We start from the raw sequence: 71,291 nt of genomic DNA, 5'->3' as shown, positions 1-71,291 counted from the left end.
TGAACAAGTTTTGAAATTTTTTAAGAATTTAAAAGCAATGAAAGTTTAATGTTACAAAAATATGTAATTTTTAATTTTTTTTTATTTTGTCTAAACAGCTGGTACATTGTATGGCCCTATGCACAGTCAGCAGGGTGTTGACCAGTACCTACAGACCATTGAGGAGGTCAAGCAACAAGGAGGCAAGATTGAGTATGGTGGCAAGGTACAAAATTACATTAACATGCCTTTCAACACAATTTGAAAACCGTCGTTTTTTCGTGTTGGTAAACTGGAGCTTTTAAGTTTCAAGATATTAAATCTGCTTTTAACTTATTCTCTCAGTTGCTTCTTTTTATGACTGTCATACAAATTTGTACCTTGGTATTAAATATAATAGTGGTTTTGAAAAAAGACATGTGTTTCATAGTAAAACAAGTCTGTTAGTATTTTTTATTTTTTAAACTAATTGTCTTATGGAAGCAAAAATAGTTTTCTGCATATCTTCTTTGGCCTGTGTATTTGTATTTAAAGTTTAACCTTGTAGCAAATAGACAGAGAAGGTCACTTTGTAGAACCAACAATAGTTACAGGACTGGCTCATGATTCACCTGTTGTACTTAAAGAAACGTTTGCTCCTATTGTCTATGCTTTAAAATGCAAGGTTTGTATTATAATTTTTAATTATTTGATTTTGTTTGGCTTTGTTTTTGTTTTTTTATCTAAAGATTTTGGTGTGTAGACTCCATTCAGATTCAGGACATTTGAGGTAAATAGATTTCATTGCTTATCATTATATTTCATGAAAGTTATCTCATGATGGCATTCACTATATTATTATACCCCCACTCAATGACTGGGTGTTATATTGAAATCACCTCGTCTAACTGTCATTCTGTCTGTATGTCTGTCTGTCTGTCTGTTTGTTCATCTAACATAATTTCGTCCCAATTATCTAGGCACCCAATGGATGGATTGATTTCAAATTTGATGTTTGGCTTCATATTGATGGGGTATATGTTGTAAGCAATTTAGGTTACTCTATGATATCAACTTCCTGTACAAGTGGGGGTATGCATAGCACCACAATGCATGCAACCTCATGTTATGATTCACATAATTCTTTGATGTAATTGACACTCAGTTCAATAAATACAAAAATCTTTTTAGAGTGTTGAGGAAGGAATTAAAATCAACAATGAAGTAAAACAGGGATTAAGTAGCAGTATTTTCACCAAAGATATGGGCAACATATTTAAATGGATGGGGTAAGTAGTTTAAATTTAAATAAATGTTTGGAAAAATCCTAAGAAGAAAAACAAAGAAAATTTTAATTTCATGTAATTTATTTTTTTAGCAATGCTTTATCAATATGTGACTTATATGATAAAATTTGAAAAAAGAACAAAAAAATTCAGTTATGGTCTTATTAAGAATAAATGTATTTAACTTGCAAAAATACACTCTGGAATGAAAACTTAATTTTGCAAAATGATGCTATCTTAGTTATGATTAGTAATGTGTTTGATTTACTTAAAATGCTTGTTTTTTTTTACAGTCCCAAGGGATCAGATTGTGGTTTGGTCAATGTAAACATTCCTACCAGTGGTGCCGAAATAGGTGGTGCTTTTGGTGAGTAACAGTTGCTTGAGTCTGGCAACCTTGTTTTTTTTTTCTACAAATTACAAGATTTTACTTCTCATGATTCCCTTTTACCACTTTGTTGACCTCATGAAATCACGTCTGGTTTAGGTGCAACATATCTTTTGACCACAATTGATATCATTTCATTTCTTTTAATACTTTTCTGTAAAAAATGATAAGCTTATAGCTTAAACAAATTTAAATAAGAAGTATAAGCAAAACTTAAACTGTGAAAATACATCATAGAAATGAAAATAAATAGTTAGAAATAACAGAGATTTTAGAAATAATTATATAATAAAAAGGATAATTATACCCCATACAACAAAGTTGCGAAGAGTATAATGTTTTTGACCCGTCAGTCTGTCAGTCTATCTTCAGTTTTCCAAACTTATTTTGGGAATAAATGAAACTTCTTATATTTCCCAATGCTTATTACATTGTAAGAATGTCAGCAAGTTTGGGAATGAACACAATGTTCAAGATCATTTGCAAATTTCATTATAGTTTCATTTCATGGTAGTATATACATGAATTTTGAAATTACATTGTACAACATCTAGGTCTTAAAAAATAGCAACATTTATAATTACCCCTAAAAATTCATGTTTTACAAAATAGGTGGAGAGAAACACACTGGAGGTGGTAGGGAATCTGGAAGTGATGCCTGGAAACAGTATATGAGGAGATCTACTTGGTTAGTTTAAGTTAAGTTTGTGAAATATTAGACAGAAGAATTAGATCTGTAGTACATTGGTGTGATTTTCAAGATGATGCACGTGAATGTAAAGCCAAATATGTGTCTCTTTTATTTATTAAAAAGAAATGGATAACTTTTTTCTCAGTTTATTAAGAGAAAACTGCTTTTGATTACTGATCACAGATGGACATTGTTCAGTATTAATCTTGTTTTTTGAGGAAATAGACTTGCAAAAAAATATTGAACACAGTTAGAAGTAGAACTCCTAGTATGGTTTGAGCTGTAGCATTATTCTTCAGTTTACATTTAAATTCAAAACCAGTGCAAACGTGTTAGATTATATATGCTGACCTGGATAAAACCCAAGAGCTATTTGTTCTTTACTTTTTTTCAAATCCTAAAAAAATATGCTTTTTCATGTAATTAAATGAATTTGATTTGTTTTTGCACTTAATGTCAGTTTTTTTCTGATAAGATAACCAAAGAAATGTGTATGAAAACAGGTCAATTAGTTGTCATGAATCATTTATTTTTTTTAATACTGCATCCATTCTATTGAGCAGTCCAAATGCATTGATCGTGTATTTAAAAGTGATTGATTGATTGTTTGTTGGGGTTTAATGCCTGAGCACCAATATTTCAGCAATATTCAGGCGATGAGCATAAAATGGATGATAAAATGAACATGAATGATGATGAAATGAAAAAAGGGATGGAACACAAGGATAATGGAGTCGATAAATTTTGATTGCGACTAGAAATAAGGGGAGATGGCTAGGGTTGGGCAATTTAGCCTCCTTTGGCGGAGCCCTATGGTTCCCACTCCGGGAGAATACCACAGTAGGGTTCTTTAACATGCGAAGAACATGGCATCTTTCCCAACACGGTGCACCACTATGGTTTGTTGTCAGGTTTTCCGTATTATTGTCTGACAACCCCAGCATGTAACACGCCAGGGGTACCCCATTCCACTACCTGGGGCACACAACCCAGTTGCTCTGTGGGCAGAGCGCCTAGCCCCCGTCTAGGTTTCTGAGCACTATTTAGTCGCCTTTTACGACAAACTTAGCGCTGCTGCAGGCCTATTCTTTTGACATCCGGACCTGCACGGGGCTATTTAAAAGTGATATACGGTCGCTGACTGAATATAACTTTTCTGTTTAATGTTACATTGTTTTGAATTTGCCAGGATGTCGTTCGCTTCAAATGAAAAAGGTTTGTTTTTCTGTGCTTTAAACATTATTTTTAGTTGGCAATTTTGTAACCTGGCAGCCCGGGTAATATTTTTGTTTCACAAGTTTCTCTAAAATATATACCCGGATCACCAGTGACGTCTTCTGTCTTTTGATTGGCTGGGTGGATATGATGTTATTTTACTTGTTTTATCCATTCTAATATTCAAATTTTTAACAGCAACATTTAAATATTTCTTCCAAATTACTTAGATTACCTTTCAATACAAATGCACAATAAATAAGTTAATTTAGATAATTTCATCTTAGTTTTTACTTTATTTCATAAGCGGCAATTTACTCATATATTTTGCATATCCGTCGCTGGTGACCTGAGTCTATATTTTAGCGATCCTATGGTCTCTTATGATATTGACCAGGGAACCAGATTAGCAATTTTGTTGTTGTATAAAAACAATAACAGTGCACCAACTTGATAACTTTTTTCTCAGTTTATTAGGAGAAGACTGCTTTTGATTACTGAACACAGATGGACATTGTTCAGTATTGATCTTGTTTTTTGAGGAAATAGACTTGCAAAAAAATGTTTAACACAGAAGTAGAACTCATAGTATAGTTTGAGCTGTAGCATTATTCTTCAGTTTACATTCAAATTCATGTTCAAAATATAACTTTGATATATGAATTCAGCTTGAGCAGGTGATATTGCTCTGCACAGCCTTGCATTTTCCCATTGTTCTAAGCCTTATCCGTATATCAGTTTTATGTCAAGTCAGTGCACTGTTTTTGTCTTTAACATTTATTTGTTACATGTGTATAATTCCTTGAATTGTACTTTATCTTTCATTCTTAATTCTTTATCCTTTCAGCACTATCAACTATAGTAAAGAATTACCATTGGCTCAGGGCATCAAGTTTGAATGAACAGCAAGATGCAGAACAATCAAGTGACTGGGTGAAAGGGAACTTGGGTGAAAGGGAACTGTTATTAAAAGTTAAAAAGGGATAAAATACTCAAGAGTCAAATGTTAAAACCAGTATTGAATTGTTTGAATCATATAACTAGTCTTCAGTCCAGTTATTAGATCTTGAAGCGTCCTGTCTTTTCAGCTGGAATTATACTTTGAATGTCTTTGTATTTTTTTAATAACTTATGATCAAAACAGTGATACATTGCAGGTCATTTTGGATAGTTTATACCATGATTTATCATACAAGAAAAAATGTTGATCGTCTTATTGACAAATTTGTAAAGAAAATACATCTGGTTTTGAATCTCAACTGCCAAATGTTTTCTGTTTAAAATGTACATGTAATACAAATGCGTAATTTATACATATTTGAATGGCTAGAAAGAAGTATTTTGTGTAAGAACATTGTTGGGTTATATGTGTTTCATTGTTTGTTAAAGAATGTATTGTTGGTGAGCATTTGTTTTGACAATAATATATCCCATGCTGAACTGACTTTTTTGTGCATTTTATTATTTCCTACCTTCGTTTAATAATTTGTTTTTTGATTTCAATATCACTTATGAACCATTTTGGAATAATTTATTTTCCTAAAGTATCTTGTTTTTTGTGAACCTACTTTGATATGACAATTTTCTCTCATTGTATTATGGAAAAAATGAACATGTTATGCTCTTTTTTTTTGTCTTGGCTTACTTAAGAATGTGATGTGCTGACCTGAGAAACTTGAAATACCATTTTGGAATAAGCATGTGTATACAATCATATAAATTTGTAGTTGTGTTTATTACATCCATTAGCTTGTGGTGGTGATTTTTTTGCTTGAAGTGCTTCTACAGTAAAATAAGTGCTATATATATTTACTCTACAAGTGATCTGTTACATGTATTTAGACATATTTTATTTTTGAGATTACAGTGTACATTATCAATGTCATTTGTCAAGAAACAAATAAAAAACATTCTTATTCCTTTGTTCTAAATGCCAGTATATATATGTGTCACCTATAATACCATTATGTTATAGTGTTTTTGCATTTGTATCTCAAGTATGTTTCATTTATGTGGATATTTTTATTCCTCAGCTTGAAAAGCAAGAGGTATATTGCGATTATGATGTCTGCCTTTTCATCTGTTGGATCATCTGTTGCCCAGTTCTAACAGGCAACTCCTCGGAAACCACTGAATGGAATTTGATGAAACTTGGGCAGGTACTTTATTACATCATGCTACTGTGCACCTCTTATTTGTTTTCATCTGAATGCTTTTTAGGGCAAAATATGGACTTGATCATTGGTCAAACAACGGAGGACCATCTTCTAATCTCCAACTCCTCTGAAACCCATCAATGGACTTTGATGAAACTCTCAAAATTTTTTTTATTTTACCATTGTGCACCTGCTATTTTGTTTTTCATCCATGGTTTCTGGGGAGTGGAGCTGCGTATATCAGACTGAGAGCTTTGCTCACAGTTTTGTGAACAAATAAATTTGCACATATAAATTGGAGAAATAATATTTCATAGTAAAATCCTGAACCTATGCTAGGAACAAAAACTTCTGCACCAATTCAGTGTTAATTGGTTATGCATTTTGAAAGGACAAATTTGTTATGTTATCAATGTGGCACCTTTAAATTTCCTTATATAATTACTATTATAGTTTTATTTAATTAGATATTTGTTCATACTAGTATTAATTAATTGTGTCCTTGTTTGTTTTCTATTTAAGAAACAGATTCCTTTAGGATTTTGGAAATTTAAAGCTGGTTCTAATAGGGTTATTCACCCCATCATTCTTAAAATATTCTTTCTCATTTATTTGGATTCAACTTTTTGCAAGCTGCCTAGCAGATGTATTGCAAGAAGGTTGAATTGTTTAACTTTTCAGAGTACTAGATTTCACCTTACTTTCAGGGAGCAAACTTTTCATTTCTTCTGTGTTATGTGATTGTTTTACATAATCTTGTTTATAACCCTTGCAAACAAGGTTTGGGGGTATGTAGGAATCACCTCTCTGTCTGTCCGTCCATCTTTTTTATGAAATTTTATAGGAAGTATCATATGTATATGTGCATAAAATATAATTACTGTCAGAGAACTCAAAAAGGAAATACTACAAATTAACATGTTAAAACCTTGTAAGTACAACTTCTCCTATACCACTCGAGGGATTTTAATAAAATAGTACATGAAAGTTGAATATGATATGTAGATGTACATAAAGGAATGGAATATAATTACTGTTGGATGAATCAAAAGGGAGATAATCCAAATCAAGGGTTCTTACATGTTAAAGCCTTTAAAACCACAACTGATCCTTCACTCGGGGGATTTTTATGTAATTTAAGAGGGTGTTTTGGCATGATATGTAGATGTACATGAAGGAACACAATTATTGTGAGAGGACTCCAAAGGAAGAAAATTCATATTGATGGCTTTGCATGTTTAAACCTCATAAGCTCAACTCCTAAATTGCTCAAGGAATTTTAGAAGTTTAGATAACGTGTAAATGTGCACGAAAGAATACAGTATCTGTAGGATGACTCCAAAGGGAACTAAATGCAAAGTAATGGTTTTGCATTTGAGTCCATATGAAGCGGGGGTTAATTTCTTTGTGGGCTTGCTCACAGTATTCCTAGTTTTTTTTTGGCTGTCAGTATGTTGACATCCAAACACATGGTATTCGTGTGATAACTTGTGATTAGTTGGTAGTTCGATCTTGTATCATTTTATAACAAAAATCCAAAACACAAAAGAGGGTTAGTATTGATTTTGGGGGTAATTGTCCCTGTTGTTTTGGATTTAACGGCCAAAAACTAGCATTTCATAGAAATAAAGGATGATGATGTCAATATTATTCGAAAATATTTTATGCCACAAAGATTAGACTTCGATTGGTTTTCGTGGTTAAGACTTGCACCCTTTTGGAATTAGAGGCTAGAAACAAACATTTTCCTGATGTTTGAACAAACATTTAACCATTATTAAATGGACCTCTGAAATTGTACCAGAAGTTGTCATACCACCAAAGGAAGGCTTGAGTTGCTTTTGAGGGTTATGGTTATGTCCAATCAATAACTTGAATAGATGTGAATAAATCCCTTTTTGGATTTTCAAAATACCTTATGTCACCGGATCATGTCTGGAACTTCCCTACTATTTCTGAACTCTACACAAAAATATAGTCCAAATGTAATTCCCTTTATATCATTCAATAACACTTTTGTCACCTGCAAATACGTTCCTGGCAATTATTCAGCTCAAAAGTATTCTATTATTCTGTGAAGATGGGTGATTTTAACAAAGTAAAAATGACTGGAAAATTCAAATTGATAAAAAGTGTCAAGTTTTGGAAAGTCTTATGTTCATCAAGGAATTTATTTTCATAAGCTAAAATTGGTTTTGTTTGAGTATAATTACAGTGTAGGATAAATACTCTGTTAAAACAGGTTTTGAAGGTAAATGCAAATTGAACAGGTTTATAAATACGTAACAAAATTTATATATGTGTTTGAAGTTGGATGCTGCCTAACTATTGATTACATTTTAAACTTAAGAAAATCAGTAGTAAAGATTGACATGCAGTTTATACATATCAGAAAAAAATTCAGTTCTAAATATATGTAATATTGGAGGTGCTAACGTATTATTACATTTTTATTTTACATCATGTATTCTTTGAAAGTTTATGCTACCATTTTCACAAGAATCACAAACTTCCAGTGCTAGCAGGTGCCGAATCATAAAAGAAAGACTGGGAGTGATTTTTTTTAGAAAGGGGGTGTTATGAATCGAATTAATTTAGAAACAATCATTTTCTTGACAAAAACTTGGCCTTTAGCATATGGATCTCTTTTGTATTGTATTACAATGTACCATGACCCCACAGAAATGTTTGGATACATTTTGGAGATTGTGACTGGAACCATCTAATCGGAACCATAATTCAGATCTATCAAGCTTGAATGGTGTGTCAAACTGTACCGGGTTCGAGCTTTGCCATCATATCAAGCTGTGCACTGCGAAGTATTTCATTAACATGTTTGTATCCTGGTCTCTTTTGAAGTTTGACTTGATTTATTTATAAACAAAAATCTCATACATACTGACCACGTAGACAGAAGTTTGGGCATTTTTCAAAATACAAGAACAATAATCACTAGAGTTTATTCAGTTCTTACTAGTAGTCTTGGGATGTGGCTTTGTAATATTATTTCGTTCTTCCAATTTATATGTACAGTTGTACTTATTCATTAGGGATATTCTTTCTGTTTTTACATTAGTGTATTTTACCAACTACACCCTTAATTTTTCAGTTGTAAAGCTAGAACTGTAATATCAAAGGGTTTTTTATTGGTTGTAAGCTTATTGCTTTGACTTGTTACAACATAACATAGTTAGTTGCAATGATTTGAATGTTTAGACATATAGTGAAATGTGACTTAACCAAAAACTTTCATTAACCTGTGTAAACCAGATATCAACTGACGTCTATCTGTAGGAATTTCAATTATCGTGAAAAGGTCTACCTCTAAAGAAAACATTCACTTTCAAAAATCAAAAAGATTCGGTGCAGACAAATTCACTGTTTGCCATTTCTTTTTCAAACTTGAGGTTCAAGTTTTCAATTTCGAGAGTTAAACGCTTATATTTTTTGTTCGTGAAAAAAGAAAAACGTAGTATAGCAAAACAAAACACAATACGATTTATTTCTTTAAATATTTTATGTAAACATAAGCTATAATTTTGTAAAAGCACAGTCTCATTTTAAATCACAGGAAAGTAGTTGCAGATCAGTAGAAACGGATCGGGTAATATCAATGTCATGTTACTGGAATTCAAATCTTTCTAATGCTTTAATTATTAGACATTTTTTTTAAAAATTAAATTTTGACTTGCATATTGCCAGCCTTATATTCAAAATCTTGTATGTTAGAGTTTTCTGAAATTATTGTTCTGTACAAATAATTAACCTCTTTTCTGCGTAGGTATAACTGAAAAGATCTCTTGTACGTTTTTCAGTGGAGTCTCCGGTCCAACAATGGCAGCCCTTGCCCTATCAGTTAAATTTGTGCTAATAATGTAACAAGTATTCTATATAAACGTATCTGAATTGTGATACAATATAATATATCACTAGTATTTCATTTTATAGGACCCTGAAAGTTTTTGGATAGATGAAGTGGACAATTTCCTTAAACAATCCCTTTAAAGATATTTAATTTATAGTCACTTTACGATGATTTATTTTTTCATTTACAATTTTACCTTCAATGACGTTATGAATATTGGTTTCATAGCTTCATATGTTTTCTTTGTCTCTTTTTATTGTTCAGTTGTTTTCGAAAATTATTGGTAATTCTATCTAAAATTAAGATTTAACCTAATCAAAATAGTACTTTTGACATTTTACAGATCGTATAAATATTGCTCATAAAGCATATTTTCTTGACATACTAAATAATCAATAAATGATAAATAAGTTTTATTTAGACGGAATGAAATACATTATAAACATAAGCTCTATTGAGCGTTTTACTGACATAATTGAACAAAACACTACAATATCTTGAAAGAACGTAAATAGCTAGCAGAATTTGAAGTTAAGAATAATAGTTCCTTTTCTAAACATCATAATATCAGCAGTCCTTTTAACAAAAAAATCTTGAGTGTAAAATTTGTCGTAAGTTATGACGTCATAGTAAATAAAGTATTGTGACGTCATAACTTACGACTAATTTTACACTTACGATTTTTTGTGAAAAGGACAACAAGACTTTCAACAAGTTCCTGTATCATTTGATTCATTGCTACTAGTGTACAATTTAAACCTTTTGATTAGGTTGTTTATTAACGGATCAGGAAGTCTGCCAAAGTCTACCCCATACATTCACTATAAGCTTGATTTTAAGAAACGTGACAACGGAATGAATGAAAATATGAGTTAGGCAATTTGTAAACGAATGATAAAACAAACGAAAAACAAAACAAAACAAAACAAAACAAACAAACACAGAAAAATAATATCAGAATAATATCCAAATCACAAATCTTTTCACTACAGTGAACACTCAATATGACTGTCAACTTCCAGTTGTTGATAATTATCCTTTTCTGCTACCTGTTTCATATAACAATAAGTTTATTTCCACATATTCCAATCATATTTTTTAACAGTAGTCATAATCCTAGTAATTTTGCACATTAACGATTCTTTTCATACACAACTTTCAATGTTGTGTTTTCTTGCAGTTATCACTAGTTGGTATGCAGAGCATTCCACCAGTTCTTGAGGCAGTAACCAAAACTAATTATGTACGTTTTTTATTGAAAGGTAAAAAAGCTAAATGAAAAATCTACATGACTTACATTTACTTTATTAGGATATTTTTATGTGATGTTCTAGGATATAGCGTTGTTCTATAGTTAAGTAAAAATATATCTCGATCAGTATAAAGATGAGTACTGAGGTTTTACATAGATATTAGTGTTTGCATAGATAAAATTCTTGCACTTAATTCTAATGATATTGCTAAGAATTTCATTTGATCTAAAGTTGTAAATCCGCTTTATTCATGTTATTAGTTGTTCAACGCCATCGCTTCTTTTAGTTTACCATTGAACAAACATATAGCGTGCATTATGATTTAGAATTTTGAATGCATTAATATGTTTTTGTTTTAGACAAAGACGGTCGGTCGACCAATTTACTCAGCAGGTAAAAAAACTTCATGTGTGCAAATTCAAATATCTTAAGATGTAAAATACCATGCTTAAAACAACCTAATTCTGAATTAAATCAAATGCAAGTTGCATGAGTTTGGTGTTATAACACAAAGTTGCATTTCCCCCTCTTTCTCAAATGTTATTAGAAATAACACAGTACATACCATGCCTTTGATTATACATTTCTACACGTAAGAGTATAATGAAATTGTAAATTAGTAAGTCTGCTTCAAGAACAATAGTTCAGTTGCGGTCTTTTTTGATTTGATAAGAAAGATATTATTTTACAGGAAATTATGTTTAAAAAATGAATAATTACAGTACCAATAGCAACATCATCAACATCAACACATTTACAATTGAAAATATTTCTAATTGCACACAATAGTAAATTTAATGGTATCCAATTGAAGATAGAAGCGAATTTTAAATGCTATTTCCTGCAACATTTTGTACTCTGAAAGTTAAAATCAGATATTCTTTGAACAATTTTAATATAACCCAATCGCCTCCCCGAAACACTCTTTTAAAATATAAAAGGAAATACGTGAAAAACAAACAGATATTTACTAGGTTTTTTAAGTCATTTTCTAGAATTGAGATGGTTAAATTGAATTAAATTAAAGAATTTATCATTCAGTTTAAACGTAGTGATTTTGTTTGTTGATTAAATGAGTAGAGAGATGTCTCCTCGCGCTATTCCATTTTTCTCTCTTTCTGATTTTGTTTGTTGGTTCAATGAGTAGAGAGATGTCCCCTCCGGCTATTCCATTTTTCTCTCTTTCTGATTTTGTTTGTTGGTTCAATGAGTAGAGAGATGTCTCCTCGCGCTATTCCATTTTTCTCTCTTTCTGATTTTGTTTGTTGGTTCAATGAGTAGAGAGATGTCCCCTCCGGCTATTCCATTTTTCTCTCTTTCTGATTTTGTTCGTTGGTTCCATGAGTAGAGAGATGTCCCCTCCGGCTATTCCATTTTTCTATCTTTCTGATTTTGTTTGTTGGTTCAATGAGTAGAGAGATGTCTCCTCGCGCTATTCCATTTTTCTCTCTTTCTGATTTTGTTTGTTGGTTCAATGAGTAAAGAGATGTCTCCTCGCGCTATTCCATTTTTCTCTCTTTCTGATTTTGTTCGTTGATTCAATGAGTAGAGAGATGTCCCCTCGGTCTATTCCATTTTTCTATGGCTAAGTATTAAAAATGTTTTTCTAGAAAAGCAGAGGACGCTTACCCTACCGGTGCACCTGGTCCATGCTCCCAGTTTTTAGTGGACTCCGAGTTGCTCATTTGCTTTTGTTACTTTAAATGTATGATTTTAGTTACTTTATGTTCTTTGTTGTGTATGTCTGTTTTCCATGTCTGGTCTTTGTCCCTGGATTACATTCTTTTGATTACCGCTATAACCTTGGTTCCCTTGATTACTCTTTCAAATCTTAAAAGACAGTTATCTCCCAGTCAAATCCAGTCTAAAGGAAAAACTATAATAACTAAGATTTGAACCTTCTGATCAAACCATTCGAACATAGTGTGGGACTTCAGCATTATATTTGTCGGAAAAATAATTCAAAGGATATTCTTTAAATGATATGAATTTATCCAATTAACATTGAGTTAAGTTAAAGATTTCAAATATCAGAAGTGAATTGATGATTTATTAAAAAAAATGGATTAGATCGTGTACCTTTTGTCAAAAGATACACGTTTTATAAAAGTTGAAAATGATAAACAATACACTTGTAGGATATTGAGATTATCTAAATTTAATATCGATGCAGGAATCATTTCTGGTTCCAAAACGGAGGATATTTCCCTCAAAGCAGATGATGGAAAAGTCATAGCTCATGCAGAATTGACTATGACCATGCGTAGAGCTGATCTTGATATCTCAAGTCTATCAGGTTTGAGCATAAGATCTGTTACAAAACGGTATGTTGTTCTCGTATCAAAATTTAGAAGGTCCTTATAAGACCCTTAAATTTTGAACAACATTAAATTACAAAACGAATGATCTAATTTATACACAACCACATATGATAATCATATGGTGCTCCATTCATATGATAATCATATGGTAATCGTATGAAAATCATATGATATTTATCATGTAATAGTCATATGATTATCATATGTTTCTCATATGATAATATGGGCTTGAAAACATATGATAATCATATGTTTGTGAAAAACATGTGATTATCATATGATAACCATGCGATTATCATATGTTATATGAAACATATGATTATCATATGGTGCTCGATTCATATGATAATCATATGATGCAAACCATATGATTTCCATGTGTGGCACATTTGCCTGTGTAGAGGGATTCAAATCTAAATAACATTAAAACTTATGCATACTACAAATGTATCTATAACACGAAACAAACAAAAGTTCATTGAACCTGTCTGAAATGTACTATCATGAACAACATTAGAGTCGAATGAGCATAACAAAGACACAATTAAAAAATAAACCAAACAAACAAAATATTACAAAACAAACTCCAGCACATGAAATTATATATGTACTAACTGTTTGATGGTTTAGTGTAGGCTGGTTACCACTATTATTTCCTTATATCATTATTTGCGGAGAAATAATATCAGCAATAAATGTCAAAATACTTGGATTTGGACTTATGATATCAAATATCAAATATTCTGTCCAATGCCAATTAAATACTTCACATACTGAAATGGCGGAAGAAAAAAAGAATAATAATAAAAAAAAAAATAAAACCACACTATGCTTTGAATTTTCTGATTATTCGTAGAGTTATATGTCTCAATTGTAAATCAGGTTCGGATATAATTTTACAATCCATGATGGTGAAGGAAGTATTCTTTTGGAAGCCATAACAGACCAGTCGTATCCACTTCTTTTGGTATATAACTACAATACGCTTTTTTGTTAAAATATTTTGTATTTTAAAATTATTTGGCTGAACACACGAATTTCATCGTAAGTAAGAGCAACAAATGACGCTAATTCAAAGAGTGTTAGTAAAGAATTAAAACACATATGATTTTTTTCAGTTGTACTTTTTGACGGCTATTAAAATTGATAGAACTATAGATTCTACAATTAATGTACTATTACATCTTTATCTCTCAGCTAAGTTTCACAAATACATTATACATTTCAGATAGAATAAAAACAAACAAACAAACAAACAAGACAAAACCACAAACAAAACCAAAACAATATCAATATTTGAATTTTTAGTAAGTAAAACAACCAAGGTTATACTATGATTAATCATGGTAGACGTATGCTACCTAAATCTTTCAAGGTTTTCAAAACAATCTCTGGGAAAGCGATAGTGACAGTGGAAATAGATACAGAAAGAGACGAATTTAACATTCTGTTTACACGTAAGTGTTGACTTTTTCTGGCTGTTTAGTTTTTTGCTTTTCCAATGTAAAAGTGATATTCAGACATACACAACAAATAACATAAAGTAACTAAAATCATACATACAAAGTAACAAACACAAATGAGCAAGTCGGACTCCACTAAAAACTGGGAGTAAAAAGAAAAATTACATGGTTGTACCAGTTTAGTTTTATAACAGAAAATATATAACGATGATTCATCGAAATAGTTCGCTAACATCATATTGAGGCGACAAGTTTTCTCTATTTAAACACTACTACACTTTTGTTGCATAGTTTGATATTTTTGCTAGACAAAAACCGGATCATACTAAGTGAATATGACGGGTCCCAATGTCTAAACAGGATATGTCTTTCCTTCCTGAACATCTGATGTCAATTCCGTTTTTTTTTCGGATGGAGTACATTTTGCTAGTGCTTCAATTTTTTTATGTGATTTATTGCTTTCTTTATCTCCAGTTTTTAAATGTAATCTTTTTAACTCGGCTCGCTATATTGTGTATATAGATCGTCTTTGTATCCGGTTTTCATTTTGAGACCATGCACTTGGATTTTGACGGATATGAAATGTCCTACCATTGTCGGCACAGTATATTTTGCCAATATTTGGACTATTTTAACTGGATGGGTACTAAATTCATGTCAAAAGTCTTTGTCGTTTATGATTACCTCTCTTGTTTTATGACGGCCTGACACCTTCGTCGCATGAAATTAATTAACTAGCAGTTTTTATAAAAAATCAGACAGGTGGTGATTCAAGCATGTAAACAGCCCACCAACTTTACTTTTATTTCCTATTTAGATTCAATTAAAGACCTCATAATCAGTCTTTCATTTGGGTGTTCAGATAAAATTTATATAAATTTTACATGAAATTAGAACTTGGAAGAAATTGCAAGAGTTATCGTTCTTGATTTGCTTTGATTTGGTTGATTTTAGTGCGAGATGAATGTATGAATTTCTTGTTGTATCGCGCTAGACATCTAACAAGTAGACGTCTGGAACAGGTTTATGTTGCTAAAAGAATGAAGTCATCACTACAGAAGTTTTGTGGTCGTCATCACGAACTCGTGGATCATTACGGTGTATCCATCTGACACTTACCCTACCGATGCACCTGGTCCAGTTTTTAGTGGAGTCCGAGTTGCTCATTTGCTTGTGTTACATTGTATGTATTTTTTAGTTACTTTTTGTTTTTTGTTGTGTATGTCTGTTTTCCATGTCTGGTCTTTGTCCCTGGATTACATTCTTTTGATTACCTCTAGAACATTAGTTCCTTCGATTACTCTTTCTCAAAGTGCAGATCTGAATATAGAAAAGACCAATGTTACCTAGAAATATAGCATCTGAAGACCAAAAAGAAAATTATCTGTTCGGTGGGTTTTCCTAACCTATGAATCACCTGTGCCATAGGCAGTGTCTGAATTTTATATGGACTGGTATTTAAATGTCGAATAACGTCTTGATGGATGATGTTCCATTACCTTACAAGTACTTTTGGAATAAGACAAGCATTTGCAGTGAAACTTGCCTTTTCTGACACGTTGTCACAATATTTCTCTATGATGTTCGATAAAAGATTAATCTGATATTGCGGGCAATGGCAACATACGAATGAATATGTATTACTGGTATACTCCAAAAAGTTGAAATTTATGCACGTGACCATGAGTGTTGTCCTGTCAACAAAAACATGGGTAAAAGGATGCCTTCGGAGAAACAGGAGAGCACCTTGTTGTAGTTGTCTTACCATGAACGATTATGCGTTCCTAGTAAATTACTCCACCAAAGCTATCTGTGTTCTTTACGCACGTATCCGAATATTGTTTATTGGCCTTCTGCATATCCTGGATAAGAAGTTGCTAAATAGCAAGTTGATTTTAGATTCATCAGTAAAAAGTACTGTTAGCCTATGCCATCGAATTCGTAGCCGAGTCAGTTGAATTCGCGCAATCCTGTGACGGTGTATAATGATAGGTTCCATCAACGATCGACGTACTTTTAGACCAAATTAACGCAAACAGATACGCACTGTTTTGGCATATATTTTTTTTTTTTTTTTCTTCATTGGTTGATTTTACTGTTTGGGACAGTTTTATATTTTGTGTTTTGTCTCAGTATCTCCACGACGTCTAAAACTGTTACTTAGTCATTCTATTTGTTTGAAATCAGCAAATGACATTACTTTTTTTCTGATTTTTTATTAAAATTTAATTGTTATTTAATATGAAGTTTCGATAGATAATCATTCAGATTACTAGTTCTATTTTTTAAAATATTTAAAATTAATCTATGAGTAATTTTAAGAAAAATTCTATTGTAAGAGTAATCAATTGAACCAAGGTTATAGTGGTAATCAAAAGAATGCAATCAAGGGACAAAGACCAGGCATGTAAAACAGACACACACAGCAAAGAACATAGAGTAACTAAAATCATACATACAAAGTAAAAAAAAACAAATGAGCATCTCGGACTCCACTAAAAACTGGGAGCATGGACCAGGTGCACCGGTAGGGTAAGCGTCCTCTGCTTTTCTGGAAACATCCGCCGATTTGCTCATAAAAAGTCAAGTCTGGGGTAGACTAGAGGAAAGAAAAACTATGACACTTTGAATAAATCAGTCTTCATGGCGCAGATGGATACACCGTAACGATCCACGAGTTCATGATGACGGCCATAAAACTTTTGTAGTGATGACCTCAATCTTGTAGCAACATCACCCTTCTCAAGAAGCCTATTTGTTAGAATTCTAGCACGATACATAGTCTGCGTAGTCTAGGCAAGCTCTGGCATAACGTATGATATGAACACTCCATATGCAGCAGCTGAAGGGATGTTGCCACAGATGAAAGGAAATTTGACAATTTTAAATGAAAAGTCATCACGTTTGTCGTAAAGTTTGGTCAATAGTTTTCCTTTACCATCGATTCATAAGTGTAGGTTAAGATATGAGGCAGACTTAGTATCCGGTGTAGACGAAAGAGGAAAGGAAAACAATGACATGTTGAACAATTCTGTTTTCATGGATGTACCGTAACGATCCACGAGTTCATAATGGCGACCGGTAACGATGTATTTCAATGCAAAAATTTTCAAATTCAATATGATAATTATGTAATATATAATATAATACATTCATGATACAACAGATAAATACAATCAGTGTTTACATACTCATTTATTTTTGCATATGTCAATTTGATAAAATCAGCCTTAAAAAGATTGAATACTTGAAATTTAAATATGACATAAATTGTAATTTCACTTTTATTATTCTTACCTATAACTAGGAAATTCCCAAGTTAAAAAAAGTTTTTATATTTTAAATTAATAATGCATGTGACCAATAATATGTCACATTTTCTCCTAACCCATAATTACAGTAATTGCTAGCTTTCTTGATTTTAATTGCTAACTAGAATCGACAAAATTGAAATGTTTATTTTCTAAAAACATTATTAACGAGTGATCAAGGGAACCAATATTCTGGCGGAAATCAAACAGATGCAATCCTGGGACAAAGATTAGACATGGAAAACAGACACACTCGGACAACTCGGACTAAAAACGTGGAGCGTGGACCAGGTGCACCGGTAGGATTAGTATCCTATTTGGCTTTTAAATTTACACATAGTTATTTGTATATTACAAAATTCTATTCTAGTTCACATTTCAGGTCAATTTGTATCAATTCTGTAATCGTTTTTTTTTGTAAATACCCTTTGCCTTTTTTTAAATGACTATTAACGCATCATTTCGTATGTGGATATTTTTTTTAATCGATCTTCCAGTACTTGATTTGGAAGTAGGTAGGTAACATATTCTGTTATTTTGGAATTTATTTTTAGAAACATAAGTATACAGTAGCATCACCATACGTTGCCGTTCTCAGTATAAAGGCAAACACAAATGAAATGTTATGGTTACTATGGCAATTGAATAATTTAGACATACTCTATTCAACGACAACTAATTAATTACGGAAGTTAGGAACACGGCCAATCATTAATGCAACCTTAAATAAGTCCATAAAGCCGAAAAAGAAATTACTTTTAAATTATAAATGAATGTAATGTAACATACAGACAAAAAATCAGTAAATGCAGCTATTTCTATACACAGGATTGGCAAGGTTATTGTGAAAACGAAACTGTTATTTCAACGCATTTAGACATTATTGGTGGACCTATAAACATGGCATTGTAAAACTAAATTACGAGGTCTTAGGTTATATAAATATCACCTTCTTTTACTTGTACTAAAATGACTAACATCAACTGTGAGTTTGTCACACAAACACACACACACACACACACACACACACACACACACACACACACACACACACACTATTCTGTTTAACGGTAATCTAATAATGGCATTTGGGTAATTTTAATATACTTATAGCAAAACACCGAGTGACGCGACTACACACTCTTGGTGTGTTACTTCATTTTCATGCAAGACTCTAAGAATTTTTTGATGACGTCATAATCGCCAAATGTTTTTAGTGATATTTTCGAATAACTTGGTACACTTTACCAATAATTACACATGTATATTTGCACATGTTTACCATACCTTGGACTCACAGTCCAGTGATTAGTAACAAAGTAGAAAATAAGCTATGCTTTTTGCAATAACTTAAAAGACACAACGGTAAAAAATTGCAGTCATAGGACCCATACACTAAATAATATAACCAACGAAACAATAAAAAAAAAATAAAAAAAAAATACATTAACAAAATACGTTAATGAAGGTTTTTTTGGTAAGCACAAATGCACAAATTAAAAACAAAAACATGATTTTATTCAAGATGTTTGGACGAATCAAATTATTTGTGTATATGGTATATAGATTTCCTTTCATATAAAAGGTTAAGTTGTGTTCAAATTCTTTTTGAAATACGATACCCATTTAAACCGTTGTTTTTATTTATTTGTAACTTCATTGTTTATTGTTCATTGTTTCGTCTATTTTCCCCTTTCAGCGGTAGTGGTTCGCAACAAATGCAAACATTTTGACTGTAATAAAGAACAAATGTTAATTATAAACGGTTTGATCTAGTGTTGATAAAAATGGAGGTTCGATACATTACAGGTATGTGAAAAACGAATATTTTTTTCATGATTATTACATTGTTTAGAAATTATTGCGTTACTTGATAATTTCTATTTTTCACACACTGTGTAACTTTTAACGTCATAATATGCAGTTGTTGAATTCAGTTGCTATCCCAATATATTCACTCAGTGCTGTACCTATGGAGAACATAATTAAGAATGACTTGCCTGTTCTTACGTCTGTTGGAAATGTTTTAGATGATGTATATTTAAACACAAATCATACATGGAGAGAAAAACATTATATGTTCACGAATATGCTGTGTATAAAGACATGGATATGACGTTAGAATTGCATTTTTTTTTGCATCAGTTGGGATGTTTTGATTTGACCTGATGAAGAAGGTTGTGCCTTCGATATATATGGAAGATTCGTGAAAATATCAGATAATGTAGACTTTTCCTTCTCTATATTGTATACCGAAATTGGACAATTGTCCTTTTGTCAGAGGTAAAGTGTCTGAATTCCGAAATACATGTAACAAAATATTGCTATAAAACGAAATTTACAGTACAGTAAAGCCTTACACTTTTCGGTCATTCAAATTTGTACAGTAATGATGAGGTTAATGTCATACCGGTACAGAATGCATTGAAATCGTATTACATAAAGAAGTTTAATAATTTGACTTGTATGTACAGGTTTCTTTATTTTTGGTTCGGATTCGACATTTTTCATGGTAGTTGTATGTTTTTGTATCATATGTAAATGTTTAAATACTATCAAAACATTTATAATTTTATTCGCATAGATAAGCTTTTCTGCAGTCGATGTCCAAGAAAAAGGAGGCGGGCATTTGCCAAAATGCTGTGCCATGATTGCGATGAAGCACTGTGCGATGAATGTTTGAAGCCGCACTTACAACTTAGGACATACGCTACTCACCTGCTTAAGAGTATTGATGATACAGATGCTCTTTCTAACGATATCAAATGTCATAAAACTTCAGAAGGTAACTGATTCCACAGAAAATTAAGCAAATCACGGCGTTTTGATGTAATGCAATTCAGCATACTATCAACGTTCTGTGGATAATAATAAGTTTAAGCAGTTTCGCTTAAAATATCAATATCAAATTTAAAGCGGAAAATTACCAACTTAACGACAGTAAATAGTCTCAACTCAACAAAAAATCAAAAACAAAACCAAGGAATTACAAAATAAAAATACAAACAAACAAACAAACATTGACGCATACGTATATAAAAAAGGAAGCGATTCGAGTGAACTAAATTAAAACAAAACAAATTCAAATGACCAATCTAATGTCCCGAAAAACTAAAATTTAAGGAATCAATTACAATAGGCCAGAATCTGTACTACTGGTCTCTGACAGTCCGTTGTAAAGCGCCTTAGTAGTAAAATAATTTTTGACATTGGCATTTTCTATAAATTTTCTGAGGACATTTCGATTACGATATCTTTTAAATTCATAATATGGTAATGATTATTGCAGACCATTAACACGAAATTTGATACATTTTAGAGGGTTCAAACTGTGATCGTTGTATACTAAAGGGCAAAAGATCACTTGCAACAACATTATGCGAAGACTGCGAAGAAAGTCTATGCGATAAATGTATGCTTCCTCATCAACAGTTAAGAACGTATTCTTCTCATACAACCAGAATCATAGGAAAAGATGGACAAACGTCTTCAACTACAACCCAAACATGCAAACAGCTCAATAAAAGAGAGTTTGTCAGTACTCAGAATCAAAATATATCCGAGAAGAGTAACGATAAGTTAGATGAGATATCAGGCGTTGAACAATCTTGTAGAAATAACAAAACAAATAGTGTAGTCCTTGTAGAAAACAGTACACAAACGGAAATTCAAAGAAACGATTTGTATCCATTGAATTATGTAACTGCTGATCTTGGAGAGGAAGCCACAAGTCACGAAGATATTTTCAAACAAGAAGCGAAATTGAACCGCGATGAATTGCGACGACCAAAAAGCGAGATAACACCAAGAAGACAAATACAAAACATGCCAAGTATTCTCGACATCACCAGACCTTTTGGACGGAAAACTGGCAAGTCAGCTTCATCTATTTCATGTAAGAGTATGACCAATTATATGACAGCCCCAGTACAAGAAGGTATTGAAAGGAAACACAAGCATGTTTCATGGTGTATTGAAAAACCAAAAGCTATAGACGAATTACCCAGCACAGAATTTGTCCATTTTGCAGATAAAGTTGATATGCCAGACAACCAAGAAAAGGTACATAACCTTTCCATTCATCTGCCAACTTCTTCAAACTCAGCTTTGAGTCAGACTGAGAGAAATGTCTTCATCAATGCAAATAAAATAGAAGAAAAAGGTTGTCTAAGAGAAATTAAAACGGACACCCACAGACAAACCGAAGCAACAGACAATGAATATCAGTCACGATGTCCTGAAAATAAGCCAGGTATAAAAAATCACAATCTAGTGGTGTCTTATGAAGCAGAAGCGCCGACGAGTAATGACCATATTGCAACCGGTAAGTCAAAAGTACTTGGCCAATACTCTAAATCTATATTACGCAGCAATGAGAAAGCAAAACCAATAATAACAGTTAGATCCAGAATACCACGCTATGTGAAATTAAGTAGAATGCCTGCTAAACTACAAAACCATAATGATAATAAAGATGACGAAAACAAAGAGGAACAGTGTAGAGAAGAATCTCCAATTTCTGAAAATTGTCAGAATATTGCAAATATTCTAAAACGGTTGGAAACATTGGGTAAGAGTAGGGAGAGTAAGAAACGTAATTTTTCTATTAGGAAGAAAGACATCAAAGGCAAGATTACAACAACAAAATCATTTATTCATAATAACTTGGACGAAGTTCAGAACATTGGGTCTTTACCAACAAACACTGGAAATAGAATACAGACTCTGAAGAAACAATTGAACTTTCAATAATCATTATGTTAAAGTCTAAAAATACAGAAACTTCATGCAGTTTCTGGAAAACCAGTTTTGTATGTTCTACTTTTAAGTGAGTAAATGTATTAATTATGGTTGCCGAAAATACATCATACGCAATCCGCCATTTTCAGACGCGGATTCATAGGGGACGGATCCTATTTTTGCCGGATAACTTAAGTACCATTCTGTGTAAGAACCAGGCAATGATTGGCACATCATTTATCTCAATTTGGTCTTCTTTCTTGCCTCTAATATATTCAAATACATCTAGAAAATAACTGATTAGCTATTTAAATCTATCCTGAAGCATTGGTGACGTGGATATTTTTAACTGCCTATATAAATTTTCCCGCCATTTTCCATTTCCTTTTTTCAACGAAATTTAAATTACCAATATCTTAAAAAGGCTAACTTTACAAAAACTTTGACAGTTATTTCTTGAGGTTATGAGGTATAAATAATTAGATAACGGAATAAAATCTCTGTGTATTTTTACTTCATGTGCCGCACCTTATACACATTTTGCCTGATTCTTAGACAGAGAAGTACCTAACTTCTAACCAATTTTCTAGCCTCCCTTTGCCATTGATAATTCTAGTTATATCCTTACCTGAAATCCTGGATCCACTCTAGATTTCAAACATCTAATTAATTGCTAAACTGAATGCAATTTGCATGTTTACCCATAAAGAAAATTTTACTGATAAAAAAGACCTTTAGACTGTATTCATTGTGGTACTGGACATTCAATTACAATAAAAAAAAAACATCCCTTGTTTACCTGATATAGGCAAACATTCGTGCAGCATCGAAACAGAAGGACAATTAAGAGCCACCAAAATCAAAATACATGTCGAAACGGTAAAAAACATCGTAAAAAACAAACAAAATAGAGTACAATGACATATAAAACTGACGAAAACAAGAAACTAACGGAAACTTAACCAAGTGCCATATTAACTTTCACACAAAACCAGGGTTTACTTACATGGGGTGTCATGGAAGGGTAATGATGTCTAACGACACTCGTCACACTGCAAGTGATCGTCAAGATCGGTATGTTTTCAATCCAGTAAGACTTACAAACCAATTTTAAAATTTGTTTTGCCTAATCTGTGAAATATAAATTCCATACCGGTAAATCAAATTGTAATGACGATTATGTGGTGATGATATCAACAGAAGCTAAACAAACCATACAATGTTTCCCGGAGGTTTCCGATTGGTAATAATTCTACATTCTCCGATCTTTTTCAAAAGTCGCTTAAATGCTTTCTTAAGGACAGTTTGGTATACAGCCAAATATCAAACGAATGTAGATTTAATTTACGAAGTAAGACTGAAAACAACAAACAAGACATAAATGTCAATTTTAATGTTCTAAAGTTTATATATAATACACATAACAATTTAACATGGTTAGAACAGATGATAATCTTCAACAACGTTTATTTACAAATATACAAATGATATTTACAATGCTTAAACAATGTAAATTGCAACAACCCGGCAGTGATTGTCTCCCTTTTTATGAGTCTGCATTTGTTTTTTTTAGATTTGAAAATGATCTGTAAGGTCGTTAATAAAGTCAAGGATATTTTAACTTGAAAAATCGTTGTATAGATCACACCATATCATCATGATCTTTGTCGGAAACTACAAAAAATAATTAAATGAAATATTTACTTTAAAAATTCTAATTCTGATTTCACAAATAATCGCATACTATGTGAAATGAAAAAAATAATAATAACTTGTTCGATGAGTATATTTCAGGGGGTTTGATTTCATTGAATGCAGACTTTAAGTTGGCAAATCTGGAAGACTAATATACATGTCACTTGTTTGCTCCATGGCTACAACAAACACTAAATACCACTTCTTCTCTTTCTTAGCATGATGTAATGTGTGCGGAATGTCAACACATCAAAATGAACATTTCGTATCAATGCAAATCTGTTCTCCACACACATTACTTTTTTCGTCTTACAACATTATTGAACAACACATATTTGGCACTAAGAGATGATGGCAATGAGAATACATTAATACATAAAACAGTATTGTTGAAACTTATATTACACAACACTTTTTTATATAATATTCTGATGAGAATCGTTCAACTGATACTTTTACAAAATCGAAAATCGCAGTTTATATAGCTATCATCAAAATCGACAGCCATCTTGTCTGTTGAAAAAATGGCGGCAGCCGACTTCCTGTTGCCTGCTTTGTCACGTGCTTGAGACACCAACCGGAAGTGCATGAGGTAGAATTAACATAATTTTGTAAAAGAGTATTACAGAGGTGAAAGGTCAGTTATCAGAAAACAGTTTCACGTGCAATTTTCCAACGTGCTCATTAAAAATTCAAACAACCCCGTTACCTTCCACCTCAACTTCAACTTCCTCATGGTGCACCTGCATCAGACATAGAGACAAAAGAAAAAATCAGTGTTCGATTTAAAATCAATATCTTCTGAATGCAAAAAAGACGTTAATTTTATGTCCAAGATATTTTTGAATTAGTCTGTATTTTATTTTTTCAGAAGCGTATTTCAATTATGTTGAAGAATAATTATTATCTATATTCAAATTCGCCAACTTAAATTAAAAAAAATATAAACAACTGCATAATAAAACATGCGTTAACCTACATCTAAACCTTATCAGTTATTCAAACTATGAACCATGGACAATTTAAATCATTCTACACTTTACTGTACCCGTCAAAACCGTCTTATTATATTAATGTTGGTTTTAAAAATATGTTTGACAAACATGTTCAGTACATTTCTGGTTGATAAGACATCAAAACGTGTACCCAATGATAAACTCTTCGTCAATACCAAATTGAAATGGAACCCGGACTCTCAAATTGGTATTAATCTTTGAGCAAACAAGTGACAGATATTTTAGTAAACGGGCACCCCATTTCGGTCATAATCATTGTTATTGATACTAGTTGTAATTGTATTTTTCATATCTGCATAATCAGGTGAACTTGGACCTGTTGATGGAGTTCTTCCAGTTCTGGAAGAATTTCCCGAAGAAGACTTTGAACTTGCGTCAGATATTCGTTTTGAACGTGGTATGTGTCCGTTCATTGCAAAACCATTGGGCAAATGTCCGTTCACCAAGCTTGATCTTGAACTATTTATCCTCGTGGGTGTATGCATAGGAATAACATTCCTTACCCGTGGTGAACCAAGCTTTGAGGCTTGCAATCTACTTTTTATTATTTGGATAATTCCAATTGTCATTAAAGTTGAAATTATCCCTGTTGCCACTCCTACTCCTAATCCCAGGATAAAACCTAACAAAAAAAATACAAAAAGTTATTTCTAAATTCCAAGTAATGTAAAACATATATATATACTATATATAGGTATCATATTACCCAAGTTGCATTTACGGTAACAGAAGTTTTGTTTCATTTCGGAATGCATCTTCCATATGATATTTGAAACAAATCATGAATAGAAAGCCATTAATTAAAAAGCTTCGATTGTTAAGTGTCATCTGATACTTACTTGAATCCTCCGATGCAGCGGCTGTAGTGGCTGCAGTTGTCGGTGATATGAGTGAATACTTTAACTTGAACCCTTTAAATCCTACGGAAACGTCTGAGACAAATATAACGAGAACACTGGTCCCGTTACTGCTATATGATGCTGTGGTTCCAGGGTATCTGGTGCAAGCATTCACAGTCAACGTATTTTCACACATATATGAACCTAAAAGGAGAATTTATTGAAGATTAACAAGTACAAGTCTATAGAAGTGCTTTTGTTCGATGGTGTCAATTTTCGTGGTTTGAACCATCAACACTTTCAACAGAAATTTTGTATTTTGTTTTAATATGAATCTTTTTTTTAACATCACGAAAATAAATGTTGAATCAATGTTATATCTGCAAAATATTTATTTCTAAGCTCCTATCTACTTGAATATTATATTAGAGTTTGTTTAGTGTTTTAGTTTTCGTTTGAAACACATTTGTGAGTTTACTCTTTAAAAAACGTATACAACATATAGAACTTCACAATATGAATATAAAAAATATTTTATGTAATATGCTTTGGTTCAATGATAATATCTGTTTAGCATATATATGTATGCGTGCTACCCTATATTGACTTACTGTCATATATTTTAAGATAATCAAATATACAGTTGTTAGAGGCCTCAATATCACTTAAAAACACTTCAAAGGAAACAGTCCCCTCAGGTGCTTCTATCAACCACCTACAGTTTGCATTCCTGAAAATAATGTGCAATCATATTGAATAATGAATTAATCTCAGTGATCTATGATCTCTTGATTAGTTTTTATTTTGCTAACAAACGTTGTTTAATTTTTAATCTATATAAACTTCTTGTCGTTACGTTACTATCTGATCTTTTCGTTGGTTTGTTTCATATTCAGTGACAATTATATAATTTCAGAACGAACCAATCAAAATTAAAGATGTTAGAACTGTCAAACTTGCGAAGCAAATTTTTAGTCGTTTCCTCCGCAGGACTCACTCGAACTCATACTGTTGTGACATCTATGGCAGCATCGCCTGCACAAAGTTCAGCGCCCTAGACCACTCGGCCAGCTAGGCTTTACTAAAATATATCTTTTGCTGGCCGGGTCATTCCTCCTCGTAGGATTAATCTAAGGTGGTAACTTAGTATACGAAGCATCGTTGTACGAGACAGCTTATCTAAGAGTTATTTTGTGGGATAGAGGATCAAATTAACGATATTTGTCACAACAAATCAATAGTATACAAACGTCTCAGACTCTGTTCTCTACCCAAATTGATACAGGAAAGATAATGTATGCATAGAGAGGTCTGAAAAAAAAAGGATCTTTTATCCTAAATAATATCACCTAAATGAGCTGTCCCGTACTACCATACATCGTGTACTAACATACATCACTAGGGTGAAATAGGAGTCTTGGGTTAATACTGCATGTGAAATAGATTTTAACATGTAACTGAGCATATGTTATATACCGTTTATTGTCTGATATTATTTACTTACCCACTATATGCGTTTGGAAACAAAGGTGACGTCAAATATTGATCAGTACTGGTAGCAGTTAGTGTTTGTGCTGATGTGCATCCGGTTCCAGCTATAAACAATAAATGGGTAAATACGTTATGATAAAACTGAAATGTGTACCACTGGAAAATGGTATACTTCCCACTTACTTAGTTGTCACCAAACGTCCTACTGAATAACTACTACATCCCCATACACTATTTCTGTACTTTCCCCTAAAATCCGTCTCCAATAACTACAATTTTCAATTTAAATGATTATTTTAATTCTCACTATATAGACAAAAAATTTTTTTTAAACATATCGATTAACCCCTATTTAAGTACATTGATGAGTTAAATGTAAATGCTTGCTCACATAAGTCACTGGCTTTAAGATATTGCAGTGTGAATCCCTGGGCTTGTCCTGATGAATCAGTTGTAAACAAAACCAGGGCATATTGACCCGTTGTCACGTAGTCTTTATGAGTACCTGTCCCGGACAATCCCGAACCTGCTGTTAGTGTTGAATTGTTGCTGGAAAACCCTACAATATATACATGCACATTGATTCTTTTACAAATTCTATGTAGAAAACACGATACGGTTGAGGCGTTTATCAGAATTAAATAAAAATATTTTCTTGTAAAACGTTTAGTTACAATTAACAAATATAAGACACCTCGCTGACTGAGTGTGATAGACTGTCCCATGTAAGTTCCTTTACATGTGATATAAAACAACAGACGCTTTCGAATAGTTTAGCCATCGTACTTTTGGGTTCCAAAAAGGGTCTTTGAAAAGTTTGTAGAATATCATTATTTACTCATGCAATCTTAATAATAATACATATCATTCAAACAACAATAAAATAAAAAAACATACCATCGTGGATGACAATGATATCTGGTGAGGTGACGGCATAATGTGTAATGAGGATAACAAGCGTCTCACTTGAACTTCCGCTATCGATCAACCAGGAGCAAGACAAGTCGCTAAAATAAGAAACATAATGATCCACATAAAATGATAAGAAACACAATGACTCTGATGAAAGGAAGGAAAATGACGGTAAATGCTTTCTGAACACCTGTGATTCTGCATTATCTGTTATATTCAATAATGACTTCAAAGAAAACTATTAGAATATTGTTGTTTCTATGCATTCATTTTGTTACCTTTTAATTCAAAATTGAATGTTGATTAATATCAAGAACGTACAAATAACATGCATGATTGTTTGTATGTCCAAACAGGAAAAAAGTATCATAAAGTGTTGATATTATAGGTAAGCAAACCAATTCCCTCTTGAAGTTTATAATTCAATTGTATTATTTAGATGGGCACAGCCAGGACTTCAGAAATGAGGATATTCAAGGGAAAAGTCAGGGATATAATAAACTGTCTCAGAAGGAGGTCCTAGGTAAAAGGCTCATGCATTTGACTAAAATACAATAACGGTCATATACAACGTTTACTAATTTAAGTATCCTTTTTCTCGTAGAGCTTTCTTTCTTTTCTTAAACCAGAGTTGCATATAAACCCATTGCATCCCACTTAATATAGCGTTGAGTTTCTTTATTAGCCTTACTTGTCATACGACCCAGAGCTGTATCCTGGGGAGGTGAAAGTAGAAATGTCATCTGTAGCTGATAGTGTAGTTGTTGAACCGGAACATGACGATAAAACTGAAAAAAGAATAAATGATATCCAACAGACACTACTTGGATGCAATCTCATGATGAATACTGCATATATTGGCTACGTATTTTTATTCCTTTCTCATACGTTATTTAATTATTTAGAAACATTGCCTATCAATTTTTATAAAGGGTCATTAATTAGATCGTGTTATTGTTTTTAAGTTAAATGAATCGTCTATCCTTTTTCTAATGTCTTCTAAAATTATGTAATGATATTTTATAAATAGTTTAGCTAAAGTGGTTAACCAAGTATAATTTGACATTTTTTTGTTTGGGTCATGTTTCGATCACTTAATGAGTTATATGTGAACTTAAAAGTTGGTCAGAGACAAATGGTTGTCCCTGGTACCTATTTAAATCATACACAATGTAAAAGAGTATATGTTAAGACGATTGAACAAGGCAAAGTATATCATATGCTTGATATACAAAAAAAAAAAAAAAAACAAGTACTGAAGTACATTGCCTTATCTGATTAAGTGAGGCACTCAAGATATGAAATATTCTTAAAAATCAAAACAAAACGAAGTACTGAAGTACAATGCCTTACCTGATTGAGTGAGTCACTCAAGACATGAAGTATTCTCAAAAATTAAAACAACGAAGCACTGAAGTACAATGCCTTACCTGATTGAGTGAGCCACCCAAGACATGAAGTATTCTTAAAAATCAAAACAAAACGAAGTACTGAAGTACAATGCCTTACCTGATTGAGTGAGCCACTCAAGACATGAAGTATTCTTAAACATCAAAACAAAACGAAGTACTGAAGTACAATGCCTTACCTGATTGAGTGATTCTTAACAGAACACAGATTATACACACTACTTTTGAAAACGGTGGCTTGAAGAACATTGGCAACCTAAAAAGAAAACAACATCCCATTTAAAACATAACGTTTCAATTAGTAATTATTCATATGAATAATTCTGTGTTGACATTTAATATTAACTATTTACATTTGAATAATTATGGGTTTATCTTAAAGATGAACATTAGTGAGCACTGATTGAAACCATACCAATAGGTGACATAATGTGCCAGGATATACAGTACAAAATATTAATATAAAAAATCAAATTGTGAAATAGACTGGGTAAAATGGATGTTTAGTGAATATTTGTTATCTAATTTACATATGTAATTGATTTTGTTTGATAACAGCGTATATTAAAATGACTTTTTAAAACGTTACGCATTGCAATTTTAAATTGAATTAAGCGACTTTTCTGTAACATGCAATGTCTAGTGTTATCAGACGAAAGAACGCAAAGTTTCAAGTTAAAGAAACTTTATTCTAATACCGCTGTTTTTTGGCTACCATAATGACACTTCAAGTTCCTGAACCGAGCCGTGCAACCATTTCACGGATCGATGACCGATTATCGACTAATTGCGGGCGGATCGATAAGCGATGATTAGTGACCGTTTAATCGCGGTTTTGTTGTGTAAAACAATCTAACATAATGCTATAATAAATTTATTTTAATTTGAATTTGAATTTAAAATATAACATTTACGTTTTGTATGTCAATAATAAGACAAATTTTAAAGGAAGATGATATTTATTTATATGGAGATCTTATCATTAAGTAAATTTGTGAAATGGAAAAACGAATCAATTCATTTTATAAAATAAATGAACCGATCAGTGATCACGTGGTAAAACGAAACGATCACCACTTTAATAGATCATTTTGACAGATTTATGACTGATCTGAAACTGATCTATTATCGATACCAAATGCAATTAAAATTGTAAAAATAAAAATAAACTAAACTACTAAAATAGCGATATCAAGAAATATTTCAACATTTATGTAGCTGTCTTTGTAAGAATCATACAAACTCTGAAAAATATGAAACACCCCCAAAATGATACATATTTCTATTTTTGTAATTAAGTTGTTTTAATGGTCTATACTATGAAATGTGTAATTATTCATTCAATCTGCCTGTTCTTAGGTAATAATCAACATTTAACATCCAATAGATTTTATTGTATTTGAGTGTCATTTACAGAGTTGTCTCCCTTAATTTTGAAATATACAGTGCAATCTATATAATTTTTGATTCCTAAGAAAACGGGTTATATAAAAAATTTAATGTATGGCAATTCAAACAAAATATAAAAAAATGAAAATATGTAGCTTTTTACCCATGAATCACATTTTGCATGATTCTTAGCTGGAGTGCTACTTAACGACTTTACTATGAAGGTTTCAATTGTCTCCCTTCTCTAAAAGAGTCTTTCTATGTTGTAAGCTTACGGTAATAATTATATTTGCTACATTCACTTTGCAATGCTATCATCCATATCACCGTTATAAAACGATCGCTTTGAACGAGGGGAGCGAAACATCGAATCATCACTCCTTTTAGGAACGAAACGAAATAGACATTCAGAATGTTGTATTCAACAACAACGTCTATGCAGTTCCAACGAGTATCTCGACAAATATCTGATTTGTTTAATTATACACATTCGTATTGAGCTTGTGTTATATAAAAAATGCACTCTTTATACCTAGGCCCCCAAAAGTACCTTTGGAAATCCAACGATTTTGTTAACAATTATTTGTATTTTTACTTTGAACAATTATCGAATTACATTCTATGTATATAAGTGCATGAGATCTATGCAAAAGGCAAATGGCTTAATTCATAAGTCTTTTAGTATCGTTTTAATTTTGGACTTAAAATTAAAATTAACGTAACACTACAATTTAATAAGGTATAATTAAGTTATTGTTGAATTATGCTAAAATATTCGTAGCGAGCTGCCGTGCCATGAGTCAAACTATTATAGTGATTAAAGTACAAAATGATCACTTGAAGAATTATTAAAATGATTTAATACTCCTTACAGATCATTATTGATGTATTTATTACCGAGCTGTAATAAATTCACTTATTAACATTTTGAATCTATTTATTTTTAAATGCTGGAAATTCTTACACCTGTCATTTAATATTATAACAGTTTTATACAATTAATGACAATTAAGTACAAAATAATTTTATTAATTCATAGAAAATTACAGGTTCATATCATCCCAATAAGTATATGAGTAATACAATATCTATATTTTTATGGAGTTTAGTGCAGTATAAAATTTATTATCTTGCAATTGATGTCTTCATATACATAAACAAGCTGTATTTATTTGTTTTTATGTAAATTTGTCTTAATGCTTTATAGGTTACACCACAATTACACATGATTATTATGAAGTTTGGAATTTCCCAATGCATTCGCAGCCTGGTATTGTACCTGGTCCTAAGCTACATATTTGTCTACATAACCCTAATACATGTTTTGAAAATGCCTTAAATAGCAAATTCGTTTTTTAATAATTGTATGTACGCATGCACAAAAATTCAAGAAAAAACTAGTTATAAACTATAGTCAATTAAGTTCATTTATGAAATACACCAATTCAGCAGTCCTCAACACCTGTTAAAAGTATTTATTTTAGTTTTAGCAGACTACATCCGTGACGTGACGACAGTATACATTATAATTGGTTCAACATCCAGTCCTTTTATCCACTTATTACAGGGGATAAAATCGAATAGTAACGGTTCACGTCTTTAATCTACTTACATGGTTGTTCCTCTGGCCGACTTATTAAGCCTCTCCAGAGGTCTAATATAACCTCTTGGAGTATGGAAATTATCAAACCCCGATTCATCATTCAAATTCCTCCCCATTAACGTAAATACAAAACAAATATGATAATTCAGGAAGTACGAACATAAACTTTTCATAACCCGCACAATTTGAGAACTGAACGTTTGTCTAATTCCACATAATGTATATTGATATTGATATTTTTGCTACTATTTAAACCGAAAAGTCGGCCAAACTAGCCGGCCAAGAATCCGTTGAAGGAGGTAGACATAGAGTAAGGAACACAACTCTTAACAATCATTGGAACGTTTGTATTCAGCATTTTACAATTTTACTGGTCCATGCTCCCAGTTTCTAGTGGAGTCCGAGTTGCTCATTTACTTTTGTTACTTTGTATGTATGATTTTAGTTACTTTATGTTCTTTGTTGTGTATGTCTGTTTTCCATGTCTGGTCTTTGTCCCTGGATTGCATTCTTTTGATTACCGCTATAACCTTGGTTCCCTTGATTACTCTTACATCAATCTCATGTAATCATCTAAATAACTTGGACTGATTTCATTCTGTTTCAAATGAACATCTGATGGGCTTTGCTAAATAGAATATGATACAAATACATCACTGATTTCAAGAGTTATGTCCCTGACATAAGGTCTACCTCCTTAAACATATTTTATTTCATTCCCAGATGATCACTGATTTCAAGAGTTATGTCCCTTACATTAGGTCTACCTCCTTAACAGATCTTTATTGTACAATGTTAGAAGTGAAGGACGCATCACAATCATAAGAAAATATAAATTATAAATAAGTGATCTATTGATATAAATGTAATTTAGTGTACATGCTGTATATTACTTCCAAGATGTAACAAACACTAAAACCCCTACCATAAATACTACTGTCAAAAGTGTGTTTCAATTCAACAATTAATTTGACTCCTGGCTCTAGTGCCACTGAAATTCCACTCTTTAAATTGATTCAATCACAGCAGTTTTATACTTTATTTAGAATAGGCTTTTTTTGCGGGAATGTATCAAATATAATATAGTTGCAATGGAAAGTAGTATCAGTTTAGAAAAAAATGATAAAAAAATATAATCAAGAAGATATACGTCTTAAGTTATTATAATCATTGCTATAATTTTTTTAAAACTCTAATTATTGTTTAATTACATATAGATATGCATTCATAATCTAAATTTTGTCAGGAAATCACAAATGATGTTGTCCATACAATGAAAACAACAAAAATTGTAACCAGAGAAAGGGAACAAAATATCATTTGCAGTGTGGCTGACCATGCACGAAATATAAATTTGATATTACCGTATTCTTACCTTTATTTACAAGAAGCTGAATACAACAATCCAACAACATATTATCACGTCATTATTTTAAGTCAGCAGGTATGGTTGAAATTATCTCAAACAGAAACTCAGGTGAGCCAGGTACATTTAAGATTTAGAGAAACCGTGCGATTTTTACGCTTAATATTAAAATGCAAATAAAATAAAATTTCAAGTTGTTCTAGTCGTGAGAAATTAGAAAAAAATCCACGTTCAATTTGTTCATTGCAATTAAGATATTAAACAGTATCAATACACGAAAGAAAATAAAATCATTGTTTACAAAACGTTTTTTAAAAGCAAGTCCTCTTGAACCACTCGTTAGAGGGAATTAACAAACATTTACGGTACTTTAAGGTTTCGTTTATATTGTGTCCGAAGAACGGATTAAAATCAGACATTGGCCGATTGGAAATATTGATGTTGTATTCTATTCATCTGTATTTAAATTTCACAGATTTAAAACTGAACATTACGACATATAAGAATTTCAACGTTAGACATCGTCAATGGTTAAATTAGATACCTATCTTAAATATTGCAAATACGAAATAATAATATTTAAAATAAGAGGAATTTATACAAATTAAACTTTAATATGTGTCCTCGATTGAATTGATAGCGGGCGTTTCTAAAATAAATAATAAACCAATGTTGCTAGTCAAATGATGTCATAAAGTTTTTATTGTGAAAAAGGGAAAGAATTAATCCATAGTACAAGGACTAAGGATTAAAGCTGAATTATCATCAAAAGACAATATTGTTTTATTAAAAGGTGCAATTTGAAGTATCAGATCGTTCTTGTGAAATTGCGTCATGTGCGAAATTGCAGCGACAATGTATTATATTTATAACGTTTACTGAATTCGACAAGGAACTTTCATAACTCAAACAGACGGGCAACATGATTTTAGAAGAATGAATATATGAAGTTTGTTTTAATTTAATTTTAGGAAAATGAACACAAAACAACTTCTAGACATATGTTATTTTTGTAAACAAATTAGTATATTGCCTTTCAGTTAAGTCATGCGATATCATTTTATCTTATCTTTGTTATCATATGTTTGCGATTTCAACTTTTTTCTGCTAATCATAGCATCGTTTAAACTTTATTTAAATAATGAATCTTTCAGTCAAAAAAAGTTTTATTTTCGACTAATATTGCCAAAATACGTAAAGAACCTCGATGTGTTTTTATCATGGTAAAGAATATTTTTATATAACTCTAAAATCATTTCGCACTTATATCATTAATATTTGTTTGCTATTCTAGAAATAAGTCATTTTACAAATCACGAGTTTTCGGGACATTTCTACTTTCCTTAATTTAAAAAAAATAAGCATCTGTATTGCCAATTTTAGTAGAAGACTCAAAGCATTACAGTAAAGTTGTATTTGTAGTTACTACGCCGTCTCTACGAGTATTACGTAGCACACTGTATAAAAATCAAACAGGAAGTGATTCTAGCATTTCAAAAACCAACCAACAATCCACTTTAAATTTTTATCAACTGGTACTTTAACGAAGAAAGAATATGGCGTTGACTAGGTAAAATCGGAATTTTGTTGGGTCAGTATATATAACATGAGACAAAGTTTAATACGAAAAGTCAATTCAAATAAAATCATCGTATTACATGAAGTTTCTATATGAAGAACAAGGGCGAATTCAAAAGATGTCATAAAAAAAGAAATAGTTACTGTTTCTTTACATTTGAAATCCCTTTCAATATTTTTAAGAGCCGAAATTAGCGTTTAAGAACATATTCAAACAATTTTTAAACAATTTTTGCATGTAACAATTCTTAATATACTTTAAGTACAAAATAATGTTTTCTACAATTACAAAACGGCCATTTCTATGGGTCATATTTTCTATTGACCTTTCAAGAGTTTTATAACAGTTGTATACATAAAATATACCTTTTCTTCGTAAGGTCATTCTTACAAAGTGAATGATTAATCTTTGATAGAGAAATCAAAGGAACCAGGATGAACAGTGATCAGCAGAATATGATTCAAGGATAAAGGCTAGACAGGGAAATCAGACACAAATAAAAAATAACATGAAATAACCAAAATAACATGTGCAAAGAAACAGAAGTAAATGAGCAACCCGGACCCAACTAAAAGAATGAGGTATGGACCAGACCACGTGAACATAGAATGTTCAAGTACATTGTGATAAGCAATGAAGATATTAAAAATAAAAGTGTATTATATTATAATGATAAAAAAATAACGGATTAGGCTCAGAGCCAGCGTCATGCGTTTTCGTTATAGCCATTGAATTGTACTATCGTATTTATTTTTGTCAGTACTCTATTTAGACTCAAGAGGGCGTCTATGCTAAAACTACGCAGTTAATACCATTTTTTTTTACACTTATTTAATTTTGTTTTTCAATTTTATAACTACGTCTTATTTATTATTTGTACCCCATTGGTAGTCTCAAATAGCGACGCTCTAATGATCAAACATTTTATGCTAATTTAAAAAAACAATCCGAAGACACCAGTGTTTAATACAGTAAGCGTCCGTATATCATCGAAAAAACATGTTGTCAATTTCTTTAAATTGCTAAAATTGACCATTTATTTACAGAACACAAATCAGTCAATAATTAAAGATCGTCATGGAATATATTCGGAAAAGCGAATGTATACTAAAATGTTTATGGGAATATCATGGTTCTTGGGATAAATAAAATTAATATCAAGCCTTTGACGGAAATAGGAGCAATTCTTTGTATGCACTGGTTGAGAAATCAACTGTAATATTTGTGTGAAGCTTAGGAGTCTAATGATAACACGTAGAATTAGTATAGTAGTCAATCATATGTTTGAAGGTCCCACTTTGCAACGGATGCTATCATAATTTTTGTTCATTGTCGATCATGTTGATGCATTGATGTCTCATACTATTAAAATGCACATGGGACCACATGTACATTATTCACTCTATTTCAAGACTTCAATACAGGGTAGTGGTACTTTATTTTGGAATAATGTGGAGAAAAATGTATATTTTACCTTGTCATTCAACGAGTATACGTAGGTTGGTTTAAACTTGACATTTTATGTGACTTTTTACTTTGTTTATTCCCCAGGCTACATACTTGTTATTGAACGCATTTTGATATATTGATACATTTATTTATTTTGTAGCACATTAGTATAAAAACATTTTATCAAAACTGTATCTTTACTTTCATTCAATGTGCACAATGTATTATTTCACTAATTATACAATTACAGCCTATCATAAAAGTGCCAAGACCGACATTATGCGTCTTAAGCCTATTTAAAAATCAAATTTCATTCAGATATGATGTTAATTAACCGAAATTGTAAAGCTGATAGGAGTATAATTCTCGATTGATGCATCATGATTTTAACTGTTCTTTCAACGTTAAACACGTTTTATTTTGCAATTCAAATATGGTCCCTTATTGTGTTTTTTTGCTACAACAAAACAGTTCAAATAAAGTTTATATGAATTATAACTAACTTTATGAAAACTGGTTTGTCCCAAAATGTTGATATAGATAGACTTTATCGTTTTTGTTTTCTATAGTTTGTCCTTCTTGATAACTGAAACCGTAATTTTCAATTATTTAACGTGACAAAGTAAAATATTTTAAATTTACTCATCTTGCGTTCGGCTGTTATACTGACGATACTATTTGTAAATCGATTATATCACTTTTCAAGTTTGTAACTAGATGCTTAATGAATTTTAAGGTTTAATGCATATAAAAATGTAGCTTTACGTACTTTATATCATTTGAGAAATCATATTCCACCAACAATATCTTACAATATTTCATGTTGGCAATTTCAAAACTTTTCTGTTTATATTTTAATACTTTCTTTTTGTTATCACAAGCACTTTGTTCTCATGACATACACTTTCCTGGTGATGATAATAATGAACATCAATATTGTGTTAAAGCCTCGTGCTGGTCCAGGTGTCAAAAGAATAGGTCCGCAGCATCGCTAAGATTGTCGTAAAATGCGACTAAAAAGCGCTCAGAACCCATGCCTTAGATCAGGGTGCTGTACCCAAACAGCAACTGGGCTGTGTTCCACAAGTGGTTGAATGAGGGTACCCCTGGCATTCTACATGTTGGAGTCGACAGGCGGCTGTAATTCGAAAATCTTGACCGCAACCCATATTGGTGCACCGTGTTGAGAAAATGGTCACGTTCCTCCGATGTTTAATAAGCCCGTTGTGGTATTTGACAGGAGTAGGAGCCTCGGCTTCGGTACACGAGACCAAATTGCCCGACCCTACCCACCTCTCCCTATTTCCAGTGGCAATCAAAATTTGTCGGCCCTGTTATCCTTGTGTTTCATTCCATTTTTCATTTCATCATCATTTCATGCTCATTGCCCTGATATAGCCGTAATTGAGCTGCTTTGGTGTTAAACAGCAATCAATCAATCAACTTTGTATCAAATACAACATTAAGAACTTAAGAACGGTGTTGTGTTACTCTTTCACCTAAGTGGTTGTTTGAACAGTTTTGCAGTACAATAAAGCCTAGATAAAATCTGAAAGCTTATAGTGGTTGATCTCTTCTCCTTTTACTACCAATTAATCATAATATACTAATTTCGTATCAATAATTATACATTCGGTATTTAATTTCTGTTGCGCTACTGACCCCTAAACACTCGTGTATCGTTGCTAAAATGACACCAGTAAGCATTTCTATAAACACCCAACTCTTATTCTGTTCGAGAAAGTACACTTAACATAGAAAATCGTATCTAATTTCTCACTTTCATTTTTTAAATATTTCATACTGATTAATTAGTATATTGAATTACAAAAGTAATTATGCACTATTTCTAGATATGTTTGATAATATTTTCAATTGTTATGTTGAATTTTTGTGTAAGTTAAGCTCAGGAGTTAATAGAGCAATCATGGATACATTTTGTCTTTTGTAAAATGGCGTTAGGTACAGCTTGTCGTAGAATAAGTCAAGAACTTTAGGTATTGACCCTCTTGTAAGCTTAAATCTTTATCTGATTGACGGTCAATAAGAAATAACAAAGAATCGAATAAATGAAAGCAAAAGGAAAAACACGATAAGGGAGTAATATTGAAATGAAGCCATTATTCAACATATCATGAGACACAGACAAAATTATAAATACCAAAAATGTCCAAAATCTACGTAAAGCAGTTTTAAAAGCAATTTCAAAGGGAAGCCGCCAAACTTGAATAAACTACTGATATAATTCCTGATGCCATGGAATAAAAAAGTACGGAAAATATATTAAAACGAAAGATACAAAAGATTATTGGCACTGTGTGTTATATCTTAGTCAGGGACTAGCTATAAAAAGCTGTAGTATAAATTACTAAAAGCTCTCGCTAATTATCTATATTTATTTAAATAAACTGCTTATGTATTTTGGCAGTATCTTTGTCTATCTCATAGTTGAAAGCTCTTATTGTTGTATCTGTTATGCGCAATTTTATAGTGAAATGCATAAAAATTCTAGAAGTAAGTTTAAAAGAATCACAAGGCAGAAAACCAATGTATTTCGTGCTTTACACATTTTACTGTAAACATGGCAGTAATAAGTTTCATTTTTAGAAAAAAATATATACATATGGCACTAAATAAGAAATCTGTACTTCAAAGAAAAATACAAAACAAGCTCAACCAATAAACATGTTTTAACTAACACGTTCATCGTACCTGAATCTCGTCATTTTTTTTTCGTGTTGTTCCAATTTTTGATACCCTCGAACAAAAGTATTTAAATTGTTTTTTAGTTTCAATAATGTTCCTCACACATTCTCAACAGATACAATTCTGGTGGACCTAAGTTCCCCAAGGGTATTCACCAACCCAGTAGGTAGACTTGTCTGATACCAAAATAAATATGATTTTATTCATCATATGTATCGAAATTTCCACTTGTTCAAATTTCAAAATACCTAAAATCCTTTTATTGATAGACTGGCTTCCTGTAGGGTATGTAAGTCTCGTTCTAGTTTCATTGTCTTTACCGGAATTTACGAGAATATATAGGATTGTTATGTTTTCGTTAATTATATTATTCAAATAGCAAATATCAAAATACTTTGTTTCTGTTTTACACAGTTATGTTTAGTACCCCAGCTGAGTATCATGCAAAGTATGATTCATGTTTGAAAAGCCTCCATATCTTTATTTTGGATATTTTCTTTTAAATGTTATAGTTAACAGAAATTTACACGTGGCTATTCATATAACCCTTGTTGTATGGAGATACAAATTATATATTGAGTGTACTGTAGAATGCATAATTCAGGGAGATAGTTCTTTGTAAATAACACAAAGATAAAATAGAAACTCTTGGATTTTCAATGTGGATTATCTCTTAAGAGCAGAATGATTGAAATGAATAATTATACATTACAACTTATTGACCCATAAAGCAACTTAATAACAAAAAGAAAAATGTGTAGCCTTTTTGGGTGAATTCCATATTACAGAATTTGCATGATTCTTAAAAAGATTGCTACTCTAAACTAAAAATTATTCGTACAATAACAACTTAAAGAAGTATTATTCTTTTAGGAAAACGTTTTATTGAATAAAATATTTATATATGATAATAATATATATGATATATACTTTGAACACTTACCTATTAACCTGCATAATCAAGCCCTGTTATACAATGTATTTTCCTATCCAGAACAATTTTCTTGTACATGACGTTTTTGTTTAGGAAAGTATTATATTTCCCCTAATTGTTACCATCCGATCTGTCCTATGTCACACCCAAATTGACACAACAAAGAACGAAAGTTGCATTGTAGAAAATTTCATGCAAATTTGACAAAGTAATTATACTTTGCAAGTTATATTCATATACTAATATGTTTTGTATTCACGCTGTTTAAAGAGGATTAACGCATGGTTAATACAGCGAATTACTTTAATCTTTATAAAACATAAGATTTCTGTACCAAACCCGATAAAAGAAACCTTTAAACGACCTACAACAAAATTGTATGATAGAATCTTTTTTAATGGCCTGTATATTGTTTACAATACAATAATAAAGATTTATGGAAAAAAGTGTTAAGATTACGCTTCTATGTTTAAAATGCGTTATTCTTAATTTTGAAATAATTATCTGATAGAAATCCGTTTGTCAGTCATTCCGACTTTTGATATATACAGCAAAAAGTTTCATCTCCCCTATTCCATACAACATAAAAGAAAGATTAGAGTGAACGGATGCAACCCTACAGTGTATGCACTTCCTGCACTATACTATATTATAACTCGGTGCCTTTAAACTATGACAAAAGAAATACCATGTTTTATTTTGTAAAACATTTTCCTACTTTGCTTTGTATTCTCTTTATCGTCTTTTTCTGCGAAAGTGTGCTCTGTATCTTCTTGTATGAATCTTAATTCTAAATGTCGTCACTTATTACGAGACTTTGTTTTGTATTATATGTACTTATATACGTTCAAAACGCCTTGGGTGTTAACTTTGGCGTATTTCAGCGGTCTGTCTAAAACGGACGCCTAAATAAATTCTGCGTAATATTTACTCTGAGCTTAAATATTATGTACACAACTGAAATTAGAAACGACAAATCTCATCGTATACTCTTTCGACCATAAAACGCTAAATGTTACACCCGCAATACGGTATATGACAACTATGATATAATTGATATATATCTATATATATATATATATATATATATATATATATATATATATATATATATATATATATATATATATATATATATATATATATTTATATATATATATATATACAACGTCTCAGAATGTGACGACTCTATTCGCTTCACTGCTCCATCGGATCAAATTGATACAGGGAAGATATGTCAACGTATAGAAAGGTCTGAAAAATTCCCAACGATGTTAGAACTGTCAAATTTGCAATGCAAATTTTTGGTCATAATAACATCTAAATGAACTGTCCCGTACCATACATCGTGTACTAAGTTACTGCCTTAGATTAATCCTACAAGGAGGAATGACCTGGCCAGCGAAAGCTATATTTTTATGTAGCCTAGCTGGCCGAGTGGTCTAGGTCGCTGGACTTTGTGCAGGCGGTGTTGCATTAGATGTCACAGCGGTACAAGTTCGAGTCCCGCGGAGGAAACGACCAAAAATTTACATCGCAAATTTGACAGTTCTAACATCGTTGGGATTTTTTCAGATCTTTCTAAATATATATATATAATGTCAAGAGTAATCAAGATTCTAGCGGATATCAAAAGAATGTAATCGAAAGACAAAGACCAGAGATAGAAAACAGACAAACACAACAAGGAACATGAAATAACCAAAATAATACATAAAAGTAAATGAGCAACTCGGACTCCACTGAAAAGTTGGAGCATGGACCAGCTGCAACGATAAGGTAAGCATCCTCTACTTTTCTAGTAACACATAGAAAAGGCCCAGAAACGTACAAATAACTATTATACAAATTCATGATATTAAGCACAATAAAATAGCAGGTAAAATAAATGAGGTTAAAATTCTCAGTTTTGACTATTCAATATAAAAGTCTTATATGAATAAAGAATAATAACAACTAAACCACTCATAGGTAAACTCTATGCGATAGACAAAAGGAATAGTTACAAGAAGGAATGTCCATATAAAAATGGTAATACCAAGGCAAAAATCTGGAAGTTACTTCAATCCTTTGTGAAATTGTTGTTTAGATTTACAGTAAGAACATAACAATATTGGTAGAGTAGGAGAACATCTGCACATCTTAGCAGTCTAAAATGTGGGATTGTGCTAGCCATTTCGTGTTGTTTTTCGTTCTTCAAGCCAATTGTTTTATTGTAAATAAAGAAATATTCCTTGATTATTCGATCTCTTTCAAACACGCATAATACCGTTAATCTGACTCTCAGATCATACATGTATTTATGCACATACATTGAGAACGAACATAGACAGACTTCACATATCCCTAGTGTCAAACTGTTCATGTTTCAATCTACAATGAAAAGGTTTGTAATCCAGTTACATAGAAATAGCCTGTTGAATTGTAATAGATGTTAAACTACTTGTGAAATATGTCAGAGACAAAATACTAAGCTACGGCTAATAACGTGGTCAGCAGGTACAATTAGAGGGTGTATTAAGTTAATCTAAATCGCATTTAAAATGTTATTACATACACAATAGAATTTTGATTATAATTGTTCTTGTGGCATTAAATCCTCTTCACGTTTGAAAGACCGCTTAAATTTTGTAAACAGTTTTGTTATGTCGACTCTTTTACCTATTCAGAAAAGAAATACTTAAATAGATCATGGGATTGACATTTTGATCTGAATATTTTACAGATATCAAATGAAGCTCTTGCCTTGCTTTTCATTGTTATATACTTTGATGCTAGTTGTGTTCTATTTAATCAAACATCTTAGTTTTATGAAATATACCAGATTTTAAATGATTTTAATTAGAGTGAAATAAGAGGCTGTTTATATGCAATAGCGTGCAAAAATATGAAATAACAAAACGCTATAGACATTATATCTGATTTAAATACTATCAATTCTAGATGATTAACTTTGTGAAAAGCGTGTTTAATTCTACACGCTCCCGGTCTGTTATCACAAGTAAAGATTAAAGATACAATTTTGGCACAGTTCACTATTCTGAACAATACATGAAGTTAACACGATTAAAAACAAGCTTTGAGCAGACTAAATAACCGTATAATAAAATGCATAAATTTGTTGCGTAAGTTACTGTGCAATATCTGCACTTTCGGTTGTAAAGTCGCCTGCATGATGCATATAATTATTTCTTAACCAAGTAACCTCTTTGTATATTGTGAAAAAAAAAAAAAAAACAAAAGTACAAGCATACTATTACAACAGAATTTGTCAACAAATTTTCAAACAGACATCTGAATTTCTCTTAAAATTAATGTTGAAAAAAATCAAGTTTAAAGTCTGATAGTGATCTTGGTTTTATAATCGCTTTCAAAAGATGAAACAAGCTGGTACAACTACGTTTTTCAAACTATCGATCCATATAGAATTCTGACACTGCCAATGGGATAAAAGATGCAGAAAAAACATCCGAACAAACGATGTGTTTGTGGTCTATTTATACATCTTATTATTATTTCACTATAAAGATTTGTATTTTGGAAACAATATGTATTTTTCTCTTCTAAAATCAACCAAATGAGGAACGGGGACTCTTGTAAATGACTAATTTCATGTTCAACGTCTTCAATTTTAATCTCAAGAGTGCATCAGCCGAATAACGAAGAAGAAACTGGTTATTTGGTCTTTAACTGAATTAAAGTTTCAATTTTGAGGGCATTTGACAGCATAAATCATCTTCTGTTTGATTTATATAAAAACACTTTTTTTTATTTTTAGAAAAGATCACTTTTATAATTGAATAGATATATTTGTAAATATCAAAGATTGTTGCAAAAAAGTCACATTGACTTACGTTTTTAGTTAGGAAAAGTGAAACGATGGAATATATTGATAGAGTGAGTCAGTTAAAATATTAAATTTCTATAACTTTTATTGACATGAGTGTTTCAGATGCTATACAAAAATCATACAAATGCATATAGTTTAATACATGTTTAAAAGAGAAAGAATATAATTTGAAATTATACGAAGATATAAAAAGCCAGTATAGGCAAATACCAGACAAAGTAAGGAAAATAATTCATACTATGTATAGAGATGTTTTGTTTTGTTTTACTATGGAAAATAGAAATATAATCAACGTTATTGCATTATCCATTGTAAAGGCACAATTAGAGCAAGTGCATAGATTACATTCAACTGCATATTTGTGGCTTGCCATACAAAATGCATTTAATTGAATCTGTCAGCTAAAATACATGATAACGGAAACTTAGTGCATAACTAAGTTATCTACAAAGAGCAAAGGAGACAAAGTGACTTCAAAGGTTTAGTAGAATTACTTGAACATGCAGTTTCAATACAAAAAAAAAGAAAGAAAGAGGAAATAAAAAAAAAACAATGATTGATAAAAACACTATTAAAAGATAAATGAACTCATAACGCCGACAAATGAAGATCAAGATTTACTTTAAATGGAGTAATAATACACAACGTTGGATCAAACCCATATTTGGCGACATACAGTTTAACAATTAATCATATCAACTTCAATGTAAAACATTTACGTTTTATTAAGGACCAATTTAAAATATCGTTGCAAGTTAGTTATATAATGACGAATCTTTATCTAATTGTTTAAAGTAAAACATACTTTAACGACACATTATTTAATATTTTCTAAATTGGAAGTTTGAAAAGTGATTGGATGTAAACAATTTCGTCTAAAGTATTTAATTGTCTACGGCCATTTATATATCGCAGTGCTTTTTCCGAGACGCGACTTAGAGGCATATTGTGTCCATTTGGACGAAGATTAAATATCTTTAGAACATTTCGTTTGTTATTACAAATGTGATCCTATTTGTTTAAAGACATATTTGCACCTCAGTTATGTCAAAATATTTCGCTCAATATACGTACGAACTCAGTATCGTGTATTGAACTCCAACCTATTCGCGGAAAACGTTTAGAACATTATAAGATAAATGTAAAAATAAATCCGTCAGCTCTAATCCAATTGTGTACAGATTTATTATAACAAACATCGTTTTCTATGACAAAACAATGTTAATTTTATTGATAGCAAAGCTATCATTCGGTTAATATCTACAAGAAAGTATAAAAACACGCTTTGGAATACTTGATTAAAATAAGAATTACTGTCAACCTTAAATGGCATAACCCATTAATATTATATCTAACGCACATAAAGCTCTTTACATGCTTGTTTCAATTATCCGATATATAGGAAAGTAGTATTAATATTATGATATGGAAGTCAGTGTGTTAGGAAATATTTACCATCGCCTAATGTTGATTTGACAAATGCTAAATTTAAGACTTAATCGAATAACACTCTGGACTCAATTCTGAAAGAGTAATCAAGGGAACCAAGGTTATAGCGGTAATCAAAAGAATGTAATCCAGGGACAAAAACCAGACATGGAAAACAGACATACACAATTAAGAACATAAAGTAACTAAAATCATACATATAAAGTAACAAAAAATAAATGAGCAACTCGGACTCCACTAAAAACTAAGATAAATGTAAAATGAAATAGCAATATTTTGAAAAAAAGTTATAAGAAGAAGACATAGGAAAACTTCTATTATACAGATGAATTACATATATTGTGAACGTTCTCCAACACATGTTTGGATAAAAAACGAATGGTATTATGATATAAAAGACAGAAAATATAAATTTAGTATTCAACTGACATCATCGATCAACACGTGAAGATATCAACAACTAATCATGAAAAGTTGTATTAGAAATCGGTTAATAACATAAGAATTATGTAGAAAACTCTTATTGTCTGATGACTGATACAATTATACAATAGCTCAATATTGTGAAAAAAAAATCAAACATAGGAATGACAATACAATATTGTATTCCCACGATGATACCACAAGCAAACAATGATCGCATAGGAATTCTAATCGTGATATTATTTTAAAACTACAATACAAGGTTCACCATTGTTGCTCTGCAATAAACAAATAGTATTGTTGCATCAAAGATACATCTTCCATATGCTTAAAGTGATTAAACGATTAGTACTTTGTTTTGACATCTGATCTGTCCGTCTTTGTTTTTGCAATGGCATTATTTAAAATGATGTATTAGGCTTCTTGAACGATTATAAGTTTTATGACAAAGTTGTTTATGATGCATAAAATTAAGCTTGGTTTACCAATAAGTAATAACAATAAAAAGTTTAAGACCGACCAATTTTCGAAAACATACCGTACGAAGTCGTGACATAATCAACATTTCTAATTACGGAACATTTTTTTTCTATTTAAAGTCGGCATCTGTTACATTTTTAAAAGTATATGTTAATCTAAGAATCATGCTGAGATAAATCGATATTTTGCCAAAGAGTAGTCAATGGATCAAGATAATAGCGGAACAAAAAATAAAAAGATAAAGACTAGACAGGGAAAACAAGTAAAAAGAACAGAAAATATAAAGCAATTATTGAAATAGCACAAATTCACCTTAAGTGTCCTATCAGTGTTTGAGTAAAGACAGAATTTGAGAAAGTGAAGCATCAGTGTGCTTGAAATATTTTAACAGTGGAATTTACCCAAAATGTATTGACTGCTTCAGCATTTTCACAATTTTTAAATAAACTAGTATTAGTATTTATTTTATCAATTCAGAAAGTTATTTGCATGATGTTTACAGACAACCGTACTTACTGACACTTTATATTCAGACGTGCAAAATAAGTCTGTACAATTAAACTCGACCATGACCATTCTGAAAAATTGTAATTCATTTAGGCAGAGATAGGAGAGAATAAGTTGATAGATTCTCCGAAGGTTTACATTTTCCAGCAAACAAAGTTTTTTTTGTTGTTGCTGAAGATATATGCTTATATTTTTACTTCAAAATTTTATTCTTTAAAGACCCGTGCAAGTCCGGATGTCAAAAGAATAGGCCTGCAGCAGCTCTAAGCTTGTCGTAAAAGGCGACTAAATAGTGCTCAGAACCCTAGCCGGGGTGGAATGGGGTACCCCTGGTGTGTTACATGCTGGGAACGTCAGGCTATAATACGAAAACCCTGCCCGCAAACCATAGTGGTGCACCGTGTTGGGAAATATGCCACGTTCCTCGCACGTTAAAAAACCCTACTGTGGTATTCTCCCGGAGTAGAAACCATAGGGCTCCGCCACAGGAGGCTAAATTGCCCGACCCTACCCACCTCTCCCTGTTTCCAGTGGCAATCTATATTTGTCGACCCCATTGTCATTGTGACCCATCCCATTTTTCATTTAATGTTCATTTTATCATCCATTTCATGTTCATCGCCTGAATATAGCTGAAATATTGGTGCTCGGGCGTTAAACCCCAACAAACAAACAAATTATTCTTTAATCATTTGATCCAGTTAACAGAACAGAGAAATATCGGAGGTCTCAATAAAATTTCAACACATTAAAAAAGTAAGAAATATCATTTTAGAGTACACTTTCTCTACATTTATTATTGAAAGAAATAGGCAGAGCTGTGATTATGCCAAAGTACTTAAACTCCGCCGCATTTTATGCATCTGTCCAAAGTAAGGAATTTCTGGCCTCTGTATGTCTTGTTTTGTTTTCACTTTCAGTTTACTCTTATGTTGCTGAAGTAAATAGGGTCCACTTTTTCGCTGTATCGAAATATATGTTGATTTTATGTTACAGCGTACAACATATATATAGAGAAACAAACATTGCTTGAATTATTTGAATAGTGTATAAAATAATTTATGACTTCTAAAGAATAAATATCCAAATAGGTGAATAAAATCAAACCTAAAAGGTGCATTCGTAATATTTATACTTTTGTGAAAAACTCAATATATTAAATGCAATTCAGAAAGAATGCAAAAAAATATAGGTTAGATGTCAGGTATTGGATTCTTAAATTTGGAGCAAAATATACGTCAAAATACCTCCCAGAAACATTAGGGAACAGGTGGATTAAACTTCTATGAATTATTGAAACAGATTATTTTATCAATAAAATGTATGATTGCAACAAATGGCTCAAATTATGCATGAAGTATAATCCTTATTAACCTAAGTTTAACTTTGGAATTTCAGCTTGTCATAGTCACTCTGTAGATATCGATGATATTAAATCACTCAGTTGGTAAAATGTTCAGAATTAAAATGTTAAATAGGTCATTAATTTGCAATATCATTATTAGATACGTGATAGAGTGTCAAAATAATTATAATCTATTCGGACCCGCCTTGGAGTTTGTTCCGCAATTTAGTCTTTTCACATATAACATGCCTGATATAATGATGCTCTAGAAAGTTTTTTTTGTTTCGTTTACTGAGCCATGGTTCATAAGAAGACTCTCATTGAAATTTTACTAATCAATGTTTCCTTGAAATTAAAAAAAAAAAAATTGAGAAAAATAAACACAATGATATCAGCAAATCTAAATTTATTAAACATATAATATATTTTGTATATTGAATGTCTTATATTGGATTAGTAAATAGTTGTAGCAATTGGTCTAAGAGAGAGTAATCAAGGGAACCAAGGTTATAGCGGTAATCAAAAGAATGTAATCCAGGGACAAAGACCATACACGGAAAACAGACACACACAACAAAGACCATAAAGTAACAAAAATCATACATACAAAGTAACAAAAGCAGATGAGCAAATCGGACTCCACTAAAAACTGGGTGCATGGACCAGGTGCACCGGTAGGGTAAGCGTTCTCTGCTTTTCTAGAAACACCCGCCGAGTTTCTAAAAGAGGAATAAAGAAAGTCAGAAGTCATTAACACCATATTAGTTTTGGTTCTGCTTGAATAGCTTACCTTGCGCTTAAAAAAAAACACAAATGCGAAATATCTGTATTTGACGTTAAGAAAATTAAAAGGTGTTGGGATATGCTTCAACAAATCTAATCGTAATATCTCAAACAAAACAAAACAAGTAAAATATTACAGTGCTACAAGAGGGAATCCATTCAAAATATAGCAAAACCAACGGAACACCTAAAAGACTACGAACGTTCACATGGTATACGGAGGGGAATATTAGGTTCTACAAGAGGTTATTCAGATGCTGCATCTTGGGCGACATCCGGATTGCTTTTTGATGAAGGTTATTTTCAATGAAAGAAGGGAAAACATTATGCAGAAGCGAGCAATCACACCATAGTGGCGCGGTAGAATTTTTACCTTTTGACAGCATATGCATGTACAAGTTATTATTTAGTAAGCCGTATAGAATAATTAAGAATGTTTCTTAAAATAAATTACTTTTTGGCAAAACAATTTATCAATCCTGAATAATTAATCATTGACATGCAAAAGAAGGAAACACATACCACAAAACACACTCAAAAATGTGTAAAATGAGTACATGCAACATACCCCCTTAGAATGCAAGTGGTAATACCGAAGACAAATCCAGATGTTGCATTTAAAATTTGACATTGAGTTGAAGTTATAGTCATCACGCAATACATTGTCTTTTCTATTTACATCTATCTAAGGCAGAACAATTACAAAAACGTGTTGACAAGTGGTGATAAGAAAACAATGCATGCGATAAAAATTACCCACTCAGCTTCATTGTTTTGTAACAATGAAGTTTATGAATGTCAAGTTAATTCTTTGACGACACGGTCATTGTTTTACTTGGAAGCGAAAGAGTTATTGTTAAGGGAGATAATTCAACAATCGCGATGATATTTTGTGATACGTGCGGCATGTTCATATATTGTTTTTTTCATATTAAATGTAACTTTATCGAATGAATAGTGTTGCCTCATCTAAGAACCCCAGGGTCATAATATGATAATTGTTTTAAGTCTTGGCAAATAATCTGTAACGTGAAATGCATTTGGACCCACACCAAATGCATATGAATTGTATTAAATGATAGTTTATATTTTTATATTGAACAAACCAACGTCGCATCATTATGTCAATTGCAACTTTAATGTCTAATTTAACTTAATAAAAGTTTCAGTTCAGCGCTGATTAAATCTATACTTCTTATATTAATAAGGGTATATAAATGATGATATTCTAATTAAAAATATGTTTCCTTATAGATGTGTATTTGTTGAATAAAACACAGTAACTATATGGTATATCCATTATTTGTTTTTCTAACTGCAAAATTGAGAAAGGTTATATTTCGTCCATGCACATAGCTAAAACATATGGAATGGACAGAATCTTTTTATAAATTGAGCATATGAAAGGTTTCGAACAGTAATAGAAATGAAGCATAAGTGTATACACATTTTTACGTTTGGCAAATTATTTTCACAATATGTTTCCCAACTTTTCAACGTGAGAACATGCTATATTAAAGTTAAATATGATATAATGATCTTCCGATAATTTTTTGATAATGTTTTGGTACTATCCTGAGAAGATGACGTTTGCAGTGGACCGATGCCAATGCCAATACATGTGTCACAAAGCAGGAATATATTTGACAAATGACAAAACAGATGGAAGTCGAAGATGTATTGATTCACTTTCTTAGTGTTGTCCAAATTATGCTGTATTGCCTGACGTCAGAGCCAACATTTTAATGGATTTTGTTATGTTATCATTCGTGTTATCAGTGAAATGATACGTTTGTCTTCTTCCTTGAATTTTATTACTGATTCTAGTATTCTTTTTATGATCAACTTGTCGAGTGTTTCTAGAAAAGCAGAGAACGCTTACCCTACCGGTGCACCTGGTCCATGCTCCCAGTTTTTAGTGGTGTCCGAGTTGCTCATTTGCTTTTGGTACTTTTTATGTATGATTTTAGTTACTTTATGTTCTTTGTTGTGTATGTCTGTTTTCCATGTCTGGTCTTTGTCCCTGGATTACATTCTTTTGATTTACGCTATAACATTGGTTCCAATGATTAATCCTTTTAAGAGTTGAACGATACAAACCGTAGCAAAGTATAGTCCGTATATTTTTATGAGAGAAAATTAAACAATAATAACAAAAAAAAAGATTAATATAAACCAACAAAAATACATGTAACACAAACAAACCGAACAAAACCGAATTGTGCAACATAACAATACAAAAAAAAAAATCTTCCAATACAGTGATCAGAGAAGTAGAAAATGAAGAGAAAATAATTAACACAGTAAAATACAAAAGTAAAATTAAAAACTGTCTTACTTCATGTTTTTGTTCGTATTTTTATTTTATTTTTTTTATTTAGGGGCAAATTTAATACTTCTTTTTGGCAAAAATATCCACTGATAAGCATCATCTAATGTCAAATGATTCCACACAAATACACACAGACACACTACTTGCCTATATCTGAAGAAACTAACGTGAATTTTAACATCTAAACTGTTAAGTTTAATTCCTCTCTTCTATGTTAACACTTTAAAGACCATTGTTGAAATAACATTTAACTTGAATGTTTCTGTAAAACAATATATCTAAAGGTTAAAATCCAAAGATTATAATCTTCTTAGCTGGGTTTAGTTCCAAATTTTGAATCGATTAAATTGGCTTTTTGAGTTAATGCTTTGAATATCGCATGTAGATGAGGCATATGTATGCATCCTTATTTAACAATAATGATCAATGTCAGACTTTTAACAACTACGGCATGCATATCATTAAAATAAACAACTTTACGGTAGATGAAATATCAATCACGCCATAACGTCAACATTCGAATATGCTTTCGGAAAACAATGCCAATCAAAAGATTTCTTGCATTAAGACTAAAATTTTACCATTTTATTATTTCATTAAATGTCGTGAAAAACACTACTGACGCGTCGGGGACGTACATACCACGCACGTTTATCAAAAGACAAACTTATGGAACAGGAAAAAAAAACGTTTCAGATAAGTTCAGAAAAAATACAGCATTTGAATGATAAAGTTAAAATTCAATGTTAAGAAAAATACTGATATCAATAATATGGAAAAATTAAAATAAATAGACAACTATGTTTTTTTAAAAACCGATCGGTGCTCGTAATGTTTATAACACTGCAGCAAGAATATAAAATAAAGACTTTCTGACATTTGTCAGATATCAAACGATTTCAGATTTCAGGTATTAATGTAAATACATTTTGTTGTTTTGCGTCCCATTTTCTTCGAATAATAATAATTATACAGTACCAATAATAATAATAATGAAAACAGTAATTATAATATATATCTAAAACAGTAAACAAGTTAACATCCTCTTATATCTAGGTAAACTTTGTTATAATATAGTTACGACCAATAATTCATCTTTCCTGGGGGAGCAATAAATAAACTGGGCCAATGTTCATCTAGGTCAAATAGCTTGACTTCAACACCTGTATTTACGAACAACATGGTTACTTCAAATGAATGAGATTTAAAACAAAAAGACGATAACTCGTTTACAAAAGATCCATTGACCCTCCTCTTTATGCAAACTATCAGTTATCGTAAGATATTTAAGTCTTCAGAGAGGTGATGGTCTCTGTAAACGTACAGTTTGATATATGTTGATATATTTCTGATAAATAAACGTGTGCTTAATACTCTAGCATGAATATGATCTGACGCTTTTCCAAATATGATGGTATCGACAGATTTTTAATAATCAAATTAACTTATGACAATTAAGTTATTTTTACGCATGCATTGTCGATTGTAAAACATGTCAGCTGAGAAAAAGTCTTTGTATTTGATCGTGTAACTTAGCGTTGAAAAGTTCAGAGGTAGTTCATCACTTCAGGGTGCGTATATGGCCATGATTTATAATTTACCAATGATGTAGTTTTTTTCCTAGTCGTAGTTTTCTTTAGATCACCACTCTATTAAACTTTACATCGTTTAATTACCGAGGTTTTTTAATGATTTTACGATTACACTACGAGAGATATCTCTCCTGCCGTACAGAGTTTTGTTATCGTCATCGTGTCAATCATTTTCCATCTCTTACAAATCAAGTGAAAATACCGAGTTATAAAAATACCAATTTGTGACATCAAGTTACTTTGGGATAGTGTAAAGTTCAGAATACAATAGCATTTAAACCTATGATTTTTCAAATCTTTACACTTCTATTTCCATACTCAGTTAAAAATCCGACTCAAAAACCTTATACACCGTTGTTATTCCAAAGCAGGCGGTAATTCTAGATACAAGTATGTAGCACTTGGTAGAGAGTCCTCATGCTAAGAACTATTTTAAATCATCTTCCTAATATAACGAAGAGGATGTTTTCAAAATGCTGATTTTTTTAACGACAACATATTTGTTCAGTGTGGTGGACGCGTTTTTCAACAAACGGTCTGCATTCCAATGAGAACAAATTGTGCTTCTCTACTTGCTTACCTATTCATTCACTCTAATTAGGCTGACTTAATAGCTGATCTGATCCAAATGAAAGAACATTATTTGATATCAGTTTCAGTTACATAGATGACGTGTTGTGTGTCTCTGTCTTTGTCCCTTGATTACATCCTTTTGATTTCCGCTAAACTCTAAGTTCCAGTGATATTCTCTTAAACATATTCATAAAACGTATTTCCTGTGCATGAAACGTAAGCTGCCATACAGTTCCTTAGTTGATTCATTTGATATATTTGGTCAAAAATGGAAACAATTCTTGTATTATTTTGATTTTTTTAACGACTTGTCATATTAGGCGAACGCAGATTGTTATTTTTTAACTTCATTGATACTGTGATATTACTAGCGTCGGTTCATTAACTGTCAACGAATCATATGTAAGGTTTCAATCAGTTAAAATCTCGTATTGCTACTTACTAAAACCAATAGTTACAAACGAAAGTAAAATATTTAAAAAAAACATATGTAAATACACCAAACGCTGACAAGTGGATCGGAATAAGGATATATTTCAAATGCTCATACTAATTGGCCAGAATACCAATGTTTAAAAATATTTTACACTCAAATCAAAATATCTGGAGAGAAATGATTTTAATGTTAAATTCAACTAAAGCATTAATTGTACAGTGTTTTGCAATTCAAAGGAAAGCTTCTGTATTTGGTGTATATTATTCACAATAGTCTTTTTACGGACCGTAATTTCGTTTCTATGTCAACCTTTCTGACACTATTTCTGGATGACATTCGTCATAATGAAAGAAATGGGAAAGTGTATCTTGTACAATTATTAATCAGACCATTAATTGAAACGTATATGTTTTGCAATAATCGGGAAATAAATAAGGTAAAAGCGCAGTAAAAAATAGTAATTTAACGTGTAGAGAAAGCCATGACTGATCTGTTAACTGGTAAAGTGACCTCCTATACAAACATTTTAAACGTTTCTTTAAACGATATATTTTATTTACTTGTAAGTATATCTTCGAAGTTTCCGACTGTTGCAAATGTGTTTAATCAAATTCAATAAAAAAAACAAAGCTGCTACGGATTAACAGTAATCCAATTTAAAAGGTACCCTCGTTATAAACGTGACCTCTAAGATGTAAACCATTACAAGGCATTTTAAAGCACGACTCTTTGTTGTATTCCAATCAACAGATCAAATAAGCGATAAAATATCCTGAAACTTTTCAAACATCAGGAAATCACAATAAAGGAAAGCGCATAAACCTAAACTATATATTATATTGGGAAAATTTTATCATCGTATTTCCCATAAGAAATCATTGGGAAGTTTTGAAGCAATGACTGAAATCTTTAAAAAGAAGAAAAAAAAAAATAACAGCTGTGCCTCAGTTTAAAACTTTTCATCTGTACAATAAAGTATGTTTGAGGGCATATCGATGTAAAAAAAAAAAACAAAAAAAAAAAAAACAAAAAAACAAAAAAAAAAAAAAAAAAAACAAAACATGTCAATGTTCTACAAAGTTCTTAAATGCATGACATATTTCTATGTCGGAAATATCGGTCTCGTGCGTTAACAGATTAAATATATCAAATTTAAAGCCTATTGCAGCATTTTAACCATTATCTATATTCTTGGCCGATTTGAATTATACCATAGCTTACTATATCGAAATTGTCAATGTAACAAAAACTCAAACCCCTTAAATATTACGCCGTCAATTCTTGTATTACACATGGTAGAGCGTGCAGTCCTGGATTTTGGCTGTCTATTACAGTATATTTGGTTTTTTATTCAATTAATTTATCTATTTTGATATTCCTATTTGCATTCAAGTTCCTATGCTGCAGATGCAATGTTACTCATTGGAAATACGTGAATATTATACGAAATTTGCAATATTTATATGAACGGTATTTCTTCTACGTATGCCTATGTTGTTTCTATGTGACTTTAGCTGAAGATGTCGGTTTATATTCTTGAATTATCCAGACTATTATGGAATGACTGATATTTATTGTGCCGTCTATGAAGAAATAACCTCAATTATGTGGTGCACACTAAATAACCAACATAGCAGGTTACTGTAAAGTTTGCACATAGGTTATTTCAAATAGACCCCCTCCTCCCAAAAAATAGCTTTCCTTATAATTCAATTTTAGATTCAAATTTCAACGACTTTATCGTCAGAAAATGTTGGTGACGTGATAATCATATTCCAAATTTGGTTTGTGAAAAATGGACAAAATTTTTATCCAATCAAAAAGCTTGTTACTTCTGAAATTAAATTATTATAAGTTAAATTTGTTTTTAATTTATTATAATTTTCCGTTATTATAGTAGGCCAGTTTGTTACGTCAGTTACACTTGTATTACAATAACGTTACAATTTTAGTTCAATACCATGATGAACAACTATAATTTTATACAGATTTGTTGTAGATTTCTCATGCTTAGATCTGTTATGTTATGTTTATATACCTAAATTTGATATTGACACAGTAACAAGCAATTGTCATTTTTTTAATTTGTTTTAAAGAAAAGAACATGGTAACTATAAAATTCACAAGATCTATAGCAATATATTTATGATATTTTTGAATAGAGAAGTGATTTTTTGTACCTTGTAGTTAAAGATATTCAAGAGTTCCATTTTTTTTAAGTTCTGAAGGTCCAAAACAATAAAAAAAATATCATATATTTTAGTTTTGTTTATTTTGACATGTGTCCATCTTTTTGTTACTGATTCCTATATTTTTTGTGATATGTGCACTGATATTTGCATTCTTAGTATTTAAACCCTATAACCACACGTTTTCCTTTAACCCAACAAGAATGGAAGGTGATTTCTTATGCTTCCCAATATATTTTCAGATTAAATTGTCCCTTTTCTATTACCAACATTTCATGAAAACCTTTTGCTTTGACAATATATCAAAATAAACTTCACAATATATTTTCAGTAATTAAGATTGGTGAAAATTAAATTAGTTGGATCACAAAAGCCAAACTTGGATTTATCTTGTATCCTGTGACAAAACGGAGATTCAACCAAGAAAATACCATTCTTAACATGATTTTCCAGTACTGTCTTTACAAGAATGCTTTAGCCTGTATCTGAACGAGTGTTGAAATCTTGTTCTATAAGATTATAAAGTATTGTTAACTTTTATTGTCGATTATGTTATAATAACCAGAATATTAAATAAGCCCATGTTGTTTCACATTACTTGAATCCAAGGAGCAAATATTCCCGTGTGGTGTAACGAGGTGCATAATCGTTTTATGTTCCGCTTGTATTACGCGCAAACCTCAAATGTTTTCCATGAATCATGCGTGTTGAGATATAGCGTTTGTTTCCATTTTGAATGGACTTTTTCGTAAATATTTTGCTTTTTCAAACAGTTGTTTTGTTCTTGGTTACAAATTCACAATTTTTTCGAAAATATCACAGAAGAGCAAATGTGCTACACAGACAAGCAGGTTTGCGAAATGCTTGATATCCTCATTGATAACATATTTGTTACATCTAGAGGAGCTAGCTATTTTTCAACAACAAGTTAGCATTAAAATGGGCACTAACTATGCTCCTCTCCTGGCCGATTTGTTTTTATATTCATACGAGACTGAATTTCGTAAAGACAAAAAATCGTAAAGAATAAACATGTAAAAGAAGCTTAACCCTTTAACTTTACATACAGTTGTATTGATGATATATTGTCCATCAGCAACCCTTCTTTAATAAATGGTTAACGTCAATATATCCACCAGAGCTCGAGATAAAGGAGATTACAGAAACAGCCTGTTCTACATCTCGAATTTAACAACTGTGGTCATTTCAGCACTAAGATTTATGATGAAAGAGACGACTTTAATTTTAATATCATAAATTTTCCTTACCTGTGTAGCAATATTCCTTCATCTTCTGCATATGGTGTTTATATTTCACAATTGAAAGTACTGACTACTCTGGTACGCCATAGATACCTGCGTAACAGATTCCTGAATCAGGAGTATGAGGAAATGCGTCTGAAAGGTCTCTTACAAATTTCATTTTTATATATCAGTGCTTAGTTGAAATATACTCAGTTTCTTCTAAAACAATGAGTAATGATTGTTTTTTGTAAAATGTTTTTTTGTGCAGATGTGACCGCTGATTTATCGATTATGAAAAAAAAACATGCAAATGCTTTTTAATTACCACTGGTAAAGTTACGCCGCAATGGAAGAGGAAGGTTTAGCGCGCTGTAAAGCCTAGATTTAACCCGTCATCTCGTCTGAAGTGCCTGTACCAAGACGGGACCATTGCGGTACCAGCTGTCCCGGTAGTGTAATATCTATTTTGCCAGATTTAGATGAATCGGATTAGTGTTCGGTAATTTTGCTGTGACCCTTATCAGGTCAGTTAATTGGAATTCAATACGAGATGTCCTTATCGGTATATAAGAAATATGTATTGAAAGTTAGTAACTTGAGACAGGTGTTAAAATGTAAGTCAGCTAGAGGTAGTAATCAACAGTAGTCAGTTTTAATACAAACAAAACTCTTTAATTTGATTCCTGTATTGAAATAATCTTTAACAAATAAATTCATAAATTGAATATTACTCTAAATGTGCATGATTATTTGTAATAATTACTAATATAATATCTATACTCTTATCCAATGCAAATCTCACTAATACAGCTGCAACATGCATTATAGACTATTGACAATAACTGATTGACAAGTGACGGTAAGGTCACTTTTCATCAATATTATCGAATCAATAAATATAATATTTGTTCTATTGTTTTTGTGGTCTTTTTATAGTTCTTCAATTAGTTTCAGGTTTTTTTTCAATATTCCTAGTAGAAGCTTTGGTTCAGATATAGCTTCTAGACATGTAAAGATTTCAATTTTGAGAAACAGCTCGAAGCTAAAAAAGAGTTAGGCGGAAATCCGTCACAAATAAATATCGATAGAATGATAAACACACTGATAATAGGGTTACGAAAGGACATGAACAGGTACATAATATACCAAAGGATAAGCTGAACTTGCTCCACCTAGACCATTCCCTTAGGCAGAATTTCTAAGTTTTATTATATGAAAGGTACTTACTGGTGATGAAAAAGGCGAATCTTTATTTGATAGTTTGAGGTTTGGAATGGTTTATAGTCTATCAAACATTGATATGCACCGGTCGTTATTCTGGTCTGGTTTATTTGATCCACTACTAAAATGTAAGTAGGTATAAATACGAGACAGTTTGAGAATTTGACGTACTGAGTCTGTCAAATTAGAAGACATTGAAAAAGATAGATATAATGTAAAAAAGGTAAGAGTTTACAGAGAGAAATGCTAATATCAGAAGTATACAAGAACCAGGTAATAACTCAGAAATTTCTGGTTTAAGCCGTGGAAATGGGTTTAATCAGAGACGCTTAAGGCGAGGACGTGGATATAGAGGTCAAGGGCAAGGACGAAGTCGAGGTGGAGGAAATATGCAGAACGTAAGTGAAAGACAAGACCAAAGTGGAGGTAATTTAAACTGTTAGGGATCTCCAATATAAGGCTTATTGGAGATTTTCAAGAATTAAGCCCTACTTCATATAGTTTTAGATGCAGAGCGTCTGTATTGGTGACCTTGGTTCATAGCTAGAAAGGTTGGTTGGCAAAGCAAATGAAGAATATATTTGTGAGAACGGTGTGAATGCTAGTCATTGTTAGATAGTTGTTCTAAGTTTCAACTATTATTAGCTCAGCATCGCGAATCTCGATCCTGTTCCTCTTGTTAAGGAATATAATGAGTTCATACTTTCAGTTGCTGAAGGGACGTCAAGAAAGAATTAAGGCGCCATTTTGTCCCTTTGTTAGTTGTACCAGAGACAGATTATATTTATTCTGTTTTTAATGGAATTGTACCAACATTTTAAGGTATATGAAGTCATATGATATAAACAGGACAAAATTAGATATACCTAACACATTGAATACTGCATTTTCTGCATTTGATTTTTGTATGGTTAGTATCTGCTAATAGATGACATGTCAAGTAAAGTCTAATATCTGTTAGTTGAGTGTCAGGTATAGGTAAAGTCTAATATCTGTTTGTTGAGTGTCAGGTATAGGTAAAGTCTAATATCTGTTAGTTGAGTGTCAGGTATAGGTAAAGTCTAATATCTGTTTGTTGAGTGTCAGGTATAGGTAAAGTCTAATATCTGTTAGTTGAGTGTCAGGTATAGGTAAAGTCTAATATCTGTTTGTTGAGTGTCAGGTATAGGTAAAGTCTAATATCTGTTTGTTGAGTGTCAGGTATAGGTAAAGTCTAATATCTGTTAGTTGAGTGTCAGGTATAGGTAAAGTCTAATATCTGTTAGTTGAGTGTCAGGTATAGGTAAAGTCTAATATCTGTTAGTTGAGTGTCAGGTATAGGTAAAGTCTAATATCTGTTAGTTGAGTGTCAGGTATAGGTAAAGTCTAATATCTGTTTGTTGAGTGTCAGGTATAGGTAAAGTCTAATATCTGTTAGTTGAGTGTCAGGTATAGGTAAAGTCTAATATCTGTTAGTTGAGTGTCAGGTATAGGTAAAGTCTAATATCTGTTAGTTGAGTGTCAGGTATAGGTAAAGTCTAATATCTGTTTGTTGAGTGTCAAGTATAGGTAAAGTCTAATATCTGTTAGTTGAGTGTCAGGTATAGGTAAAGTCTAATATCTGTTAGTTGAGTGTCAGGTATAGGTAAAGACCAACAATGTATGCAGACAGCTGTTACAGAGGAAACTTACAATAGTGTAGGCAATGTAAGTGTTTGTCCTAGAGTAATGAAGTTGAATACAACCAGCAAGAGTAGGTTATCCGTTAGAATATTAAACATGACGGCTTGGTTAGTAAATATAGAGCCAAAATCAATATTGTGCGGTTCAAAAAACGTGAACGTAATTCGAAATGATGATAAAGGCCAAAGAAGACATAAAACGGCAAATGATACTTTGTCGAAAGGTACGAAGACTGATACTATCTTAGAAAAACTTTTTGTAGATCTATCCCATTCTTCAGTTGACAAGGGTAAGTTAGATGAATTGATCTGGCGTTCGAGGTCTCTCCTTTCGACTGTTCCTACCGACTTTACTTTATAAATAGAACGTGAAATGAAACTAACTGATGAAAAACCCTTCCTAGAGATGTATGGGCGAATTTCTCCTTGTCTATTTAAAGAGGTAAGGAAACACAAAACTTTAAGATGAGATGCTTGAAGAGGAGGCGATACGAAAGTTTCAGGTCCTTTCTCAAGTAATGTGGTACTATAAAGGAAACCAGATGACGGGTCACAGAGGTTTTGAATTAATTTCGAAAAATTGAAACTCGCACTATTGGTGACAATTGAAGTATTCCTAGAATTACCTAGAATTATATTATTTGTCAGGTTTTCAATTTTATAATAAGTTAGATCTCCGATCAGGCGATTGACATTGTGGAATGAAGAGGTCATATTATCAAAAGACGGCTTTCTATCTTGGATCATTATGGTGCAGTAGGCTACCTTTTGGCTTGCAAAATGCATGTTCTGCGTTTCATACATTAATGGACCGTTGTATGGGTGAGTTACATTTATCAGAATGTTTGATATACTTGGACGACATGATGATATTTTCACACACAGTAGATGAACATTTTCAAAGTTGGAGACTTTATTCAAGAAATTAGAAGAACAGAATTAGAAATTTTTCAAGACAGAGGCTATGGACAAGGTAATTGAGACTTAAGGTTACAGATCACCAATTCCACCAATGAGCATTTGGAACGTAGGCAAAAATAGTCCTACGCCGAAATTACCCCTGTTCCTCATAGTGCTGTGAAAAAAGTTCTCATCTTATTTAAAAAATTTAAACAGTTTCTGAAAGGAAAAACATTTCTGTACATTTTATAGGTGGATTTTGCTTCTTGTGATGTGAAGCCTAATCTCCATAATGGTTTCTAAATATACCCCTATCTTGTGAAAACACTGCTAACCCTACATGCCATTCTGAGGATTGTGAGCTGGCATATGTAGAATCATGCTGATATATAGTCCTCTGCAGGTTAAAGTTAAGGTAAAGTCCAGAGAAGCCATTGAATATTGTTAAATTAGCACAGAAGCTTATGGGAAGTGGAATTAGTGGTTTCTAGCCTTAACGTCTCAACCTGTGTTGGCATACGCAGATTACACGTTGCCATTCAAGGTTCATATTGATTCTAGCGACTGTAACACCCTGTGTCGAAGCAGTTTTGTTGTCTCAACAGATGCATATGCAAGATGATTTTAAAGTGTGTATGAACAATACTGATTGAGTACATGAGCAGATGTCTGATCCATCAATTCGAAGTGTTATAGAATATATTCTAGGTTGTGAATCTGTTATGAAAGATTGTGGATGAAATGTTGTTTTCGCCACTTTATAGTTTTTACTTGTAAAATATCCATTGACGTTATAGTGGTAAAAATATATTTCTATTATCTGAAGATTCATATCCACAGATGCAGGTTAAGTTGAATGACGTTTTACTCGAGATCTACAAGTTCTTAACTGAACTTAAGAATGGGAACGAAATGGTACCAACATTTGTACATTAATATGTTCATAATAAAGATATGAATAGAATTCCATATTTATTTTCAAGTTAGCATTTGGTGTTCATCCGTACTCAGAGCTTATTGAATCTTGGGTTGGCCATATGAAGCGAGTCATAGAAATAAATAGAGAGAACTTATTTTTCAACCTATCGAGGTGACGTGTGGTTGGCCCGTACTGTACTGTGCTATTCATTCCAATAACCTATGACCTATACGTATCATACATATATATGGTGTATATGGGTTAATGAATCTACTTTAATTTATATTGGAGGAATTGCACTTGCGGTCTGATGAAGTGACGGATCTTCATACTTTAGTACATACTGTTGATTTATTCATCAGCATTTTGTAATTTCGATTGATTTTACTTGCTTGTGTTTGGATCTTTGAAAAGGAATAACTTCTTGTATTCTTTATCATAAATTAAGCTGCATTCAGTGTAAAGTTGTATTTTATTGCATATGTGCACATAGTGAGAAAAAGTGCCGTAAATAATACAAAAAAGAAAGCTTGAAAAAGTTTGAAAATAGTTGTGGATTATTTGCCAAGTGCTAGAGTAATCAGTTAATTCAGAAATAATCGCAAAAATGCGACTTAAAATGCAATAATTAAACTCTCACTATGAATTTCTGAAACCACTGTACTGTTTTTTTTGTAAACGTAAAAATGAAATAATTCCGATTTTCAACTTACATGACGTAATCAAAATAGTTCATGCATGAATTTTTTTCCCGCAATAGCAGTTATTGAATAATTATGTTGTATTATATCGACTCATTTATGTTTCACATGATAAAAACAAATGGAATAAATGTTGAATTAAAAAAAAACACACACACAGGAGTTCATGATGTTTCTATCGGATAAATTTCCGCACTTCGTTTCTTCAACTTCACTAAAACTTGATCAAGAAATCTGTAAAAAGCATTTGACTGATTCTGATCTGTATTGCGCAGTGACGGATTTTCCTCGGAACCAGAAATAGTAATGAGTTCTATAGTAGTCTTCGATGCTACCGAAGAAGATGACAATGCACGACTTGAACGCCGTGAAGCAAATATAATATTTGTTTCATTACGACTGTTACGGTCTATATTGTGCTCCACTATATCAGCTCCAAGTTCCTCCTCCATCAAAGACATTCTGATTCCAAACACCTTCTTAAGAGGCTAAAGAAAAAAGCGAAAAGACACACTTTTGCAGTTAAAACAAATAAAGAAGTAGACTACATAATTTTTTCCCGACATTATATATCTCCCGTTTTTCTTTCAAATGAACAGAAAATACCCATCAAATATTATTTTAACATGGTATTTTTATGTCAGTTCTTAAACGATCATTTCCAGAATCATTGATTCAAAGAACATTTTATTTTATTTAAAAAAAGTTGTGAAGTAAAATACAAACAAAAGTCAAATAATTATAATAAGGCACCGATTAAATGTACTTTAAGACTTTCATTTAAAACAAAAATTGTCACAAACAATTTTTAATCTTATAAAAAGCTAAAATTATTTTTTTTTTCAAGGAATAATTCAACCTGAATCTAAAGCGTACCCATAGTATGAACAAAGTTCCAATGAATGACCAGCATGCAATGCTGACACACGCCAATAATTGAACACCAAGTAGGTAAAAACCACCGCCATGAATCAATCCTTCTCTACCCATTGTGAGGTCTTGAACTTTATCTTTGTCACCAAAAAGGCCTACAGCTATCATACCCTGGAAGAAAATGATAACTTAAAAATACGTTTAACACCGAAGCTTCATTCCTTGCATTGCATATGGTAGATCCTCTCGGTGATGGATTTGGCTTCCTCTTTTGATAGATTTGGTTATGAGTACTTCTTGTATACAACTAATATTTTGATTATGATCTTCCTACATATTTGATTTTAATGTGCTGATGAGAGGTTATTCCTTAACATGCAAGCATATCGAAATTAGCAATACATAAAACTGGTATTTTGTGTATTTAAGGAGGTAGACCTAGGGTAAGGGACATAACTTATGAAGTCAGTGATATGTTTGTATCATATTCAATTTCACCAAAGGCTATCAAGCTTTCATTTGATACCGAATAAAATTAATCTAAGTTACTTTGATGCCTACATGAGATTGATGTAAAATGCTGAATACAAACGTTCCAACGATTTTTAAGAGTTGTGTCCCTTACCATAGTCTACCTTCTTAAATTCAGAAATTACTCTTTCGCTGATTACATTATATGTATGCTATCAGTCGACGTTGTGATAAGGTCGATAATGTTCTGCCATTTTGAAAAATTCTGTATATAATAACAAAAATTCCATGATGGCAATTTATATACATCGATTCAAAGTCACATGTATTTTCTGCAATTTGTTAAAAAATCCATTGCAAAAATCTTTAATACACATTGCAAATGATGTGCTTTGTTTCGAAATGTCACAACGGCAAACAAATGTTAATCCCAAAAAGTGTTTTGCTATATTGGACGAGATATATTCTTCCTAGCCAGAGAAACTGAGTATGAAATGCTTTACTACCCTTTCTACACTGTCAACCAAGAACGAAGATAATCAATCATATATTGGAAAATGAATATATAGATAGAGAATTGATGTTAATAGTTACATTTTCTTATTTGTTTGTCACTATCTCGATGCAATATTCGGCATTCATTATTACTGTGTTGACGAAGTGAATTTACTGTACTGATTGAAAGAGTAATCAAGGGAACCAAGGTTATAGCGGTAGTCAAAAGAATGTAATCCAGGGACAAAGACCAGACATGGAAAACAGACATACACAACAAAGAACATAAAGTAACTAAAATCATATATACAAAGTAACAAAAGTAAATGAGCAACTCGGACTCCACTAAAACTTGGAGCATAGACCCGGTGCACCGGTAGGTTAAGCGTCCTCTGCTCTGAAATTATGATAATCATCATGCAATATTAACTCGAACTCAATAAATTGTAAATCTTCATTGATAATCTTAAATGTTTAGTTGGTCGACAGAAGAAAAGTGGACTCAGTCTGTAAAAGCAATAGTTGACAAATTGTCCTGATAAGAATTTTCCTTACTGCACAGCGTATACTCTTCAATACTAAAACAATGATTTCATAATTGGTTCTTGGTTTTAGACTTTTTTAGAACACGATTTTAAGGAGAAGTTTTATTTGTTACAGATCGATGCTGTTGCACAGAATTGACATTTGGACACACACAAAAAAAAACAGCCTGCTCATATTTTATATTCGCCCTGATGCCGGCCAATGGACTGCAATTATTCATAATATGAAAGAGTTTCATTTTATGAAAAAAAAAATATACGCATTTTATACAGTATGCTTCTTAAAATTTAAATAAGACAATTTCTACATCAACAACAAATAAAAAAAATAATGCGTTTTGTTTTGTTTTGTATTGTAATTAATAGCAAAACAAAACCAAAAAATTAACAGAAAACAAAACAACAACAACAAAACAAAAACAAAAAATTAAACAAATACCGAAACAAAACAAACCAAGAAAACAAAAGTATGCTTATATTCATAACTAATAGCAAAACAAAAAAAAAAAAAAGTAACACATAAATACAAACAGAATAAAAAAACCCAACAACAACAGCAAACAAAAAAAACCAAAAAAAAACAAAAAAAAACAAAAAAAAAAAAACAAAAAAAAAAAAAAAAAAAACAAACAAACAAACAAAGAAAACAAAAGAATGGACGCGTTGCTTGTATTCATCGTGAAACTTGAAAAAACCTACCGCAATATTAAATATTAATAAATATGTAATTTCATATTGGCCCTGTTATAGGTTTGAGGTCTGTCATATTGGTCGCCGAGGGCCAATACGGCTGTGGAGGCCAATATGACTGACCGAAACCTATAACAGGGTCAATATGAAATTACATATTTATTGACAATTGTATTAACCAACTCAACTAGATGATTTTTTGTTTTCGTGTTTTATCAAGAACATGTAGGTTTATTTGCATTATTCAGTCTTAAAGATCTATTTTGAATAAAACGGAAGACTTTTTTTTGCGTTTCTGCAGCTTTTAGTCCTAGTGGTCAAAGTTCATTAAATCGAATTCTAACTCAAAATGGCGGTGTCCAACGACCGGAAGTTAAGATGCCGTATTGACCCTCTTTTTACATATGGGCCCCGTATAGATACCCGGTTTGAATTCATATCAATTGGTCAGTTTTTTTAACATATTTTAATGCATTTTGGGTAGTTGGTTAATAATTGATCATACAAACCCAAAGTCCACATAGACCATGAACCGATATAGCGCCTACAGGGTCATCAACTTTTATTTTATTGAATAATCTGACACCTATTATAGTCAACACGCCACCTATCGAACCAGTGATAACGGCTTCCCAAGGGCGGATAACAGCACATCCCGCCGTTATGGACACCAGACCTCCAAGGACGCTATTTACTAAAGTTGCAACGTCATACTTTCGTTTATAAATAATAACACTGAAAGAAGAAGTGAAAACGCTGATATTATATATACAAATCTTAACAAACACAGAAAACAAATCCAAATAGAAACAACAGCATAAAGAAACAATAACTGAAACTGACAGAAAAAAAATATTAATGTTTTAGTATACAATATGACTTAAATCCCTGGGTACGTTGTAATTTGTTTAGCTTAATTTGCAACTTTGTTTTACTAGATATTGTTTTTAATGTTAACACAGGGCACGGTGTCATGAAAAATCTCGAACTGGGATTTTCCTCAACTCTTTTCTCAAATCAAGTTTGAACCAATCTAATCAATTGAAATGGAAAATTTAAGGGAAAATTCAAGGTTTTTTCGAATATCTTAATTTGAAATTTGAAATGAAACAGGCTTATTGGATTGTTTCCAATTTTTGAAAAGGTCACACGAAATAACCTGGTTTTCGGCGGTTTACCAAAATATTAACAATTAAACGCTGTATAAAAAGTGAAAAAATGACCCAACTGGGATATTTTATACAACATTTTCAAAAATAAGAAACATTCTTTATAACTTAATTTCTAGTGGATGGCAGTCTAATAAATGATTGACTCGTAATTAGAACTTTAATTTGTTAGGGAGTATTTGAATTGCGGAATGTAGACAACGTCATTGTACCATTACAGGCTACACAAATAAACCTGGTTCGCTTAAAGAAAACCAACCAATCATAAAGGTTGTAACAAATCAAATCAGATTTATTCTTAAATACCTTTGCACATACTGGTGATATTAGCGTTCATGATTGTTGCGTTTTTGAAACATATACAAATTTGTACTTGACATGCAAGAAGGTATGAAGCATAGTTCTTTTTTATTGCAATGCTACGAAAAATTGTAGTCATATGAAAGATGTTTTACACCAGGAAATGTCTAGAAAAAATTATGATGAACTGCTTGTCAACAGGTTTAATTCTACTTAACACTAGCGGTATAGAAGACCAAATTCAATCCTAAAAGTGTGATGCAACGCACTGGAACACTTGTAGCCATTGATCTACATTACGTATAGAAAGACCTATCAACTATGCACCAGATTTTTTAATATATTTTGGTTAAAAATATAAAAATGAAATACGACATCTTTTTATGACAACCTTGATAATATTCCTACAAATCCGCCTCCTACTGATCCAATCATTGTAATCGCTGCTGATCTGCAATACAAAAGTGTAATACATAAGAAAAGTGCTTTTGGTGAATATAAAACAGAACCAATTCCCTTTAATCGTTTCGAATTAGAAATTTCAAACAACAGTGTATTAAAGTTGAGTATTAAAGTGACAGATTATCAAAATTCTACAATTTAATGCTCGAAAAGTACGCCTCAGTTTCTTTTGATGTACGTAAAGGAAAATATGTTTTTCCTTGAAGATATATTCATAAGTACGTAAAAAATTGATGTAAAAATACTTTGACAGCCAATCACTTAGATTAAATAGTATAAACAGATAAAAAAAGATCCATTAACAAAAACTTTCTTTTCCATCGGTATAACAATCAAAGTGCAAAAATACATTCCACCTACTTTGCTGCAAGCTTCCATTTTCCAGAAGAAATTCCAAAAGTACTCCCGCAGTTAAAGCCTAACCATCCCCACCTGTAAATAATAAGAAAATAACAAATACTTTGCGGATTTATTTTTAAATTATGTTGTGTTCTACACTTTTGTCCTTACTGACTTGTTAAGAAGCAGTAGTTATCAGACAGAGGTGATTTATCAAAGCCAGACATCCACTTAATTCACTTTATTTTTTTAATACAGAAACTGTTACAAACAACATAACTAGTCTTAGTTTTTCATTCGGTTGTGGATAAAAATTATAAATAGTGTACACACAATTGGCATAAAGCTTGCAAGGTGTATTGATCGTTCTTGATTTAATTTGAAATTTAAAGTGAACAAAATGTATGGTTTTCTAAATACAAAATACATATCAATAAGGATCACAGTTACTTAATAGTATGCGGTATGTAGATCAACAAAGCATCGTTGGTTCTGTAGGTACTTCAACACCACGAACAGAGGCGCCTCAATGATAGGCAGTGTCTGAATTTTATATGGATTGATACTTAAAACTAATATGAAAAAGGTTGATGCACTAATTCAACCATTGATTGATTGAATAACTATTGCATAAAGATATTGAAAAAATGTCGTTTCAGATCGAGACATGCTGACTATAGTCATACAAACAACTCATTTTAACAAACCCGACAAGATGTTAGATTGTTATTGTGTAAATTTGCAGGAGAGCAATTCACAAGATTCCCACACAAATTGATAAAGCACTCCTGTTCTTGCACTCGAAGCAAGACGTGCTGAATGTTTTTATCTTTTATGTTCATATTTTATTTACCCTATTTATGAAATTTTGCAGTATTTCAAATTCAAAGATACGTAAAATACTGAGGCTTCATTCCTTGCATTGCATATGGTAGAACCTCTCGATGATGGATTTGGCTTCCTCTTTCGATAGTTTTGGTTTTGATAACTTCTTGTATACACCTGATATTTTGATTATGATCTTCCTGTATATTTGATTTTAATGCCGTTGATGAGAGGTTACTCCTTGAAACACGTGTACTGCATATCGAAATTTACAATTATATATTAAACTGGTATTTTTTGTATTTAAAGACATATTTTACTGAGAATTCTTCAGATATTTTAATAGGAAAAGTGAAGTTTGGGTTCAAAGAAATGAGTAGAAAGTACATTTAGTTGAATTACTCAATGAAAAGGCATAAAATACTTTTTCCATAGTCTTTGTACTTAATTTTTCATTGTTACCATATACAAATATTATCATAAATAAGGGCTTCCAAAGAAAACATTGCAGGGGCTTTTAAAGTAGCAGATGTTATGAATACCACAAAGGAGGATGTACATGCATGTCAAATATCCAGAAAACTCTCTTATATTTCTAATTCATAAAGAATGAAAAACTACATAACCAGTTTTCTGTTAAAATATAATTTTTGTAATGAGAACTTACGCTTTACAAAAGGTATTATTCTTCACTTTAAGATTAACGCATGACCTTGTCAAAAATATAGATCTGTATACAAAAAGGACTATTCTTATGAGGTTTACCGTCATGAATCACCTCTACCATTCACATTATCTGAATTGTATATGAAACGGTACTCAGATATACCTTGGCTACTATTTTTTACAAAGTGAGTAGTTGGTGATGTGTCCGTCTCTGTATGACAGACAGACAGACTGACAGACAGGCTCCCTAGACAGAACCGCAATTTAATATATATTAAAGACATTACAACACATGTATATTATTCGTTACAGCACGTGTAAAATAGTTAAAATAAAAAAATGGGAATAGAATAAACGACATTGCCGTAAACAACACCAGAATTAAAAATAATCGTTCTTTTTTTTCCTCAAAATAATTCTGAGCCAGCTAAGCTTCAGATTCAATGCATATATCAAACGTCGCTAGTGCCCTGTCCCTATAATTTTACGAAAAAAAAGCAGTTTGAGATGTGTTTGGACAAATGACTTTAATTCACAAAAATTTAAATTATGATTTAGTATTATGAATTACATGATCTTACCAAATGAACCGAGATCAGTGTCACTTTGTGCAAATATAAATTTTCTGAATTTTTATCATGAAAACAAAAGAGGTCCAATCACGACAAAACTTCCTGTAGATGAGAAATTGTATTTTGCCTTTTTATATCTTTAAAACGGACGCTTCCATTAAAAGAATCCCGGTTTCCGAATTCATCAATAGGTTAAACATAGTATGATTTTTATTTTACTGCGATAAAGGTCAAAGTTTGTTAG

The 71,291-nt window shown here is 31.7% G+C and overlaps 4 protein-coding genes across 10 annotated transcripts in view; 2 read left to right on the top strand and 2 right to left on the bottom strand.

The window, feature by feature from the left end:
* LOC148621392 (alpha-aminoadipic semialdehyde dehydrogenase-like) overlaps positions 1-5,454 on the top strand; it is an 18,381-nt gene extending 12,927 nt beyond the window's left edge. Inside the window, exons 14-19 of the mRNA XM_088575687.1 lie at positions 99-205; positions 527-643; positions 1,150-1,247; positions 1,538-1,611; positions 2,245-2,320; positions 4,386-5,454. Of these exons, the coding sequence (XP_088431813.1) occupies positions 99-205; positions 527-643; positions 1,150-1,247; positions 1,538-1,611; positions 2,245-2,320; positions 4,386-4,440 (527 nt within the window). The 3' untranslated portion in view covers positions 4,441-5,454. The remainder of the gene's footprint in view (positions 1-98; positions 206-526; positions 644-1,149; positions 1,248-1,537; positions 1,612-2,244; positions 2,321-4,385) is intronic.
* Positions 5,455-18,403: 12,949 nt separating this feature from the next.
* Positions 18,404-22,757, top strand: LOC148621391 (uncharacterized). 2 transcript variants are annotated; one of them, XM_088575679.1, is made up of 4 exons: positions 18,404-18,422; positions 19,607-19,716; positions 20,492-20,692; positions 21,227-22,757. In XM_088575679.1, the coding sequence occupies exons 2-4, from the start codon at positions 19,695-19,697 to the stop codon at positions 22,657-22,659; spliced, it is 1,656 nt and encodes a 551-aa protein (XP_088431805.1). In that variant the 5' UTR covers positions 18,404-18,422; positions 19,607-19,694; the 3' UTR covers positions 22,660-22,757. The 2 variants fall into 2 exon arrangements, with proteins under 2 accessions (XP_088431805.1, XP_088431806.1); XM_088575680.1 differs by lacking the exons at positions 18,404-18,422; positions 19,607-19,716 and adding an exon at positions 19,807-20,190.
* Positions 22,758-24,025: 1,268 nt separating this feature from the next.
* LOC148621390 (exoskeleton protein RP43-like) lies at positions 24,026-52,491 on the bottom strand. 5 transcript variants are annotated; one of them, XM_088575686.1, is made up of 10 exons: positions 47,754-47,848; positions 30,189-30,265; positions 29,292-29,388; positions 28,586-28,695; positions 28,080-28,247; positions 27,702-27,792; positions 26,809-26,927; positions 26,198-26,401; positions 25,862-25,980; positions 24,026-24,321 (listed from the first exon to the last, which is right to left on the bottom strand). In XM_088575686.1, exons 1-10 carry the CDS (start codon positions 47,831-47,833, stop codon positions 24,265-24,267), a joined length of 1,122 nt encoding a protein of 373 aa, XP_088431812.1. In that variant the 5' UTR covers positions 47,834-47,848; the 3' UTR covers positions 24,026-24,264. The 5 variants fall into 5 exon arrangements, with proteins under 5 accessions (XP_088431812.1, XP_088431810.1, XP_088431808.1 ...); XM_088575684.1 differs by lacking the exon at positions 47,754-47,848 and adding an exon at positions 52,352-52,491 and having other exon boundaries at positions 24,026-25,980; XM_088575682.1 differs by having other exon boundaries at positions 24,026-25,980.
* Positions 52,492-63,392: 10,901 nt separating this feature from the next.
* Positions 63,393-71,291, bottom strand: part of LOC148621389 (putative ammonium transporter 3) — a 23,895-nt gene continuing 15,996 nt past the window's right edge. For both annotated transcript variants that reach the window (XM_088575677.1, XM_088575678.1), the window contains exons 3-7: positions 69,006-69,077; positions 68,575-68,634; positions 67,224-67,449; positions 64,517-64,684; positions 63,393-64,128 (exon numbers count right to left, since the gene is read on the bottom strand). In XM_088575677.1, the coding sequence (XP_088431803.1) occupies positions 63,805-64,128; positions 64,517-64,684; positions 67,224-67,449; positions 68,575-68,634; positions 69,006-69,077 (850 nt within the window). In that variant the 3' untranslated portion in view covers positions 63,393-63,804. The remainder of the gene's footprint in view (positions 64,129-64,516; positions 64,685-67,223; positions 67,450-68,574; positions 68,635-69,005; positions 69,078-71,291) is intronic.

The sequence above is a fragment of the Perna viridis genome, chromosome 3 (assembly GCF_037379345.1).
Source record: "Perna viridis isolate PV_CMFRI_1.1 ecotype Kerala chromosome 3, ASM3737934v1, whole genome shotgun sequence".
Classification (NCBI taxonomy): Eukaryota; Metazoa; Mollusca; class Bivalvia; order Mytilida; family Mytilidae; genus Perna; species Perna viridis.
This window is presented reverse-complemented; position numbering and strand designations above follow the sequence as displayed.

What these genes read in the sequence shown, in the direction of transcription:
- LOC148621391 (XM_088575679.1), top strand. Translation starts at nt 19,695, where the DNA reads ATGGAGGTTCGATACATTACAG. An exon ending in GGAGGTTCGATACATTACAG is followed by an intron (nt 19,717 to 20,491) that starts GTATGTGAAAAA and finishes TTATTCGCATAG; the next exon opens with ATAAGCTTTTCTGCAGTCGA. An exon ending in ATGTCATAAAACTTCAGAAG is followed by an intron (nt 20,693 to 21,226) that starts GTAACTGATTCC and finishes GATACATTTTAG; the next exon opens with AGGGTTCAAACTGTGATCGT.
- LOC148621390 (XM_088575682.1), bottom strand. Translation starts at nt 47,833, where the DNA reads ATGAATTACAATTTTTCAGAATGGTCATGGTCGAGTTTAATTGTACAG. An exon ending in TTTCCAAACGCATATAGTGG is followed by an intron (nt 26,928 to 27,701) that starts GTAAGTAAATAA and finishes CATTATTTTCAG; the next exon opens with GAATGCAAACTGTAGGTGGT. An exon ending in CGCTGCATCGGAGGATTCAA is followed by an intron (nt 25,981 to 26,197) that starts GTAAGTATCAGA and finishes TTTTTTTGTTAG; the next exon opens with GTTTTATCCTGGGATTAGGA.